General features: G+C 39.2%; 1 long non-coding RNA gene across 1 annotated transcript; it reads right to left on the minus strand.

The window, feature by feature from the left end:
- Positions 1–23,420: 23,420 nt before the first annotated feature.
- LOC134204635 (uncharacterized) lies at positions 23,421–24,655 on the minus strand. Its single transcript, XR_009977915.1, has 4 exons — positions 24,213–24,655; positions 24,062–24,150; positions 23,844–24,000; positions 23,421–23,761 (listed from the first exon to the last, which is right to left on the minus strand). It is a non-coding gene; the product is annotated as an uncharacterized LOC134204635 (long non-coding RNA).
- Between the last annotated feature and the right edge of the window lie 28,329 nt (positions 24,656–52,984).

Consider the following 52,984-nt stretch of genomic DNA (forward strand, 5'->3'; position numbering starts at 1 on the left):
CCAACACCCCGGATAAATGGCTATGAAAAATGCTTCAAACTTTCGCGACAAGCTATGCGTGGCGTTGTGGCGTCAGGATTTAAATAACTAATTGAAGAAAGTTAACCGGGACCGAAGTGCAGTTGGAAGCCGCTGCGAAAGCCGTGGTAATGCTGCTAATTTGCGCCGTGCAATAAATGCTGGAAAATGAATCTGTCAAAATTCCTAACTTTTGTGCAGTTGAGTAAAAAAGCAACGTCACATGCAGCCAGTGGCGAGGTGAGAGAAACTAACAAATGCCACCACTATTGAAGTATGATTATAAATGTTTCCAGCTGCCAATTACGAAAATGTTTCCAGTTTCCAATTACTGAAAACAAAAGTTAGTGATTTTGCCTTTCGTTTACGAAGGTGCACCGAAAAGCTATATGTTTACTCCAAAAAACGATTTTTTGAAACGATTTACAATGGACAGCTTGGTAGATTCGTTTGAATCAAACGGATTATATTTAGTTATTGAAAAATTCAATGCTTAGGTATCATAGGAAATCGATCGTTGTTTTGTAGATACATTAGGGTGGCTCAAATTAGTATGGAAACAACTTTTTTCAATTTTTTGATGGGCCGCCCTCTTATTCGATTTTATTTGATATCCTGTTTGGGCGGTGCTAAACTCATTGGATGTTTATATGCAAAAATGTATGCAGAAACATCCAAAAACAGTGATTTGCAGTTAGACGACAAAATTTACGATGAAGAACTATGATAATTATTGAGATCTTGTAGAATTTAATACAGAATGTTATATTGAAAACCGCGAGACGATTAGTGTTTTCCCGGCGAAGTTATTAGCATTTCTCTGGAGTGGGGTTTGAGCAAATTTCGTTTCTTTTATTTTTGAAAAGAAATAAATTCACCCATACAATACTCCAGTAAAATGCTAATATCTTTGCCTAATATTCTCGCGGTTTTCAGCATAACATTCTGTATTTCATTCTACAAAAACTGAATGAGTATCATAGTTCTTCAACGTAAATTGTGCCGTCCAACTGCAAATCACTGTTTTTCGAAGTTTCTGCATACATTTTCCCATATAAACTTTCAACGAGTTTAGCACCGTCTTATCGTTGACCGATTGGCTGAAAATTTGTCCAGAGCATCAGGACATCAAATAGAACCGAATAAGAGGGCGGCCCATCAAAAAATTGAAAAAGTGTTTTTTGAGCCACCTTAAGGTACATATTAACAAAATCATGTTCTGTGCATTTATTCATCAAGGATATCTTCTATACCGACGTTGATTACTAAGATAAATGGCTTGGTCAAGGTTTGTCATGGAAGCTTAAGAGCGTAGAGCTATCTAAATAGAAGAACGGGAAATATTCCGCTAGTAACTTAGCTTTATAATCTGATGCCTATTCCCGTCCACTAAAAGCAGATGGAATCTAAAATCAGAGTATCAGAGTACGAAAACTAATTCATACTATAACACATGATTGTTTGGAAAATTGTTTAACGATTTTACCCAATGACTTATTAGCGATTGATGAAAAACATAAGACTTGCTTCACAAGTTCTTCGGAATGTCCATTGTAAATTCTTCGCAGCTTCTCCATAAAATTCGTCCTAAAATTCGGGGAAAACTCTTGGGAGGTTTCAAATGGAGCTCGCTGTAACTTTTCATGAATGCTCCGGAATCGTACGGAAATTCCACAGAAAATTTTTGAGAGTATCCGCGGTAAATTTTTGGTTTTCCACATGTTGATTTCAACAAAACAAATCTTTTAAAATTGTTCAAAACATCCAGGTAAAAATCTTCGAAACTTAACATGACAGCGCTGACTTTTTCACTTTCTGTTATACATATTAGGAATTTATGGAATTTGTTTAAAACTGTTTGGAATTTAATTAGAAATTTCCTTGGATTTTTACGGAAAATTGTTCGTATAAGAAATTCTATAAAAGTTCCACGGGAAATTGTTCAAAAAGAGGAAGGGTCGTTTGCTGATGTTCATTGGGCGGCAAGCCATTTGGCTGAATTTGACGTTTGACCGTATGTAAAAAAATGTAATTTGGCTAGAGCGACATACTTCCCAAACGGACATACCGACAAACTCGTAGTTTGGCCGTTTGCTCTTACAGGTCGTTTGGTTGAATTGGTCATGCGGCCGCAAATGCCGCTTGGTCAAAAGAGTCGTTAAGCTGAAGAGGTTGTTCGACAGGTGCCATTTGGCTGGAAATGCTCTTCATTTTAATGATTACCAAACAACCATTTTATCCAAATGGCGTTTTCGGCCAAATGACATTTTCGGCTAGATGGGTCGGCCTGTCAACATTCGGCCTTGTGACCTTTGGCTGAATGGTTTTCGTAGACTGGCAAAAAGTCATTCAGTCAAAGCCATTTGTTTAGAAGCCACTTGGCAAAATATCGCGTTACGCAGAAAATCATCTAACTGAAATCCGTTTGACCGAAAGGGTAATTTAGTCAAAAATGGTTTGACCGAGAAAGTTATTTGGCGGGAAGCGACTACGGCCGAAAGGGACATATAGTTGAACTGGTAATTTGGCCGAACCAGTCGCCCCAATACATAATTTGTCCGAAAATTCAGTTTGGCCGATCATGCCATTTGGCCGAAAATGCTGTTTGGTCGAAATGGTCGTTACGCAGAAATGGACATTTGGCTGATACTGCCATTTAGGCTGATGGGTCATACGGCATTTTCGGACGTATGTTTATTTCGGCCAGATGGGTGTCCGACAGATAGTTTTTGCAGGCAAATGATATATTCGGCCATACAACTTTCGACTATCGGCCAAATTGTTCTTAAAAACCATCAGACTGCATAGCCGAAAGATCACATGGTCTTACTAGCGCGATTTAAAAAATGTGTGATTCAGTAAAATAATGATTTTCTTCCCATTTTTTGTTTTATCTCTCTTAGTTACAGGCTGTCTTTTGTAATTTAATTTGACATTGAGTTGCTTATATTAGAATAAGCCTTCAGTCAAATTTTCAGTAAATTTGGATGAAAGTTCATGGTGGCTCAAGTCGATTTAGTGTTTGTTACCGGCGGGTAACATTTGATTGTTGTTTTCACTCGAGTGCGGAAAATGAGGGATTATGTTTATACAGTTAGACGCGTAAACCCAACGGTCATTTTGCATGCCTACGCGTGGGCAGTCGATAAAGGCGCGCAAATGAACTGCGCCAAGAGATGGGTGATTGGTGGGTGTCTGAATGCACTGAACTGAAGTGGAGGAAACAGCAAAAACGACTGGAAGAGTTACTGTCGTGTCGTCTGAGAGGGAAGGCAATGTACGAGTGGGAGGAATAAGGCAGTGGAGCTTGATAAATCAAGGAAGCTAAAGGTCCGACTATTTTTTATGGGCGATACCATAAGTTTCCGATCCAGTGTTGGTCGTGCGTTTTTTCCGTGGATAATACCCGGAGTGTTAATCGGTACTCTACCATCGGTAGTGCAGAATAATAACCAGCAATCCACTGCTGCAAGTGACTGGTGTCTACAGCCCGGCAGAGACCCCGTTCTAGGACGAGTATTTCCCTTCATGGTCCATCGTTTCCCCGGGAAGATTCGGAAAACCCTAGCTGTGGCCGTTATCCACCCGTTCCGGTCAGAATTCGGCTCCGGAAAACCCGGCAAACTAATACTGCAAAGCATTAAGCAACGTGTCGCAGATTCCCGCCGCCTGGAAGATCAGTAAGGCAAGTGTTACCCGCGCCACCAAACCAAGCTGGTCGTTCGCATCTTCCACGTGTCCGTTAAACTGAAAAGGTTGCCCGACGCCACCGATTCGCTCCGTCAGCACCGTGTCGCTTTACCATCTAATCGTATCACCGCTCACCGCACCACCAGACAAGCCATTTTCGAAGTCGTCATCCGCTGCCGACTCTATGACACTACCCATAATTCCATTTCCCATAATGCTGTTACCCCGAAGGCCACTACCCCGAACGCCATTACCCATAATGTGTCACTACCTCGAATGCCATCGCCCCGAATGGGATACTACCCCGAATAAACCAGTACCCCGAATCAGTCATGATTTCAAGTTTATAGTTTATTTCAATGAAAAAACGTAAATCAAAAGAAGTTTATTTAGTATTCATGTGAATAATAATTACTTGTTTTACGAATTATACAACAGTAAAGCAACTTCAGTCTAGCAAATTACATATTTTTCAAGAGGATTTTGATCATATATCCGTACTTATTTTTCAAGCGTATGGTCCTTTGTCAAGTACACTATTAATGATATGAGTATAATAATTCTATGTGAAGTTAAACGATTTACAATGATATGGAAATGCTAATTCTACCATGAACAATGTACGTCTAAGTTTGGAAGATGATATTAGCATTTCCATACCTTTGACAAGGTTCACTGTGTCAGATTCGGTACTCAACGGTGCGATTCGTTTCATTGAACTGAAACAATTTTAAACTATTATCCGCTTAAAACTGTTATCCTGCAATAAATGCAGGGCTGATAATAGTCATCGTTGCAGCCCGAAATGCCACAGTTGCGACCTATTGTAGTGTCGCCTCTGATACTCGTTGCATCGTCATTGACACCAAAGCACGAAGACTTCATACAATTACACAGCTCAACAAGATTTTGTCCCTAACACCAAATAATGTGGCCCTAGTAGATTTTTGCTCGCTGAATCCGAATCTGACTTCAGATTTTCTCTAACACGTCGAGATTTTGAGATATAGCTCTATAAATGTCGTAAAATCAATGATTTTGAGCATTTTAGAAAAGCCATAGTTATCCTTATAGAAAATATTACTAGTCAATCAAGGTCCAAAATGGATCACAAACATCTAATCTTTCGAAATGTGGTGCATTTTGAACAAGTTAAACACAATAAGTGTGATTTATCTACAATTTTAGTAAGTGAAAGTTATTTAAAAATATGTTTTATGCAAGCCTTTTTCGAAAACTTGTGTACAAGCCTGGGAATTATCTGTGAACGGTTTTGAGAGGAAAGTATAAAGAATTCAATATAATAGTTTGTCCAAGCAAAAAAATAATATGTTTTCATTGAAGTAAGTTCTATTGAATGTAAATATGATATTGTATTTCATCTGGCGCGATAAATTTTCAATAATTGCTCAAGTGATATGGTGTATTTACTGTCAATTGAAGCTCCTTTATTATGTTCATTCGAATAGAGCAAGTACGAGAACTGTACGCAGTTCTATATGTTTTGATTATTCATAAATAATTATTCCAATATTCCTACGATAGAAATTTGGGTGGAAAATTCTAGACCAACATTTAAAAAGGGCGTAACAGCCAAAATTTATTCCTTCTGATTCTTTGGCTACATATATAGCAATATATGTAGACGAGGAATCAGAAGGAATAAATTTTGGCTGTTACGCCCTTTTCAAATGTTGGTCTAGAATTATCAATTAGCAAAATCAATCAACGAATCGATAAGTTGCATTCGATCGTTCCTGTGTATGATTGCATACAAGCTGAAGCGACGTTGACGGCTACGCAACAGAAACCGGAAAACGTCAACAACCTACTCGTGCGTGGGGGACTTTTTATTTGATTCGCGTTGAAAATGCTGCATGGATGTTGCAATAATCCCAATGCAATTTCTTTTATCTATGGTCAGTTTATAACAGTGAAACGGGAAAGAGTTCACTAGTTTTATAAAGCTTTGTTATGTGCTAAGAAAAAACTTGGGCTCCGCTCCACTTGTGTGCTGTTCAACATGTTGCAGTTACCCGAGCATATGGTTGAATGATCCGCCCATTCTGCACTCTGATATTTCTCTAATTTAACAAAACAACGGCATAACATTTTGTAACTTCATCGTAAATATTCTCATACGATGAAGTTACAAAATGTTTAAGTTTCAACTTATTTTCCGAGTGCTGGAATGTATTTTATTAGTCAATGTGGCTCGAATGCTCTGGTAGGGGATGTAGTAGAGGATTTGAATTTGTTCAAATTGCAATCCGATCTTATTCCTTGTTGATTAAAAGAAAGGAACTTTCTGGATCATCATGTTCGCACTATATTCTAGCACAACACAATTGCAACATGATAACAGATTACGTGTGGTTATTGGAAGTTGATCGATCGAAAAAAAAACAACCAGAAATCGAGCAGAATAACATTTTAGGAGAAATGTTGAGCATAAAATGAAAAAAAAAAATTATTAAAAGTTGAATGAAACATATATTTACAAACTGACTAGTATCTCTATACTTCATTCAACATTTTCATATCCCAGTTCCTCTGGCCGCAAGTTGAATTTTTGGTGGCTTCGAACTGGTGCTGATGGCGTTTGCATGCAAGTTTTTGAAACGGACTTGCATGGAATGTGTTCAAATTAAATTCACTGAACTTAAATTCAAGGAAAACCGAATAGAAAACAATTGTAACGTGCAAATCTGATGGAAATTCATTAGATCAGATGTGCTTATACCGTTTCGGGTATTGATTGACCAAAAATTATGTTTATATGCTTCATGAAAGTCCTTCGAAAAATGCCAATTTCTTCAAATTAGTGGTATTAATTTAGCTATATCTCAAAATTTGGACGTGTAAGAGCATGTCTGAGGACAGATTCGGATTCAGCGAGCCAAAATCTACTGAAGACACATCTATTGGTTCTGAGGACCCGCAAAAAGTAAGATTGTGTTCCCCTGTGTTATTCTTCAAGCGGCAGCTGCCACTTGGAAAGTTTTTTGAAACCTTTTTAATAATGAATTTGAATTAACATATAATTTTTGATACCTTTAGGGCCGATGCCCACGTAGCGATTTTTCAACGCTGCGTGCACGTGGCGTTGAAAAAACGCAGGTGTGCATCGGTGCGGCGACGCTGCGTTACCGCTTTTTCCCGATGCACACATGCGTCCTTTTAACGCCGTGTGCACGCAGCGTTGAAAAGATGTTACGTGGGCATCGGGCCTTATATTACCTACTATTTGTTCCTACTATTTGCTCATTTGAGAAGCCATTCTGGTTTGATCTAGTCTGTCCATAGTGACGTGCAATCAATTATGTGAAGAAGTGACTACGGAAATCTTCATGACTTTTGGTTCCGTGACCATCTTCATGGTAAGCATGCGGCACGAAGAAACCGAATAGGTGATGCATTGAACCTGGCGAACGCGTTTATTTTAAGAAGGCATCATATCGCGTTTACTTGAAGCAGGCATTATTTACATTATTCGCCTTATATCGGGCAAATTCGTTCATTAAAAGAAGACATTATCAACTCTGTTCCCCTCAAACCGGGCTAACGCGTTTATTTAAAGAAGACAGCATCTCCTATGTTTGCCTTAAACCGGGCAAATTCTTTAGTTTAAAGAAGGTGTTATCAGCTCGGCTCGGCAGGTAAATGCATTCATTTAAAGAAGGCATCATCTACTCTCTTCATCATATTCCGGGCAAAGGCGTTCCTTTAAAGAATGCATTTTCAACTCGGTTCGCCTTACACCGGCCAAATGCATTCATTTAAAGAACCGGGCAGCTGCATTCATTAAAAGAATTATCTACTCTGCTCTCCTTATCCCGGGGAGATGCGTTCATTAAAAAAGGCATTATTAGCTATTTTCGCCTTAAACCGGGTAAACGCGTTCATTTAAAGAAGGCGGCATTATGTCCTATGTTCACATCGTATTACGCAAATGCGTTTATCCAAAGAAGGCATCATCAACTCTGATCGCCTTAGAGCGGACAAACGCATTAATTGAAAGAATGCATTATCAACTCTGTCCTACTTTAACTGGGCAAATGCGTTCATTAAAAGAAGGCTTTATTTCCTATGTTTGCCTTATACCGGGCAAATACATTCATTTAAAGAAGGCATCATCTTTTCTGTTAGCCCCAAAATGAGCAAACACGTTCATTTTAAGCAGGCCAATCTCTTTTTTCTGCTTTATATCAGGCAAACGCGTTCATTAAAAGAAGGCATTATTTTCACTGTTCGTCTTATGTTAATTGAAAGAAGGCGTTATCTCCTCACTTACTCCATTTCATAAAATAACACTTTCCTAGATAATAATGGCGTAGAATGATAGTTAAAGTTAATTAGACAAAAAAAAAACAAAAATGTTGATTAAATAGAACCTTTATTGCCTTTCTTTGAGTAATTCTAAGTAGTACCCCACAATAATGGTTCACACACCAATATGAGTCATTTTCATTTAACGAATGTGCAAAATGGAGTGACTAATCATTGTTACAAAGTGACCCATTCAGGGGTTAGACAAAAAGGTTGAGATAGGTAAAATTATGTCAAAATTCAAATCAACATAACTTCGCGTAGAATAATCCGATTTTGATAAAACCAGGACCATCAGAAGCGGACACTCTTCTAGTATACTGACCTCTTACAAAACGTGAGATTAGTCCTTGGCCACCGGAGATGTTCCGGGTTTTCCGAGGGTATGTTCAAAATGCATTTTTTCCACTTCTTGTCATTTTATGTGACGTTTACTTTTATACTGTTTTATGCTCTCTCCAAAAACAAGAACTAATATGCCGACCAATGGTGGCTGTAGATCGAGAATCCATCAAAAATACGCAGAGATATGGCCATTTCCGTAAAAACGGTTCCGGGAACATGATGAAATGATAACAGATTGGAATAATGCAAATGTGAGTATCTAACTTCATGGCTTTGTGAGGCAATGATTACAGAAACATTTACAGAATGATAGAGTCCACTGTCACCCTTATAGCAGGTTCCAAGGGCCTTCCAGTAGGTGCCGGTTTTGGCACCATCTGGAACCATGTATATATGGGTGTCAAAATTTATGTTTTCCAAAGACAATGAATATAGGATCTTTAATAAAATACTTTTTAAGGACTGTAAGACTCTCTGGTCAATTTGTAACGAATTCCGGGTGTTCTGCGAAAGTGACATTTGTTCAGGGTGTATGGCCCATCCCGTACCGTTTTCACGAAAAAAGCCATATCTCCGCTTATACCTAACGCATTTTTGACCTGCAGCCAGCATTGGTCAGCATATTAGTTCTAGTTTCTGGGGAAACCATAAAACATGATGCGAGTAAACGTCACATATAATGACAAGCAGAAGAAAAAATGCATTTTTGACATACCCTCGGAAAACCCGGAACATCTCCGGTGGCCAAGGGCCAATCTGAAGTTTTGTATACTAGAAGAGTTTCCGCGTCCGATGGTCCTGATTTCATCAAAATCGGACTATTCTACGCAAAGTTATGCTTATTTGAACTTCGACAAAATTTTGCCTATCTTCCCGGGTAGAAGCCATGAACAAAATATCTAAACATGATATGGTTTTGATTGATATAAGAGATAAAAGAACTGGCAACAATATCAAAAATTTGCACCGAAATATCATTTGAACATCAAGATATGCTATGGATAAGAACAAACTAATGGCACATGATGTTGATCACTTCTTACAAATAGCACAACTTGATCTCCTCATGATATTTTAGTGCAAAATATTGATATTGTCGTGTGATCTTTTATCTCTTATATCAATCATGTCAATATCTCATTTTGCTATCTTATCAACATTTGATATTAATGAGTTATTTTCGTCTTCTCGGGTTAACCTTTTTGTCTAACCCCTGTATATGTGCGGTCACTGTATATACTTTTATTATTTTCAAAGATTGTCATTTTACGATTTATCAGTATCTTATTTATTATCAGACTAAGGCCGGAGTGGCCTGTGCTGCACATAAAACACCAAAGGACCCTGTACCAGACCTGAATAAGAGCAACGTCATATACAAAATTGACTGTGAAGATTGCCACTACAAATATATTGGGATGACTAAAAACAAGTTACGCACGCGTATGTACGGACACCAATCACATATAAATACGCTTGAGAATATGCTACAAATTGGAAATACATATACGGATCCCATGATACAGCAACTGAAGGAGAAAACTGCTCTAATAGACCACTGTATTACCCACCAACACCGCTTCAACATCAACAACCCATCCATCGTAGACATCACCTACAAACAGCAAGCTCTGCAAGTGTTGGAGATGTGTCATATCTCTACTACACCCAACACCGTCAATCGTCGGACAGACACCGACAATCTCAACTGTGCTTACGCTAATCTTCTCACCACAATCCAACGTTTGAGAGAAGAGAAGCGTTCGTCGTCAAGCCGTCAACGTAGTGAACAACCTATCAATAATGATCACCCTACACAAACACATATATACCCAACCACCCATCCACCACCCAATATAGACAACACACAGTAATCGCCCATTCTCCGGCTGCAAAACACCCCCCCTATAGTGTGTGACAAAATTAGTGTCAGAAAAGTTATAGAAGTGCACTATATTTTGTCAAGTAAGATAGTTTTAACTAAAAGAAAAAAAAACATTTTACTACACTAACTTTTACACCAACAGTGAGGCCACCAAATCCATGACAAACACCCGTTTGAATATAACGATAACTAACAAATTGACTGCCATCGAGTAAGTTTGTAAAGCGTTTAAAGTTTGAGTAAGTTTAAATTATAACCCAATAAAACCACAGGCCCTGAAGAAGATCCCATCCCTGGATCGAAACGTCGGCGATGAAATAAAATTGTCAACGCTATTATTCATGACTGATAGCCAACCCGAAAATCGAACTACAAAAATTCACAGTCGTAATCCAACCACAAACTGCTCAGAACTTTTGTTAAAAACGAAGAGAAGGCGATGTAGTGCAACCGTACCCTTAGGGGAGGTAGCACCAATAGCGGGGTTTTAATTAGTTTTATAATAAATATACCATTTACGATGGTTTCAGTAGATGCGTCGTACTTTAAATGGTCGGGGTTCAGCCAAACCGCACCTAGCGGCTTTTCGACTGACTTATGATATTTTGTTCGTACAAGGACAACGGAAATAGTTTCATATCAATTTAAACATATATTTGCAGTAGGATATCCTCAGTTATGGGGTTGAGGGATATTCGGTGCGATTTGCGATCAATTAAATCTTCTAAACGAAAGTTTGAGCAGAAAAATCGGTAATTTTTCGATGGCGCTTGGTGTGATTTGGCTGAATCCCGACCAACTATCCTGTTAATTAAATAAAATCTCGCCTAAAAAACTATTGAAAACAATGATTTTCCTTTGAAAAAAATTGACTCCCTTGCACCTATAGTGGTGCAACTGTACCAATAGTGGCGTGTTCCATAAGAAATCAACGGATAGTACCACTATGGGAACCAAAATTATTTTTTACCGCCACTAAAGGAACAGGGTACCCATTAGTGGTGCAAGCAATATTTGGTCATTGTTGATGTTAAATGACATCAACATCAATTTTGTTAGCAAATTTATTAGTTTATCTATTGGTTAAGATATTGAAGCTGTAAATTTCCCATAATCACCAATTATTGAAAAATATTTTCTTTTGTGGATTTACTAATACCTCCACTATTGGTACCGTTACCATAGGAGTAAACCCAGAGCATCAAATAAATCTGAGAGGGCGTTGGAATTATTATACAAATCATGCCAACAATCATGTGAAACACAAGTAATGATAAATATTCAGAAGCAGCAATGTGATGAACTCGGGTAGGTAATTCATGAGAGTTGCTTTTTATATTCAGTCGTTCATATGCCTGAAGCAGTGAAACCGTTTGTAGGTCGTTATTCGTCTTTCAATCCAGTAATCGTCTGCCATTCAAATAGAAAAAAAAAATCCAAGCGGGCAGTGGAGCGGATATGTGCAGTTTCGAATGAATCATTTTCAAACAATTTGTCGAATTGTAAGAGCCTTAGGGGTACACACTTCTGACGTTGTTTAGCCCTAGGTTAAACAATTTAACATTTAACATCCAACTGGCTGCCACATAGGCATGCTATTTAATTATGCACATGGTCTTTGTACACAATCTGTCAGGCGCCGTGTAGGATATGTGCACTGTCATGAAACATGATTCATTTCCCCAGAGCTGCTTTCCGTGTAATGACAAAATTCTGTCCAAGTGCTAAAAGATTTCGTGAAACCATTGTACCGACAAATATGACAACTTAACCGTTTTGGCCGTGGTAGGTGGACAGGACACGATGCATAGCTGTTATCGGACTTGTTCCATCGCCATCTACCATAACATCTACCCACCTAGTAGTAGACCAATCAGCAGAGAGCATAAAAGCAATTTCGAATGAGATCGTGGCTTTTAGTCGAAAGACAATTAGCCGAATTAAAGTTGGTGAAAGTGGAATATGGGTAAAGGAAGCAGATTATTAAACAAAATCCTACAATGTCGACCAAGTGTTCATTCGAAAGGTTGATTCTTTGACCGAAAAATAGTTGACCACACATCATTCGGCCAAATGTCGTAAACCCTTGTCAGACTGAATAAAGCAGACCGATAGCTGCAGGCTATTCTCGCAAATTGAATAACATATTCTCGGTGATGGGGATGATCCCGCCTGTACGCACAAACCCGTCGAAAAGCACGTGTAACCGCACATATGGTAAGCAATCTGAATTGTGACGACGGATGTTTACTACCGGCGGATGACATTATCTTCCAGCCAACCATCGTGGTCGGCTTGGGCGGTGTTGTCTATGCCTTTTGAGCTGTAAGCTAGAAGAGACGGTTTCCTGGGAAAACAATCCGTTCTAATACATGGCTATTTGACGAAGATTGTTTGTGCCAATTTGATTTGAATCGTTGAGTAGGTACCTATGAGGCTGAGCTTCTCCGATATGCATAAGTGAAAGATTCACAATGGCCGGTGGGAAAAGTTGTTTGGATATTTCGTACTTAATCAAATTATGCTCTATCTGTCAGCTTAGGAAATTGATTATAGGTATGTATAATAAATAATGCAAGATTAATGGAGAACAAAGATTGATTTGAAAACAAATTTAAATAAATAAAGCCCTGATTTACACACTTTTCACAGTTTTCCGGGAAAATAACATGTTTTGTATAATATTTGATGTTTTCGTTCTTCATACAACACAATTTTTTTAACGTTGGCGTTGTCGAAGAAAATGTTTTTGGTGTCTCTCGGGTTGGGTGTCATCGCAGTTACCTGTTATAATATGAAAACAGCACCTAAGACTTATTCACTAGCTAAAAGTTGAGCGTATTCAATTTTATTTTCGTTGAAATGAGTTGAATGAAAGTGCTTAGATGTTCAAAACGAATTCAAGTCAAGCGACTTGATGTAATCATCTACGCAATCAAAACTTAGCATCAATGTATGCTTGTATGTGTTACACGACGAACATGTTAAAGCAAGTTGGAAGATTTTGAAAAGTGGAGTTGGCGTGGAAACTGCCAATATTAGCAATAGTACTATAGTAGAGCCTGGATACGAGAAACGCAGATAGAAAATGTAACTCTGTCTACACTGCAGTTAATCTTCTTCATTATAAAACAATACATAATAGGGGAGCGATTGTTTATATAGGTAAAAATATTCATGTCACTATTTAATATAAAGCAATTTAATTTCATAGTCTATCATTGATTGATTGCAAACACATGTAAAATGCGATTAAAATGTTTTTTCGCGTATGACGTTTCAACGAATTCAGCCGTTTTTAGCATTATGCACTTTTCTTCCCTATTAAGTGTACGTAAAGGCTATGTATTCATTGAAAAACAAACCTTTTATAGTATGACGGGAAACAAAGTGTCACATGCTGATTGACTCAGTTCGACGATTTGAGGTGATGTCTATGTGTGCATGTGTGTTCATTTTTCGGGCCTTATCCTCAACCGATTTGCTTACGACAAGTTGCATCAGTGGGAAACCATGTCCCATTGTTTCCGATTGGAAATTGGCCAAATTAAACTATTGGATCAACAGTTATGACCAAAATACTAATTTCAAAATTGGTATAGAAGAAAATACTTCTTGCCTTTCTGGTATACTTATTTATTTATTTATTTATTTATTTATTCATTTTTTTATTTTTCTATTTATTTATTTATTTGTTTATTTATTTATGACGAGCTCGGTGGACTAGCGGACTCCGATTCTGCCTAATAGCACAGAGAACAGACATGGAGGCTCGTACAAAATTTCTTAGAAAACATGTGAAAACAAACAACCGAACCTCAACGCCATCGACGTCGACATTGCAACTCACAATATCATTTTGACAACCCGATGGCGCTGATCTACTCTTGCATGCAAAACGACACTCTCGCACAGTGGCACTTTTTGATGATGCTAGCGCTGATTCTGCACGGGATGACGGCGACATTCCAAAGTTATTTTAAAACTAACAGTAAAAAATTATCACAACATAGGTAGTGCAGCTTCAACGTCTGTTCTCTGTGCTAATAGGCAGGAGGTCGTGGGTTCAATTCCAGACTTTTGTCCCTTTCCTACTTTGAACAGGGCTTGGTAGTCATATGGATACTGCTTCTGTTTCATACGCAGGAGTATCGAACCACGACCAGGTCCGTGACATTATCCTGCTTTGCATATTTCTCCTTATTTCTCATGTTCTAGCAATCGCTAGAGCTTGAAATGGACATCCATGCCGTTTCCATTGCTATTTTATACCTTCAAATTGATTATTCTAGCAATAACTGCCAGAATTGGAAATGAACGAAATAGACGTTTCCTACATCCAATTAGAAATTACATCAATTGCTTTCTTCAATATATCACATTGGCAGCTCGGTAACCAAGACGAACCTCTACCCTAACCCAAAAATTCAAAAATAAATACCGCACGGACTCGTGGCATGTGCAGAGGTATATTTGGCTTGCAGTGGGCGAGTGATTGCATCATAATTCCCTCCCCTTCCTTACCTTAACTTGTATTCAGACGTGCTGGGCGCCAGTGTGATCTAACAAATGAGATCACCAGTACTTGTATATTGAAGATGAGTGCTAGTCCCAAGAAAATATCTGTTGGTTTTCTGGGCAAGAACAGCTGATCTGGTCATAATGGAGTAGCAACTACGGGCAGTCAATCAAGTTCAAGCTCAAGCTACTTATTTATTTATTTCGTCAAACAATACAGACTGCATACTTTAAATATAGATTACAATAAGGCATCATGGTCATTTTTTTCAAATCAATGGTTTTTCGAAACTATTCGGGGTCCCAAACAACTGTGCAGAATTTGGGCTCGATTAGTTTTACTCGCTTTCCGCATCGCGATTGAATCTTGTATGAGAATAAGTATAAGAAAACCATATGTTGTCCGGTAGTGCTGGCAGAAACTTAAACAAGGTCTTTAGACATCTTTCAGATTTTATGCTGACGTATTGAGACACGTAATTGACGATTAATTGAAGCCGCTGCACAATGCCTAGAATCGTGTTTTAAGCGTTTATAATGGCGCCTTCGAGACATTTTATCAGTAAGTCGACGCGCTTCTATGGAGGTATTTAGTGAGATGAAAAATTTATTTTTTTTCCAATTTACAACATGGAAGGTATACGTCTTCGCCAGAGATGTAGCAAAAGTTCTCCTAAAAAAAATTGTCGAAGACAATTTCAAAAAATCGATTTGGCTCCACACCGCCATTACTAATTATTGGAACGATCAATTAACATGCGGTTTTGTTTGGGTGAAAGCTGTTGAGTATTCCCTTTAGCTATGTAGATTTTCGTTTAACCAGCGCTTAATGAGAAAGCGTCAGTATCAGTATAAATCAAGGCCGGATTTATGGGGGGGCCGGGGGGGCCATGGCCCCGGGCCCCCACAAATCTTATGTACCAAAACCCACCTTTTTTGTACATTTTGGGGCCCCCACATACCGTCGGCCCCGGGGCCCCCTTCCGGCTAAATCCGGTCCTGGTATAAAGAAAAAATAAATTTCCCCATACTAATTTGTACGCAAACTTTAAACGGCTTGTGCTAAATCACTTTTAAATCAAATGAGCTCGAAGAGCACACTCAGAACCAGGGTAGAAATAGTTCACAGTCAATGCAGTGAAAAACATGGATCTAATCTGCAGTATAATAAGTATAATCTGCAGTCGCCTGCATCGTCGCCGTGGTGAGTGCGACTGGGTGCAGCCGAAAAATCATTTCCAACACCGACCATTCAATTTCGCATTCAGCCACTCACAAGTCGCTCTGACAGGCTGCTCAGTTCGCGCTTTACCGTATGACTGTGAGTGGCCCATTTAAACGCGTGGTGTTTTTTTTCAATTTGCTGGGGGAATGTGTACATTTTGCTGTGGTAAATTTCATCTTCGCGACGCAGTGGGTTATGTGAGTTCTGTTGTTTACTTTTCTGCCTCTCCGGGAATGTGAGGTTGATTTCAAAGCAGAAAGAAAATAAAAAATTAATATAAAAAAAAATCACCTTCATATATCACCGATTATTTACAACCCTGCTCAGAACATGATAAAGAATCAGATGAGCGCTGTAGAGCAAAATCGATTTTTTGAACCACCCCAATAAGCATAAAAGCATATGCGCATGGTGCATTGGTTCATCAACTCCTTGTGATGGGTGATTGATTTTTTCCTTACATAGTAGGAAATGGTTTATTATGAAACATTCCTTACATTTGCTTACAACACTACAGTTCAGGTAATAATTGGAAGTTCATTACTTGTACTTTGTTATGTGTATAAGATTGACTGCCACAATGCGCCCGTTGTCAAGTAGCAATTAATCAAATATGACTAAAAAATCCAAAATAAATCTTGTTATATTATTATTTATTTATTCAGACTAAGGCCGAAGTGGCCTGTGCGGTATACAAGAGTATTCCCCATTTGGCTCGGTCCATGGCTACACGTCGCCTACATCTTCCACCTGGTCGTTCCACTTAGCTCGCTGCGCACCTCGCCTACCTGTGCCCGTCGGATCGTTGTCGAGAACCATTTTCACTGGGTTACTGTCCGATATTCTGGCTACGTGCCCGGCCCACCGCAGTCGTCCTATTTTCGCGGTGTGAACGATGGATGGTTCTTCCAGCTGCTTATGCAACTCGTGGTTCATTCGCCTCCTTTACGTACCGTCCGCCATCTGCACCCCACCATAGATGGTGCGCAGCACTACCCTTTCGAAAACTCCAAGTGCGCGTTGGTTCTCCACGAGCATCGCTCAGGTCTCGTGTCCGCAGAGCACTACCGGTCTAATGAGCGTTTTGTAGATTGTCAGTTTGGTACGACGGCGAACTCTATTCGATCGGAGCGTCTTGCGGAGTCCAAGAAACGTACGATTTCCAGCCACTATGCGTCTCCGAATTTCTCTGCTGGTATAATTATCGGCAGTCACCAGTGTGCCCAAGTATACAAATTCCGCACAGGCTTCGATTTCGTCACCACCGATGCAAACTCGAGGTGGGTGTCATTGTCTTCTCTTAAACCCCTTCCTATCATGTACTGCGTCTGCGACGTGTTGATGACTATTCCGATCCGCTTAGCTTCCCTCTTCAGTCTGATGTCCTCCATCTTCTCAAAGTTACGTGCCATAATATCTATGTCGTCGGCAAAGCTAAATAGCTGGACGGACTTATTGAAAATTGTACCATTCATGTTAAATGTTAAATCCTGTTATAACTATAACTATATTATCTAAAACTTTCTAGAGCATGCAAAAAATGTAGAAATTAAAGTGAAAAAGATATGATGAAAAAAACACAACTGCTTATGTCTGCATACAACGTAAAAAATCTCCAAAAGTAACGGAATTAGGAACTTGGTGTCTTCGACAAAGTTTTTCAGGAGAACTTTTGCTACAACTATTATTTTTAGAAGGCTCAATGTATCAAATTGTTATCCTGCGCGCATATATGGTCTTCCAAAAATCCACAAAGAGGGAAGACCATTGCGTCCCGTGGTGTCAACAATTGGCTTTACCACTTACAGGTTGGCACAGTACATGTCAAGCATCCTGGGAAAAATCGTCGGGAAAACGGAATCCCATGTTATCAACAGCTTCACTTTGGCAACAGAGATATCAGGAACGCAGATCGACGAGGATGAGATAATGTTCTCGCTTGACGTCACATCTCTATACACCAACGTACGGTGGACTACGCAATAGAGTGTATAAACCAACGCTGGGAAGAAATTGAAGACCATACACCGATCGACCAACACAGCTTTGTAGCAGCCGTTCAATTGGTATTGGAATCCACGTTCTTCGTGTATGGAGGTGTCTTCTACAGGCAAACATTTGGTGTTCCCATGGGTTCCCCTCTACACAGCAAAAAAAAATTTGTAATATCACATCAGATTTGATGCACATCATCGCCGTCGTAAATCGCATGTATTATTACATCTGTTTTGTGTAACAAAAAGTGACGTAATTGGCATTTTTTCGCCAAAATTGAACTGTGTAAAACGTAATATGTTCGACGTAATTATAAAAACGACGTAATAATCTGCCAGCAGAATCCTTTCTTCCGGCAGCTGGGTTAGGGGTGTTCGGGAATTTTCTTTCATGCTTCCAAAATACACTTGTAAAAAATGTTATATTTTATTTCTCATAATTTTGCACGTAAATATACAATATAATACAAATTATTGATTTTCGTTTTAATTTGCGGCATTTTGACACATCGTATTTTTGTAAAAAGTTTGAAAAAATAGCAATAACTCTGTTTTTTCAAGGATTTTATTCTAAGATTTTCAGTTCCTAAGGCTTAATGTTTAGGTTTAGTATTTTAAGATTTTTGGATTTTTAGTGGGCCTGTGCGCCGATAAAAATATTGTCGCCATGACATGATAGATCATTTCCAGTTGGCGTGGACTTATTGTATACATAGAATTTTTGACAGTGTTAGATTTACTGCACTTAACGAAGAAATCCTTCGGAAATTCCTCCAAAAACACCTTCGGAAGTTCCACCGCAAATTCCTTCAGAAGATCATTCAGGAATTCCTTCAAAAACTCTTCCAGAAATTCCTCCGTTTAATTCCTTAGCAGTTACTCCCATAATTCCTTCAGGAGTTTCTCCATACAGAGTACTCCAGGAATTCTTTCGAATATCCCTCCAAGAGTTCCTTCGGAAATTCTTCCAGCGATTCCTCCGGAAAAGCCCTATGAGTTCCGACGCAAAGTCAATCAGGAGATCTTCCAAAAATTCCTCCCGAATTTCTTCCAGGAATTACTGCGGTAAGTACTACAAAAACTGCCTCGAAAATATCTCCGAAAATTCTTTCAGGAATATCTCAACGAGTTTCTACAGAAATTCCTACAGAAACTCCTTTGCCAATTCCTCCAGGAGTTTCTTTGGAAACTAATTCCTCCCGAAGTTGCTTCAGAAACTTTTTTCGATATACTTCGGCAAGTGCCTCCAGGAATTCCTCCAGATGTTTTTTCGGAAATTCCTCCAGAATTTTTTAAGAAACTCTTCCAAGAATTTTTCCAGTTATTTCTCCAGGAGTTCTTCCGGAAATTCCTCTAGGAGTTCCTTTGGAAATTACCCCAGGAGTTCATTCGACAATTTCTCATGGACTTCCTCTAGGAGATCCTCCTAAAAGTTCTTCAGAAGTTCCTACGGAAATTTCTTTGAAAATTCCTTCTGAATTTCCTTAAGGAGTTCTTCCATAATTCGTCCAGGAGTTCCTTCAGAAATTCCTCCGAAAGTACCTCTAAGAATTGCTCCGAAAATTCTTTCAGTAGCTTCTACGGAAATACCTTCAAGAGATCCTTCGGAAATTCCTTCAAGAGTTACCCACGAGTTTCTCCGGAAAACTCGGCAGGGACTCCACTGGAAATTCCTTTTGGATTTTTTCCAGGAATTCCTCCAGGAGCTCTTTTGTATATTTCTCCAGAAATACCTGCAGATGTTCCTCTGGAAACTTTCTCCAGAAGGTCATTCAAGAATTATTCCAGAAATTCCTCTTGGAAATCTTTCAGGAGTTTCTTCGGAAATTCCTCCGGAAATAGCTCCAATAGCTCCTTTTAATATTCCGAATTACTCCTAAAATTCCTTCAGTAGCATCTAACGGAAATTCCTTCAAGAGTTCCTTCGGAAATTCCTGCAAGAATTGTATATGAGAATTGCCGGAAAATTTGGCAGGAACTCCCCGGTAAATTCCTTCACGAACTCCTCTAAAAATTCCTCAAGGAGCTCTTTCGGGTATTCGTCCAGAAATATCTGCAGAAGTTCTTCCGGAAACTCATCAAAAGATTGTTCCGGAAATACCTCCAGGAGTACCTTCAATATTTATTTCAGGAGTTCCTCCTGAAAATCTTCCAGGTGTTTCTTTGGAAATTCCTCATGCAGTTTCTCCAGAAGTTATTCCAGAAACTTGTTCCGAAATACCTCGGCATGTACTTTCAGGAATTCCTCCAGAAGTTTCCTCAGAAATTCCTTCAGGAATTTTTCATGAATTCTTCCAGGAATTGTTCCAACAATCTCTTCAGGAGTTCCTTCGAAAATCCCTCCAGGAGTTCATTCGACAATTCCTCCTGAAATTCCACCATCCTCCGAAAAGTTCTTCAGAAATTCCTACGGAAATTTCTCTAAAAACTCCTTCGGAATTTTCTCAAGGAGTTTTTCACGATTATTCCAGAAGTTCCTTTAGAAATTCCTCCTTCTCCTGAAAATTTGACAGGGACTCCACCGGAAATTCTTTCGGGATTTTTTCTTGCAATTCCTCCAGGAGCTCTTTTGGATATTTCTCCAGAAATACCTGCAGAAGATTTTTTCCGGAAATTCCGCTAGGAATTCCTCCAGAAGGCCATTCAAGAATTATTCCAGGAGTTCCTCTTGAAAATCTTTTAGGATTTTATTCGGAAATTATTAAAGAAGTTCCTCCGGAAACAGCTCCAGTAGCTCCTCTGAATATTCCAAATTACTCCGAAAATTCCTTCAGTAGCTTCTTCGGAAATTCCTTCAAGAGTTCCTTCGGAAATTGCTCCAAGAAATTTGGCAGGAACTCCCCCGAAATTTACGTTACGAATTTCTCTAGAAATTTCTCTAGCAGCTCTTTCGGGTATTCCTCCAGAAATACCTGCAGAAGTTCTTCCGGAAACTCTTCAAAAGATTGTTCTGGAAATTCCTCCAGGAGTAGCTACAGAGTTCCTCCTGGAAATTTTCTAGGAGTTTCTTTGGAAATTCTTCAAGGAGTTCCTCCAGAAGTTACTTCAGATTTTTTTCCGAAATGTCTCGGCAATTACTTCCAGGAATTCCTTCAGAAGTTTTTCAGGAAATTCTTCCAAGAATTCTTCCAGTAATTCCTCCAAGAGGTTTTACGGAAATTCCTCCAGGATTTCTCCAGGATATAAAAAATCTTCAGGAGTTCATCCAACAACTCACCCTAGACTTCTTTCCAAAATTCCTCCAGCAGATTCTACGGAAAGTTCTTCAGATGCTACTACGAAAATTTCTCTAAAAACTACTTCGGAATTTCTTTAAGGAGTTCTTCCACAACTCCTCCAGGAGTTCCTACAGAAATTTCTTCGAAAATACCTCAAAGAATTACTACGAAAAATCCTTCAGTAGCTTCTACGGAAATTCCTTCAAGAGTTTCTTCGGGAATTCCTCCAAAAAGTATCCACGAATTTCGCTGGAAAATTTGGCAGGGACTCCCCAGGAAATTTCTCTCAAGAATTTCTCCAGAAATTCCTCCAGGAGATCTCCCCCGGAAACTCTTCAAGAGTTTTTTTTTCCCGAAAATTTTGACAGGCTTTCCTCCAGAAGGTCCTTCAAGAATTATTCCAGGAGCTCTTCTTGAAAATCTTTCAAAAATTTCTTCAGAAATTCCAAATTTTAATACAATTTTTTCCTCCAGGTGTTCCTTTGGAAATTCCTGAAGAAGTTCCTTCTGGAATACCTCAATAAATCCTCCAGAGACTCGTCTACAAATTCCTCCATAAGTTTGTTGGGATGGTTCTCAAAGAATTCATCCAGAAATCCTCCATCCGAAATTCTTCCAAAATTCCAGAAATTCCTTCGGAAATACCTTCAGGAGTTCTCCAGGAATTTCCTCCAGAAGCTTCAGCAGAAATTTCACTATGCGTTCCTCCGAAAATTCCCCCAGATGTTTATTCGGAAATTCCTCAAAAATTCATTAAAGTTTTATTTTTGGAAAGTCCTCCAAGAGTTTTTCTGAAAATTCTTTCCGAAATTTCTCCAGTAATTCTCCATGAATTGCTTCGGAAAATCTTTCAGCAACTCCTACAGGTGCTCCTTCGGAAATTTCTCCAGAGAAACTCACAGGGTTTCCTCCGGAAGCTCAAGAAATATTTTCGGAAATTCTTCCATGAGTTCCTCTAGAAGGTCCTTAAAGAATTACTTTAGCTTCTTAAAAAAAATCAAAATTTCGCCTTGGAGAATCTTCTTAATATAGGCATTTGAAATTCAATAATTGAAAATTAAAATTAAAAATTTATATTATAAAAATTAAGAAATCGTTTTTTTTTTATTATAAATTTAAGAATACAAACAAAAAAAAAATTAATTTTGTTCTAAAAATTTCAATTTTTAAAAATATCATGAATTCCAAGTTACACACTCAGATCGTGATAATCTCAATCAGCCTCCGTTTAATTGTGTCGGAGCGCGCCCATTTATAAGATTTTAAGATTTTAAGATTTTGAAATTTTAAGATTTTAAGATTTTAAGATTTTAAGATTTTAAGATTTTAAGATTTTAAGATTTTAAGATTTTAAGATTTTAAGATTTTAAGATTTTAAGATTTTAAGATTTTAACATTTTAAGATTTTAAGATTTTAAGATTTTAAGATTTTAAGATTTTAAGATTTTAAGATTTTAAGATTTTAGGATTTTAAGATTTTAAGATTTTAAGATTTTAAGATTTTAAGATTTGAGGATTTTAAGATTTTAAGATTTTAAGATTTAAGATTTTGAGATTTTGAGATTTTAAGATTTTAAGATTTTAAGATTTTAAGATTTTAAGATTTTAAGATTTTAAGATTTTAAGATTTTAAGATTTTAAGATTTTAAGATTTTAAGATTTTAAGATTTTAAGATTTTAAGATTTTAAGATTTTAAGATTTTAAGACTTTAAGATTTTAGGATTTTAAGATTTTAAGATTTTAAGATTTTAAGATTTTAAGATTTTAAGATTTTAAGATTTTAAGATTTTAAGATTTTAAGATTTTAAGATTTTAAGATTTTAAGATTTTAAGATTTTAAGATTTTAAGATTTTAAGATTTTAAGATTTTAAGATTTTAAGATTTTAAGATTTTAAGATTTTAAGATTTTAAGATTTTAGGATTTTAAGATTTTAAGATTTTAAGATTTAAGATTTAAGATTTTGAGATTTTGAGATTTTAAGATTTTAAGATTTTAAGATTTTAAGATTTAAGATTTTAAGATTTCAAGATTTCAAGATTTTAAGATTTTAAGATTTTAAGATTTTAAGATTTTAAGATTTTAAGATTTTAAGATTTTAAGATTTTAAGATTTTAAAATTTTAAGATTTAAGTATTAAAGATTCAAGTATTAAAGATTTTAATATTTTAAGATTTTAAGATTGTGAGATTGTGAGATTGTAAGATTGTAAGATTTTAAGATTTCAAGATTTCAAAATTTTAAGATTTCAAGATTTCAAGTTTTTAAGATTTTAAGATTTAAAGATTTTAAGATTTTAAGATTTTAAGATTTTGAGATTTAAAGATTTTATGTTTTGAAAAAAATCAAAATTTCAAATATTCAGTTTTTGTTTTTATAACTACATACGTCTGATGCTGATCAGGCCGTAACTGCATGTTACTATTGCATCGCCACTACTTCCGTTAATCCCATTCCGCCAGATTGCTCTTGTAACGGACTCCATCGAGTAGTAGGTGGAAGCATGATCCTGACGGTTTTGTTCTAAAGCAAAATTTGCCTGCAATAAATATTAAATATTTTTTTCACCGTTCAGTATTGGTCGGGGTTTTCATTTTAGTCGATCACAAATTAAAACTTACCAGCGTGGTTTCATTTCTCTTGCTTCCTGCTCTTGGTTGATCTTTGCCGGAACCTCGACTGGCATAAATACTATTTTGGAGAAGTATAGGCACGATCACGAAGTCTTATTGGAAAGAGATCGATTACCGTGCCGATTACCCGGGTACGATGTTGACTCTGAAAAACATCTCACAATTACTTTTCGGGTGATCGGAAAAACTATCCATCAGAAACTTACCTGCACAACTTCATTCACAATGTCGATTCCTCGTTGGTATCAACGTAGCATTTTGTGGGTCCATAGCATCCTTCTCGTTATTTGTCTCTCTGTAAAATGATGTGATGCATTGCGCCGGCTGGGTACAAATAAAACTGTATAAAAAACTTACCTACAGCAGATTTTCTCCCAATACCAAGTCGGAAACACTGTTTTCATATTTCACTCACTTCCTAAAGACTTACTTCTGTTTTTGAAAGCAATTAAACTAATATTATATTCAAAATCATCGTTTTTCGATGCGAGCGAATAAAGTGAAAATTTGACTGACTGCCGGCGGTAGAGCTTGCTTTGTTGACATTTTACAGCATGCTTTGTTAAGCGATATCACTTATGTTGGTGGTAATATTACGCTGATTCCGCGTTATTAATCAATTTGGCAGGTAATTTAGCGTTGGATCGACGTAGATGAAAAAATAATTTTCTCGATTGAATGCTGCAGTGAGGAATGTAATAAAGCGCCAATATTGGACAATATTACATAAAATTCGTTATTACGTGCGATTTTCATGTACGTTCCACGAAAATACGTCGCGGCATATTAATATATTTTTTGCTGTGTATCGCCTGTCGTTGCAAATCTCGTAATGCAACGTACACACCAGTCAAGCAGTTTGACGAACATTGACTCCGCCCCCAAGAAAACGCTTCGGTTGCTGCTTTGTTTGAACGTGTGTGAAGTTGTTCGAACAACCATTTGACAGTTGGCGGCTCGGTTGGAAAAAATTAAAACGGTTTGATTTTGGTTTGAGTTGTCGGGGGTGGAGTCAAGGTTACCCGAACATGTTTGAGCATTTGTAGTGAAGTTGCACAAACCCCCATATATTTTTTGATGGTTGGTGCTTCGGTCGTTCGTGTGTGATATTGTTGGTCGAATAAATTGATTGTTCGTGCCGCTGTTAGTAAAACTTGGTGGATGTTTGAATAAACGAGAGGTGGAGTCAATGTTGGTCAAACTTCTTGACCGTGTGTACGTTCCATAATGGAGCGTCTAGAACAGGAGAGCATACGCGCGCTACAGGAAAGGCAAGTAGTGATGAAAATATATCGTCGCTACGTGGACGATTGTTTTTGTATAGCCAAAACACAACACATAGACACAATCATCGACACGTTTAATGAGTTTCATGAAAAACTGAATTTCACGATAGAGAAGGAAGAACAACATAAAGTGAAATTCTTAGACATGACACTAAGTACACAGAACAGACGGGCAAATCAAGAAAATGTGGACACCAAAACAGATAAATGGAAGGTATCTGGACTTCAATTCGGAAAGCCCACTCCAACGTAAACGGAATACAGCCATTGCATTGATAGACCGAGCAATCAAATTATCAGACGCAACAGACAGGCACAATACCATCATAACCAGGGCTTGTAAAAAGTGCAGATTTGTGAATATACTCTATGATAATTTGTTGCATGGAAATTCTCAGATTCATCGAGAGAGAGGAGATACACATATTCGATGTACTGTGTTTGTCGCACAAATACTGCACGAGAGAGTTGTCGTACTTCATTTTTGCGTATGAAGTATTGTTGCTCGGTGTTGCAACCTACTCACAACATCATTTAGCGACAAGGCTTCTCTCTCGCTTTGCTTGTGTTGCTGGCATTATTTACTGGTTTGTTTTGCTCGGAAGTTCCATTTCTACGGGTCGGGACCGAGAAGGATTGCTTCATGCTACAACATGGCACTGAGGAGATACATGTTTAATTCGTTCAGTACTGTAGTAAGAGAGCGTATAAACACAATCAACATACGTTCACAATTCGCATGCTGGAAGCGTGCAATAAGGCAATCCATAAGACAGCTGCGATCAGCTGACGATTTTTGTTTACCTTGAAATTTTGACAGATTCTGACCGGACTGACAGAATAAGGCAATCCATAAGACAGCTGCGATCAGCTGACGATTTTTATTTCCTTGAAATTTTGACAGATTCTGACCGGACTGACAGAATAATCCAAAGGAAATTGTTAAGCGCGGTTTACACCAAAAGTGAGTTCCGTTCAACTGCATACACAATTTGTTTTGATTTCGATTGTCAGTACCATCGCTGAATGTCCTCATGGATAGCCTAATAATCCAAAGGAAATTGTTAAGCGCGGTTTACACCAAAAGTGAGTTCCGTTCAACTGCATACACAATTTGTTTTGATTTCGATTGTCAGTCCCATCGCTGAATGTCCTCATGGATAGCCTAATAAGGCTTGTACGCGACAAAATCTGGACACCTTTAAACACGTATAACTTTTGAAATAGCTCATCAACGAGTGAAATATTTCGTAGATTGATGAATCTATGTCTGTACTTTCTGAAAATATATTTCTTATGAGTGGTACAAGTACGTAGTGAATAATAGCGTCGAAGGAATTGCAGGTTCGGAAAGAATTGTGTGCAGTCGCAATTGAAATTCGGGTCTCTCGATCCAGAAAATGACTAAAAACATTTTGTTTTCATGTGAACACTGCTCAAAGCGTTTTAAAATTTGTCGATGCTTGTTCGACAATATCTAAAACGTCAGAGAGTGGAACAAAAACGGATTTTATGAGGCACCAGAAGTATACGAGCTCGAAACAAATTCTACTGAGGATGCCAGATCATTCGGCACGTATTATTTCTTAGGAAATTCAAATGTTACCAAGTTTCGTGCATACATCGAAGCATCGATAAGGAATGAAGCCAATTGAAGTGAAAAACGTACCGAATTGAACCAACAGCAGTTTATTTTCATTCTTAAAGTTATGTGTCCAGATTTTGTCGCGAACAAGCCTTAATAGAATCACTATTCACTATGCGGACCACGAATATATAATAGGGAATGCACTTAAATTTTGAACTATAAAACAAACTTATTAACGGGTGGCTTATTAACTTATTAACAAACTTATTAACGGGCTAAAAAACGGGAATTTCAATAATTCAATTATTTTCTATGAGAACATTAATGCTTTCAGAGAAATAATACCTTATGTGAAAAAATCCTTAGAATATTCAGAAAATTTTCGCCCACAAACTTTTACTCCAGCATGTTCAGTTATAAAACATGCCATCAAAACAGGAAGTACTGTGGCGCGCATTGTACAGTACTTTTAAGCGAACAAAGATTGTGGGAAAAGTACACGGTGGACAATATTAAGCGTGCAAATGTTTCGAAAACTGCTAAAGTAGTTTTGGTCTACTGAGCTCCATTGTATACAAACGTGATTTGAAGGCCAAAGACACGAAGCAACTCGTCAATAGGATAAGAAGCAGCATCTGGAAATGGCATCTAAACTATGCCGCGCAGCGGACCACGAACCATACACTATCATTCATTAATCTATGTTTAAATACTAAGGACTACTCTTTATAATAACGTAAATCAGATTGAGCTGCACTTCTTTGCAATTTTTTTCCCGAGCCATTTTTTTCATTCCCGCTATTTAGTGGCCACCCATTAGATGTGTTATTTTCAGGGAATGTAAAACAACAACTTTGCTAATGACAACATTTTCCTTTTTTGTAAATGTTTGGACAAACTCAACTCGCAATAAACGTTTGTCCCAAACTGCAACAGAATAGGACAATGATCGCCTGCCGCGCATTTTGAGATATTCGACGATGTGTGTGTTAGGTTAAATAAGTATCAGTTATGGGCTGAAAGTCTCCTTAATAAAGAAACAAAAAAAAGTATCAGTTATCAATGTTTAGACATAAACTTAACCATCTGTTACAATGATTTGTGTTTTACTTCTGAAATATACAAGTTATTGCAGTTTGGAAAGTTCCCAACATATACCTCTCCATGTTTGTTGCAAATGTTGCAAATAAACTGGAACTCAGCGTTGTCTTTATCCTCTGCAGATGAGGGCAAAGACAAAAGATATTTCAGTTACCAGATAAAGATTGTCGCTGTCGTCGCTGTCCGGAACATCTTTTGCTGGCGAGGATAGGGGATCTAAATGTCAATGAAGGAATTTGACAGTTAGGTACCACTAGAGGCCTCTAGGTACCACACATGTTTCGGACAGCAGAACAAAAAGAACCGAAGCGACAATCTTCATCTGGTAACTAAAATATCTTTTTTGCAATTCCTGATCATAATATCTGGTTTACAGTTCGTCTTTGAGTGATAAAACGGCCTACTTTTCCATACCAACGAAATGGATGCTTTAATGAACATTATGCAACTCAAATGGGTTGCATAATATTCATTATAACACTCATTTGGGTGCTATAATGAAAAACCAACACCAGAACAGTCGTTACGTGACTAAGTTTTGCTAAATTAGCTTGGGTAAGTACTCAAATAGTGTATTCTATGCGCCCCGTAATAAATTAAATAGTTTGGTGGTCATGACATCAAAAATTTCCAAAGGCAAGTACATCTATCGCTTCACGGCTCATTGAACTTTGCAATGTGGCACGGTAACATGGAATCTAATTCTTCTCCGCAGCAACATAATTTATTGGCAAGAATGATCATGTGGAGAAAATTAGACTACAATTTTGGAACAGATTTATCAAATTAAAGTTTATTTTTCGTCATTGCAAAAAATAGCGTGTGCAACTCGTTGTAAAACTCGATTTTTCAGCACTCGTAGTATTTATCCAACTCGGCAAGCCTCGTTGGATAAACGTACAACTCGTGCTGAAAAAATCATCTTTTTGCAACTTGTTGCACAAACTACTATTGCAAAGATTTATCGCTCTTCTCTTTTATAACATTGCTTGTTTTTTTTGCAATAGAAAATTTTGTATATATTTTTTAAGTAGGCTTGTGAGACAACCAGTTGAAAGTTGAGACATTCTACAAAGGTGTTCGAAAGATCAAACCCATTATGGACAACATCTAATTAGTACGGAATTCATCCACTTGGCGACGCTAGCGTATATGACACTACCAGTTGAATAAGATATCTCGGGATCTGTGAAATTTAGAGAGTTGTGATATTCTACAAAGTTGTTCGAAAGATCAAACCCATTGAGGACAACATCTAATTAGTTCGGAATATATCCACTTGGCGGCGCTAGCGTATATGACACTACCAGTTGAATAAGATATCTCGGGATCAATGAAATTTAGAGAGTTGTGATATTCTACAAAGTTGTTCGAAAGATCAAACCCATTGTGGACAACATCTAATTAGTTCGGAATTCATCCACTTGGCGGCGCTAGCGTATATGACACTACCAGTTGAATAAGATATCTCGGAATCTGTGAAATTTAGAGAGTTGTGATATTCTACAAAGTTGTTCGAAAGATCAAACCCATTGTGGACAACATCTAATTAGTTCGGAATTCATCCACTTGGCGGCGCTAGCGTATATGACACTACCAGTTGAATTAGATATCTCGGAATCTGTGAAATTTAGAGAGTTGTGATTTTCTACAAAGTTGTTCGAAAGATCAAACCCATTGTGGACAACATCTAATTAGTTCGGAATATATCCACTTGGCGGCGCTAGCGTATATGACACTACCAGTTGAATAAGATATCTCGGGATCTGTGAAATTTAGAGAGTTGTGATATTCTACAAAGTTGTTCGAAAGATCAAACCCATTGTGGACAACATCTAATTAGTTCGGAATATATCCACTTGGCGGCGCTAGCGTATATGACACTACCAGTTGAATAAGATATCTCGGAATCTGTGAAATTTAGAGAGTTGTGATATTCTACAAAGTTGTTCGAAACATCAAACCCATTGTGGACAACATCTTATTAGTTCGGAATTCATCCACTTTGCGGCGCTAGCGTATATGATACTACCAGTTGAATTAGATAATTCGGAATCTGTAAAATTTAGAGAGTTGTGACATTCTACAAAGTTGTTCGAAAAATCAAACCCATTGTGAACAACATCTAATTAATTCGAAATTCATCCGCATGGTGGCTAGCGTCTATTTGAACGAAATATGCACATTCTACGAATGGTGCAATGAAAGCCTATTGCAACTGAATGTAAAAAAACGTAACCTTATATCATTCAGCCGAAAAAGAACAGCATCAAATCTCTCGATTAAATTAGGAAACCAGGTTGTAGAAAAATGCGATAGAATTAGGGATTTGGGAATTATCTTAGACTCTAAACTAACGTTCATTGACCACTACAACACCATTATTCATAAAGCAAATAATATGATGAGTTTAATAAAACGTTTCTGCTATAACTTTCATGACCCATACACAATTAAAACATTATATATTGCTTATGTAAGGAATATTGCAGCATTGTATGGTCTCCATTTTCAATAACACACAAAGAGAGATTAGAATCAGTACAAAAACAATTCCTATTATTTGCTCTTCGTAAATTAGGCTGGACAACATTCCCACTTCCATCATATGAGGCACGCTGCAAGCTTATAAACATTCAATCTTTGAAAGAGTGTCGTGAAACTGCAATGGTTTCATTTATTAACGATATAGTTTCGCAGCGTATTGATTCAACAAACATTTTATCGAAATTAAATTTCTACATACCATCTCGACAACTGCGTCATTGACATACATTTTTAATTAATCACTGCCGTACAAATTATGCAAAATTCGGACCTCTGAATCAGATGACGGCCATCTATAATCAACACTGCGAAACTATTGAATTTGCAATGTCTTGGCAGAACCAAAAAAAAATTTTTGTCACAATTCGAAACCTACATTACATTAAATCGCAAAATTAAACACTACTTAACCAGACTATTTTTATTTTTATACACTATAATACCGTGATGCTTTTTTGTTTCCCCCGCAAAGCATATAGGACGTCAATTTTAAAATGCTTATTAGAAATTTAAAACTCGTTTTAGCCAAAAATAGTTAGATTTTTCGGGTTAGAAGTTTGATTTACTTTTAGATTAATAACACGAAAGTCGAATTATTTCGATTAAAAAACATGTGTTGATAAGTAGCCTAACATTCCAAAATTCTAACCATACATATTCAAAAGATTTCAGTATAACTCTCCATCCAACTCCATCTCCGCGAGATGGCAGCAACGCGGCTTCGTCAAGGCGAATTAATTCGGAATTCATTTGCTTGGCGGCACTGGCGCATATAGGTATACCAGAATTAGATATCTTAGAATCTCAAAAATTTAGAAAGTTGTGATATTGCATAAAGGTATTCGAAAGATCAAAACCATTACGATGAACATCTCATTATTTCTAAATTCATCCGCCTGGCAGCGCTTGCGCATATGAGATTATCAATTGAATTAGAAATCTTGGAATCTGTAGAATTTAGAGAGTTGCGATATTTTACAAAGTTGTTAAAAAGATCAAACCCATTACGCAGAACATCTAATTAATTTGAACATCTAAGCGCTTGGCAGCGCTAGCGTATATGAGATCACCTGTTGAATGAGACATCTTGCAATCTGTAGAAATTAGATAGTTGTGTTTTTTTACAAAGTTTATCGAAGGATCAAAACTATTAAGGTGGACGTCTGATTAATTCAGAATTCATCTTCTTGGCGGAACTAGCGTATATGAGAGAATTAGATATCTCTCGAACTTATAAAAAATAGATTTGTGATATTACACCAAGTTGTTATATATCAGAATCTGTTTAATTCTGAGAGTTGTGATGTTCCACAGAGTTAGAATGATCAAAACCTTACGGTGAATTAAGTCCTTAACTCGGGATTGATTTTTTAGGTGGCGGAAACGCACATGAGGCTACCAATTGAATTAGATATCACAGAATATGTATCATTTAGAGAGTTATGATTCTCTATAAAGTTGTTCGGAAGGTCAGAACCATTATATTTCAAATCTCATTATTATGGTATTCATCCGCTTGGTGGCGCTAGCGTACACAAAACTAGTGGAATATGTGAAATTTAGAGAGCTGTGATGTCTTCAATCACTATCAACAACCACCGCTGCTGCACCATCGATGATTGCCCCCAACGCCATCACTGCGGTAGCCGTTTTCGCAGACAAACAGAAATAACACTCGTCAAACTTCCATCGTTCACTGATTCACTGGTCAATTCATATAATCATTAGTTGGCCAATTGATTACTCGTGGCGTACGCATCGTGATTTACCAATTTAACTGAAATCAACAGTTGTCGTTAGTGTTTGAACGACGATGAATTTGATGAGTGAATGTTCAATATGTTATGTCTGTTTGTCTGTGCTTTAACGTAATGATTTCGACCTTTCAAACAAACTTTGTAGAAGACGGCTTCTTTCTAAATTGAATAGATTCCCAGATATCCCATCTTGCCTAAAGACACTTGTACACTAACGCCGTTGGGTGGATGAATTCTGAACTAAACTAATCTTTAACGTGATGGTTTTGACCATTTGATCTTTCTAAATTGAATAGCTTCCGAGATATCCTACCTACCTGCCGAAAGTCTCTTGTACACTAGCGCCATTGAGTGGATGAATTCTGAGCTAAACTAATCTTCAACATGATGGTTTTGTCCTTCCGGCCAACTTTGTAGAATACGGCTACTTTCTAAGTTGAATAACTTTCGAGATATCCTATCTTACCGGAGCGCCGTTCGGTGAATCAATTCTGAACTAAACTAATCTTCAATATAATGGTTTTAATCTTTCGAACAACTTTGTAGAAGACGGCTTTTTCTAGATTGAATAGCTTCCGAGATATCCTACCTTGCCAAAAATCTCTTGTACGCTAGCGCTATTGAGCGGATGAATTCTGAACTAAACTAATCTTCAACATAACATAATGGTTTCAACCTTCCGAACAACTTTTTAGGAGACGGCTACTTTCTAAGTTGAATAGATTCCAAGATATCCTACCTTGCTGAAAGTCTTATGTACACTAGCGCCTTTGGGTGAGCGAATTCCGAACTAAACTTATCTCCAACATAATGGTTTTGACTTTTCGACAAACTTTGTAGAAGACGATGAATTTCTAAGTTAAATAGATTCCGAGATATCTTACCTTACCGAAACTCTCACGTACAGGGGATGGACAAAATAATTAGGATAGGCAAATTTTGGGTAAAATTAGATATGTTGTAACTATCTTAGTTATCATCCGATTTTGACAATTCAGGCATGCCTGAACTAGAAAATTAATGCAGTTTGATGGTATGTCCATGGAACCGACTATGGCCACCGGATTCCGGAGATATTCCGGGTTTTTCGGAGGTAGGTTCAAAACCGTAAATTTGAGGTGGATATTATGAGAAGTTGTTGTTAAAAATTAAATAATATTAGTAACCACAAATGAAGTAGGGCTCTTGCTGATTGGAACCATATATTGAGATTTGGAATCGGACCAGAATCAAGTGAGATATGGCCATTTCTTTATAATCGGTTCCGATCGATACTTATCAAAGGGGTCAGGCCACAACTTCATTTGAATCTCGCTTTTTGTTAGATGGTCCACTATGATTTTATTCTAGAAGGCCTCTAATGTGTCAAGAATGAAAAACCAATTGAATAAACGGATCCTGGAGTTGCTGGGATGTCCCCGGGGAACCTGTGAATGGGGACATTTAAGTTTTAGCACCAAAATCAGTCATTCGACGGCTCTTTTTTCATGGTTTTCGATTAGGAAGCGAAGTATGAATATAGAATGGTCCATTGGCGGCTCTGGCCGCTTCCAGGATCTACGGATTGGCCCCGGGGAACCTGTGGAAGGGGACATTTTAGTTTTACCACCAAAACCAGTCGTTCGACGGCTCTTTTTTCATGGTTTTCGACCAGGAAGCGAAATATGAATACAAAATGGTCAATTGACGGTTCTGACCACTTACAGGACCTACGGATTGGCCCCGGGGAACCTGTGGAAGGGGACATTTTAGTTTTACCACCAAAACCAGTCGTTCGACGGCTCTTTTTTCATGGTTTTCGACCAGGAAGCGAAATATGAATACAAAATGGTCAATTGACGGTTCTGTCCGCTTCCAGGACCTACGGATTGGCCCCGGGGAACCTGTGGAAGGGGACATTTTAGTTTTACCACCAAAACCAGTCGTTCGACGGCTCTTTTTTCATGGTTTTCGATCAGGAAGCGAAGTATGAATATAAAATAGTTAATTTACGGTTCTGACCGCTTCCAGGACCTACGGGTTGGCCCCGGGGAACCTGTGGAAGGGGACATTTTAGTTCTGCCACCAAAACCAGTCGTTCGACGGCTCTTTTTTCATGGTTTTCGATCAGGAAGCGAAGTATGAATATAAAATGGTCCATTGACGGCTCTGACCACTTCCAGGACCTACGGATTGGCCCCGGGGAACCTGTGGAAGGGGACATTTTAGTTTTACCACCAAAACCAGTCGTTCGACGGCTCTTTTTTCATGGTTTTCGATCAGGAAGCGAAGTATGAATATAAAATGGTCCATTGACGGCTCTGACCGCTTCCAGGATCTACGGATTGGCCCCGGGGAACCTGTGGAAGGGGACATTTTAGTTTTACCAAAAAAACCCGTCGTTCGACAGCTCTTTTTTCATGGTTTTCGATCAGGAAGCGAAGTATGAATATAAAATAGTTAATTTACGGTTCTGACCGCTTCCAGGACCTACGGATTGGCCCCGGGGAACCTGTGGAAGGGGACATTTTAGTTCTGCCACCAAAACCAGTCGTTCGACGGCTCTTTTTTCATGGTTTTCGATCAGGAAGCTAAGTATGAATATAAAATGGTCCATTGACGGCTCTGACCGTTTCCAGGACCTACGGATTGGCCCCGGGGAACCTGTGGAAGGGGACATTTTAGTTTTACCACCAAAACCAGTCGTTCGACGGCTTTTTTTTTCATGGTTTTCGATCAGGAAGCGAAGTATGAATATAAAATGGTCCATTGACGGCTCTGACCACTTCCAGGACCTACGGATTGGCCCCGGGGAACCTGTGGAAGGGGACATTTTAGTTTTACCACCAAAACCAGTCGTTCGACGGCTTTTTTTCATGGTTTTCGATCAGGAAGCGAAGTATGAATATAAAATGGTCCATTGACGGCTCTGACCGCTTCCAGGATCTACGGATTGGCCCCGGGGAACCTGTGGAAGGGGACATTTTAGTTCTGCCACCAAAACCAGTCGTTCGACGGCTCTTTTTTCATGGTTTTCGATCAGGAAGCTAAGTATGAATATAAAATGGTCCATTGACGGCTCTGACCACTTCCAGGACCTACGGATTGGCCCCGGGGAACCTGTGAAAGGGGACATTTTAGTTTTACCACCAAAACCAGTCGTTCGACGGCTCTTTTTTCATGGTTTTTGATCAGGAAGCGAAGTATGAATATAAAATGGTCCATTGACGACTCTGACCGCTTCCAGGATCTACGGATTGGCCCCGGGGAACCTGTGGAAGAAGACATTTTAGTTTTACCACTGAAACCAATCGTTCGACGGCTCTTTTTTCATGGTTTTCGATCAGGAAGCGAAGTATGATTATAAAATGATCCATTGACGGCTCTGACCGCTTCCAGGATCTACGGATTGGTCCCGGGGAACCTGTGGAAGGGGATGTGAAGGGGACGTTTTAGTTTTAGCACCAAAACCAGTCATTCGAAGGCTGTTTTTTCATGGTTTTCTATCAGGAAGCGAAGTATGAATATAAAATAATCCATTGACGGCTCTGACCGCTTTCAAGACCTACGGATTTGTCCTGGGAACCTGTGGAAGGGACATTTTAGTTTTACCACCAAAACCAGTCATTCGACGGCTTTTTTCGAGGTTTTCGATCAGGAAGCGAAGTGTGAATATAAAATGGTCCATTGACGGCTCTGACCGCTTCCAGGATCTACGGATTGGCCCCAGGAACCTGTGGAAGGGACATTTAGTTTACCACCAAAACCAGTCGTTCGACGGCTCTTTTTTCATGGTTTTCGATCAAGCGAAGTATGAATATAAAATGGTCCATTGACGTCTCTGACCGCTTCCAGGACCTACTGGTTGCCTCCGAAGAACTTGTGGAAGAGGACATTTTATTTTTAGCACCAACACCAGTCATTCGGCGGCTCTTTTTTCATGGTTTTCGATCAGGAAGCAAAATATGAATTTAAAATGGTCCATTGTCGGCTCTGACCGCTTCCAGGACCTACTGATTGCCCCCGAGGAACCTGTGAATGAGGACATTTTAGTTTTAGTACAAAAACCAGTCATTCGATTTTCCGGGGCCAATCCGTAGATCCTGGAAGCGGTCAGAGCCGTCAATGGACCATTTTATATTCACACTTCGCTTCCTGATCGAAAACCTCGAAAAATAGGCGTCGAATGACTGGTTTTGGTGATAAAACTAAAATGTCCCATTCCACAGGTTCCCCTGGGCCAATCCGTAGGTCCTGGAAGCGGTCAGAACCGTAAATTGACCATTTTATATTCATACTTCGCTTCCTGATCAAAAACCATCAAAAATTAGCCGTAGAACGACTGGCTTTGGTGGTAAAACTAAAGTGTCCCCTTCCACAGGTTCCCCGGGGCCAATCCGTAGATCCTAGAAGCGGACAGAGCCGTCAATGGACCATTTCATATTCATACTTCGCTTCCTGATCGAAAAACGATAAAAAAGAGCCGTCGAACGACTGGTTTTGGTGGTAAAACTAAAATGTCCCATTCCACAGGTTCCCTGGGGCCCAGATCCTGGAAGCGGACAGAGCCGACAATGGATTATTTTATATTCATACTTCGCTTCCTGATCGAAAACCATGAAAAAAGAGCCGTCGAACGACTGGTTTTGGTGGTAAAACTAAAATGTTCCCTTCCACAGGTTCCCCGGGGCCAATCCGTAGGTCCTGGAAGCGGTCAGAAGCGTAAATTGACTATTTTATATGCATACTTCACTTCCTGATCGGAAACCATGAAAAAAGAGCCGTCGAACGACTGGTTTTGGTGGTATAACTAAAATGTCCCCTTCAACAGGTTCCCCGGGGCCAATCCGTAGATCCTGGAAGCGGTCAGAGCCGTCAATGGACCATTTTATATTCATACTTTGCTTCCTGATCGAAAACCATGAAAAAAGTGCCGTCGAATGACTGATTTTGCTAAAACTTAAATGTCCCCATTCACAGGTTCCCTGGGACATCCCAACGACTCCAGAATCCGTTTATTCAATTGGTTTTTCATTCTTGACACATTAGAGGCCTTTTAGAATAAAATCATAGTGGACCATCTAACAAAAAGCGAGATTCAAATGAAGTTGTGGCCTGACCCCTTTGATAAGTATCGATCGGAACCGATTATAAAGAAATGGCCATATCTCACTTGATTCTGGTCCGATTCCAAATCTCAATATATGGTTCCAATCAGCAAGAGCCCTACTTCATTTGTATATTATTCAATTTTTAACCACAACTTCTCCTAATATCCACCTCAAATTTACGGTTTTGAACCTACCTCCGAAAAACCCGGAATATCTCCGGAATCCGGTGGCCATAGTCGGTTCCATGGACATACCGTTAAACTTCATTAATTTTCTAGTTCAGGCATGCCTGAATTGTCAAAATCGGATGATAACTAAGATAGTTACAACATATCTAATTTTACCCAAAATTTGCCTATCCTAATTATTTTGTCCATCCCCTGTACATTAGCGCCGTTGGGTAGATGAATTCTGAACAAAACTAATCTTTAACATTTGGTTTTTGTGTAGAATACAGCTACTTGCTAAATTGAATAGATTCTTAGATATCCTACTTTGCTGAAAATCTTATGTACACTAGCGCCTAATTGCAGTAACTTAAACTAAATGATTGGAATTTTGTTATTATTTAGTCTAAGTTACTGAAACTATAGCTATAACTCCGTTACTAAAGGAATTCAAACAACGAACCATTAGACAGAGTTGTAGAAAAGCCTTCGCACTAGAAGTCCACCATACAACACATTTTGAAACTCAGCTTTTGGGATGAGTTATTGACAAACTACTAAATGATTGATAACATCCCTGACTTTAGATCTAGATTCCGAGATATCTTATCTTATAAGTCTCATGAACAATGAATTCCGAAATAAACAAATTCTCAACAAAATAGTTTTGACCTGGTTTTGACCTTCCGAAGAACTTTGTAAAATACGACTACTTTCTAAATCTAACCGCTTCCATAGTAGGCGAAAATTCACGTTGTGAACTGCCCATGCGAAATATCCATATGAATCTTAATTTCAGTTTTTCACGATTTGATCATCCTTACCATTGACTTTTGCATGAGGAAATATCATATAAACCCGTCGGAAACGATAACGAACATATCTGCTGAAGAAATGAAGAAAATCCATCCAGCCGTTTTCGAGTTATGCGGATACGAACACAAACCATTTCATTTTTATTATAGGTATAGAGAAGAAGATAGAAGAAAACTAGTCGACCCAGCAGACGTTCTCCTGCATAGTAGGCGAAAATGCGCGTTCTGAGCTGCCCATGCGAAATATCTTAATTTTAGTTTTTCATAATTTCTCCACCCTTACTCGTGATTTTCGCATGAGAAAATAAAAATATCATATAAACCCGTTGGAAACGACAACAGATATAGGGGAACTGTTCCGTTTTTCATCTCACTGAACATATATTCATCTCATCGCAAAACAAAGAAATACAGCACCAATCTCGTGGCTTCTTTTTGCTAACACGCGTGCTCACTGCTGAAAAAAATTACAAAAATAAGAAACAAACCATATTCCTTTTCATTGCTTTGTTTTTGATGGGGTGGAAATAGGAGCTATGGAATGAAGTGCCAAACCGTTCCCCTATTTGCTGAAGGAATGTAGAAAATCTATCCAGCCGTTTTCGAGTTATGCGGATACGAACACAGACCATTTCATTTATTAGGGTTTGGCAGGTTTTGTTCTATTATTGTCAGGGGCGTTTTTGTTGTCCAAATTTTATGAAATTCGGCCACAATATTCTTTGATATGCAAAGAATGTTTAGGTTAAATTTGAGCATAATTGGTTATAGAAAACCCCCTGACAGGGACAATAATAGAACAAAAACTGCAAAAGCCGTCATCTCCCCTATATAGAAGATAGATTATACCCAATTAGTCTCTAGCCCTTCGAAACAACCGCATTTTTTTGTTGCGCGTGTGGATCAAAACTGCTTCATAAAAACATGTATTCAGAGAGAAGCGCTACATTTGTCTCGTATATTACAGCCTGAGAACAGTTGCAAAATTTAGAATTGTTTTGCTTTGTTATGTATCAACTTCTCTCGTAATACAACGCAGGAGTGACATCAACACAAGAGTTCCTTACAATCGCTTCCCTCGGTAGGCGATCAAATAACGAACATGTATGATTCAGTAGCTTATGTGTGACAAGAGCATCGAAGCTTCGTGTTGCTTGCCGAATTTGTTTCCTCACTACCACTTGCTGCTTGTGAAGCAAGCAAGAGAATGAGGCATGCGTGGTTTGCTCATCTTCATTGGGTTGCAAGCCCTGATCATAACAGTACGGTACAGTAAGAAGAACCACTATTCACAATGGTTCATCGAAAAGATGCTCAAACAACGAATCCATCAGCACTACAATACTCTACAGCAAAACAAAGACAAAAAGGAGGAAAACAAATTTGTGTCAACACCATACATACCCTTTTATTTATTTATCACTAGCTGACCCGACGAACTTCATTTCTCCTAAAATTCATTTATTCTCTGCTTAGTACTCGAGTTATACAGAATTTTCTGTTCCATTTGTATGGGAGCCCCCCTTTCCAAAGGAGGGAAGGGTCTCGAACCATCTTAAGAACCTTCCCCGGCCCCATAAACCTCTGCATACAAATTTTCGCGCCGATCGGTTCAGTAGTTTCGGAGTCTATAAGGTTCAGACAGACAGAAATTCGTTTTTATGTATATAGATCAGACTAAAGCCGGAGTGGCCTGTGCTGCACATAAAAGACTTCTCCATTCAGCTCGGTTCATGGCTGCACTTCGCCAACCACGCAGTCTGCGGAGGGTCCGCAAGTCGTCCTCCACCTGATCGATCCACCTTGCCCGCTGTGCACCTCGCCTTCTTGTTCCCGTCGGATCGTTGTCGAGAACCATTTTCACCGGATTACTGTCCGACATTCTGGCTACGTGCCCGGCCCACCGCAGTCTTCCGATTTTCGCGGTGTGAACGATGGATGGTTCTCCCAACAGCTGATGCAACTCGTGGTTCATTCGCCTCCTCCACGTACCGTCCGCCATCTGCAACCCACCATAGATGGTACGCAGCACTTTCCTTTCGAAAACTCCCAGTGCGCGTTGGTCCTCCACGAGCATCGTCCAGGTCTCGTGTCCGTAGAGAACTACCGGTCTTATAAGCGTTTTGTAGATAATCAGTTTGGTACGGCGGCGAACTCTATTCGATCGAAGCGTCTTGCGGAGTCCAAAGTACGTACGGTTTCCAGCCACTATGCGTCTCCGAATTTCTCTGTTGGTATCGTTATCGGCGGTCACCAGTGAGCCCAAGTACACGAATTCTTCAACCACCTCGATTTCGTCACCACCGATAGAAACTCGTGGTGGGTGGCTCACCCAGACAACCAGAATGCATGCATAATAGAATTGTTTTTCTGTTATGCGATGCCTATGCGCACAAATTTCATCGCTTACCAGTCGCGAAAACGCTTTTTGCGTACAAAAGTGGAGGCGATATATGCGATAAGCACGATTTTTATGCGCGTTTGTTCGTTATACATTGCGATGTAGTTTGTGATAACAAACTCTGTTTGACAGATAATCCGATTTCATTTGAGTTTGTTTGCAGGAATATGCGATGTCAACATATGAAGCTGGAATAAACTCGCAAAATAGCCTACTGTGCGGGAAAATTTATAAATAAACTGATGAGCTTCGCACCACAATGCGATCTTGATGAAATTTGGATCGGTAAACGATTTTAATCCTACATTCTTATGCGATGTGTGGTTGTCTGGGCACATTGACCTCTCTTGAGCCTCTTCCTATCATGTACTTCGTCTTCGACGTGCTGATGACTAGTCCAATCCGTTTAGCTTCGCTTTTCAGTCTGATGTAGGCTTCCTCCATCCTCTCAAAGTTACGTGCCATGATATCAATGTCGTCGGCGAAACCAAATAACTGGACGGACTTCGTGAAAATCGTACCACTCGTGTCAATCCCTGCCCTTCGTATTACTCCTTCCAAAGCGATGTTGAATAGCAGACATGAAAGACCATCACCTTGCCGTAACCCTCTACGGGTTTCGAAGGGACTCGAGAATGCCCCTGAAACTCGAACTACGCACATCACCCGATCCATCGTCGCCTTGATCAACCGTATCAGTTTATCCGGAAATCCGTTTTCGTGCATTAGCTGCCATAGCTGGTCCCGATCGATTGTATCCATACCATACATACCCTGCTTAAGTGAAAAATTATGCAAAATTCTAAAAAAGCATAACATTACACTAGCATACCAAACACGAAACAAAACCAAAAACACTATATTCAGCAAACTAAAAGATCCAATCCCCAAAAACAAAACCAAAAATGTTGTGTATGCGATACCGTGCGGCGCTGGTGATAAAAAAGTGTATGTGGGACAAACAGGCCGCATGTTGGAAACAAGAATCAACGAACATAGAACCAGCATAAGAAAGAAGGAGTCGAGGACGGGTCTTGCGCAACATCATTTGACAGACGGACGCAATTTTGATTTCAACAACACAACTATATTGGAACAAATCGAAAACCAGGAGAGCAGGTTAATCGCGGAGGCTTTCCAAATAAAGCTGATGGGCAATGACGTGACGGTAAATCGGCAACGAGAATGCGGTGGTATAGACTCGGCCTACAACGCACTAGTGTGCAAAATACGATCGTTGAACAGGCGAACGTCCACTCGGCAGCGACGATGACGCACATGGTGCAATACACACATAGGAGCTGATAGTGTTAGATCGAGTAAAAGGGGGGTTAGTTATTAGACCACACTGGTGGGATGTAAACGTTTTTTTCAATGTAAGTGGGTGAAAAAGAAAATTATATTTAAGTAAAAGTAATTAATAAAACATTTTCGCAGATCTGATGATGGCTGAATAAAGTGAGCCGAAACGTTATTAAAAATCAGGAATTGTGTGTGTCGTTTTTCACCGAAAAAAATCAACAACCCAAAGATATAAAAATTCACGGTGACCAAAACCCTACTAAACTTTTATGAAGAATCAAACCTCACCAATGTTAATGTGAGGTACACAAGCTTCGTGAGACTCTCGTGCGCCAAATTTCATGTGTGCGTAGCAATCTTTGCTCAATCTCATCCTTTTTTTGTGCGCATGCAAGATGTCTGGCCTTGTGAGCAAAGGCGTAAGATTGTTAATCCGGAGATGGTGAGTTCGATTCTCGGTCCGGTCTAGGATGTTTTCGGGTTGAAAACTTTCTCGACATTCTGGGCATTGTGTATCCATTGTACTTGCCTTGCATAGAAAAGCTTTTAATTAATAATTGAGGAAATGCTAATAGAATACTCAGTTGAAAAGCAGGCCAAGTTCGAGTTGAAATGAAAGCCATTAAAAAAGAAGAAAAAGATGATGTTGTGGAAAGGAGAAATTAAATCATCTCACTTTTAGGGGGATTAACCAATAGGCTGAATATCTCCGAAGAAGCGCATTAACTTACTGATGTCTCGAAGACACCATTACGCTGAATTGCATAATAAAGGTACTATTAAATAAACGCGAATCAGGCGGCCGAAAATCAAACATCGACTTTCATCGATTCATAATTTAAATAAACCTACTAAAAGATAATGCTTAAGTCATATGGTTATCGAGATGCAGGCATCAGAACCAAGCACTTTTCGATTAAAAAAAAAACCTTTGCATTGTTCCTATCTTCTACTACTCTCTCCAACTCTCTCCAACTCCAACTCTCTCCAACTGTTTTCCAACTCTTTAAAAAGTTTCTGAAAGCTCATTTCAAGACTTTCGAATAGCGGGTAACATGGGAAATAGGTAGTAAAACATCCTAAAATGGTCCGATGAGAAAATAAAAACTATTTCATACCAAATGTCCCATACAAAAAAAGTTTCGATTAGGGACCACCACTACGACTTTCTTTGGACTTCCCAAAATGCATTAAAACCAAATCCAGCTGCTTATGGTTGCAAATCTGCGATTCGGAAAATAGTCAATAATTTTGAAACACAACATTTGGGTATTTTTATAATATTCAACAGACTACGATGGGCTGGATACCAATTTCATACATGTGCTAAAAGAGCATCAAAAGTAACTTAAGTAGTAAGTGGAGAGAGTATATAACCTTAAAGATGCTGTGTGTTTCGTGATAGGCTGTGTACACGATGGCTTATGCAACAGCGATACTCCATTGGGCGTTGGCTCACCAAGAGAAGGCAGCCCATTAACTATTATGTAATCAAGTAAGTAAATATGAAACATGATTTTTTTTAATGCTCGTTCATAAATGTCCTACAAATGATTATAGGAGAGAGTTTTAAGTAAGGCTCCGTGGGTGCATTATGCACCGTTCTCCCTTACACACCTAGAGCTAGAAGCATCCGAGTGAAGACATTTGCACCCAGATAGGCAATGCAAGGCGATGTAACGGTAAAGAAAAGGCTATATTGCTTTCTATAAGTAGACAAATTTAATCACTATTTTGTTTTGCCCTTATTATAGCAAAGATTTTCAGCCCGAGGCTCGTTTCTAAATCATCATATCGTTTTGACTCATTTTCCGAACACTAAAGCACATTTTCCACTGCGAAAGTCTTTATGGCATATGATTTGAAAAAAATCAAAAGATCAATATTTTCCTTCAGCTAGCGAAAGAATTGAACTTTCATATAAGCGCTTGATCATCATATTTTATTGATTGTTTTCAGCGTTTTTCCAGCAATTCCTCAGTAATTGCTGGTTTTGATAAGTGAAAAATTAATATGGAAATGCCATGAATATATTATGATAGAGGGTAAGTCCGTAAATAGCCCCAAAACATTGAATTTAGTTCAAATTAGTTATTAGTATTAGTGCGGATTCGAATAAAATCATCGTCATTATCGGATTTATTACGGTTTATAGAGCCTTAATGCTGAATGATTTCATTCTGTCGAACTTTGTCTCAAATACCGAACACCCATAGTAAAAGTTGTATCAAATTCCGAACACTTTGATTCAAATTCCGAACACATCAAAAGCACTAAAATGCACAACGTTATTCCGATGTTGGATCATTATAATGTCCTTGATCTGTACGCCTGTCGTTTATTGTTGCAAAAATAACGAAGTATGTAGTTCAGATAAACCTTCAAGTAGTGTTCGAAATATGAGTCTGTTTAAGATTTGAGACAAATCGGTCTTATTTCAAGATTAGAAAGAATTAGAAAGATTAGAAAGGAATAATGTATTTTGACAATGGCAAACTTTTGTTCGAAAATCAAACACAGATGAAACGAAAATTGGAATGACAATCGATTGATCTTTATGTTTGTATATCATTCCAATGTTTCCCAAATAATGTTCTCTGTCGATTAAAAAACAAAAACAAAAGGGGACAAACAAGAAAAGTTATCTCTTGATTGAAACTGTATCATGCCGAAAAACCTACCTGTATCATGTGGGTATCCCATGATGAAAACTCAACCGAACACTTAAAGCCCAAAAGTCAACGGAACGTAGATGACAACCAGCAGAGCAATTTTGCATTGTCGTCATGCCGACACGACGACATCGCGGTGCTCTCCGAGGAGCCAACAGAAGTGGACGAAACTTTGGGCTGCACCAGGACCAACTCATTATATCAAGGCGAACTTTTTCCCGCAAATTGCCACACCACACCACATCAACCAGCAGCGTACCATTTCACTTGAGCTGCATCCACCCTTCGTGGAAAACTAAAAGTGGTGGGTGGGGTTGGAACTAGTCTCCTTCGGGCAGGAATGGGGACAGTAATGAAAAAGTGCCGCTTTGTTGGGATGAGCTGGTTGTGGCCCCTGCTGGGAGCTATTCTGGTTACTGTGACTGGCTGGAACTGCTGCTGTTGCAATGGCCCTTATTGTTTCACTTTAAATTATAGCCCTGTAGTTGAAGATTAATTTCATTAGGAATGGTGTCTCATTCTTGATGGTTCCCATTGGAACTCGCCGGCAGCGATGATGTGGCCACAAGTTTTTTCACGTTCAAATTAATGTCACTGGAGGGATGCGAATATTTCCTGGAATATGGCATGTTATAGTTTCAAGCGGAAGTAGTAAATCTCTAGAAATCGATCCAATAGGTTGTAGCGATACTTGACACTACATCCTTTTAGGTAGTACCCCGATTACTGTTTATTCTGCTTGCAAGCAGCAAATGTTAGATTTCTTACAATTCTGTATAAGAACCCATCAAAATTTGTATAAGAACTTCACTTTTGAAAACATTGTCTCGGCTAAATAATTTTTTGTTATAGTCTAAATGATTTTTTTTATATTTATTAAGCAGACTTTCTGCCTTAGGCTGGCTTGTCTTCGAATCTAAATGAAATTTCCAATAAATATTCTGCCGTTAACCGCAAGTCGAGCACATCTGTATATGGAGTTGGTAGGCATTTTTCGGAAATATGGAAAATATGAACGAAACGGCAGAGCTTCTTCTGACGAAGGGATCACATTCATTATTTACTTATTCCAAGCAAACGCTTACTTCCAAGAAAAAAAAATCACAAGTACCGTTGTCTGATGCCGGACAAACACGTGCTTTCAAAGAAAGGATCAAATCCACCGCTGCCTCTATGCGGGTAAATGCATTATCACAAAGACGAAATCAAATCTACCGATGCCTTACTCCGAGTAAACACCTATTTTTGAACAAGAAACATATCCATCATTGCGTTATTCTGCCCAAACGCCTAAATTTGATATAATCTGAAAAGGTTTCCTAACTTATAATTTGGGCATAGTTTTATGCTCTTTTGAAATAAACTTGTTCAGACAAAAAATTTTTGATCGTTAGTCACTATCTGAAGACCTATCACGGCCTGTAAAAATTCCAACTGCACAGTAAACAATACATTTTGCTTCTGATTCTTTAACACATTTAAAAAAAAAATGTTAATTTTGTGATAAAATTGTAACAAAATTTGAAAGTTTTTTTTTTCAAGTAATGTATGTAGTTTTACGTATCAGAGGTGTATTATTTAGAAATCGATTAATTAAGTTAAACTTCTAAGCCCCTTGACCGATTTCCTCCAAATTCGTATTGTCGTAGTGAAAAAAATTCTCAATCCATCTTAAATCCCATGCGGTCCTATGAGTCAAGAAAAAAAATGATTCGAAATTCTCCCATTTAGCGGCGCTAGTGTATATGAAAATACCAGTGTGGTTCGATATCTCGGAATCTTTGGGATTTAGGAAATTTCCGTCTTCTACCAAGTTGTTCAAATACTGGAGACCAATATGTTGAGTAACTGTTTAATTTAGAATTCAGCCGTAAGACGGCGCTAGTGTATATGACAGGTCAGTTTAGTTCGATATTTCGGGATCTGTGGGATTTAGAAAATTGCCGTCTTCTACAAAGTTCTTTGAGGGTTGAAAACCAATATGTTAAGAAACTGAATAATTTAGAATTCATCCGCAAGGAGTCGCTACTGTATTTGTGAGATCAGGTCTTCTATATTTTGGGATTTGTGGGATTTAGAAAGTTGCCGTCTTCTATAAAGTTGTTTGAGGATTAGAAACCAATATGATGAGGCCTGTTAAGCTTAGAATTCATCCGCAAGGTGGTGCTACTGTATAAGAGAGATCAGTTTGGTTTGATATCTCGAGATCAGTTGAATTTAGAAAGTTGACATCTTCTATAAAGTTGTTCGAGCATTGGAAACCAATAGGTTGAGAAACTGGTTAGTTCAAAATGATGAGGCCTGTTAAGTTTAGAATTCATCCGCAAGGTGGTGCTACTGTATATGAGAAATCAGTTTAGTTCGATATCTCGAGATCTGTGGGATTTAGAAAATTGACGTCTTCTACAAAGTTGTTCGAGCATTAGAAACTAATATGTTGAGAAACTGAATAATTTAGATTTTATTCGCAAGGAGGCGCTACTGCATATTAGATATCAGTTCTTCGATCTCTCGGGATCTGTGGGATTTAGAAAATTTAACAAAGTTGATTATGGTTTGTGAACTAATGAATTGAAAAATTATGAAGTTTAAAATCCATCCGTAGAGTAGTGCTAGTGCATCTGAGATCACCACCACCGTCACCAACACAACATTCCCATCCTGAGCCACGCAATTTCCAAAATTTTTAAAACCGATTTCCCTTCAGTTAGACTAGCTACGAAAACAATAAGATCAACTAAAAATATTCTAGGCAAAGTTAAGGACCCTGTACCAAATTTAGAACAATATAACATTATTTACAGTAAACCATGTTCCGACTGCAATAATGTATACATAGGCATGACCACTTAAAAGAAGATTAAGTGGCCATAAATCAAACATAAACAAAACAATACAAATCCAACAAAATACACCTCAAAATAATATCCAACAAGCCACTACTGCATTGGTACAGCATATGGTCGAGCACTTTGATCTCGATAGTACACAAATATGTATTAGACAGCTCATTCAAAAGATCCACCTTACCTATATTAGAAATGTGCCACATCACCAATACCAACAATACGGTAAACTACAGAACAGATGTAGATGGGTTGAACGCAATGTAGCTGGTATTCTACACACTGTTAAAACTCTACTCTCTCGCAGTAAAGCAGAACACAATATTATAAACAACGACACAAATGAGTCGATATAGCCAAGCCACCATTGTTCTATTTTTCAAATTATCCGTTTTGTCGAATCATTAAGTGCACAGTGTATTGGTGTTAAACAGTGTTCCATCTAATGTAAAAGATATGTTATTCATTTCATTTATTTAGATTAAGGCCGAAGTGGCCTGTGCAGTATATAAGAGTCTTCTCCATTCGGCTCGGTCCATGGCTACACGTCGCCAACCACGCAGTCTACGGAGGGTCCGCAAGTCATCTTCCACCTGATCGATCCACCTTGCCCACTGCGCACCTCGCCTTTTTGTGCCCGTCGGATCGTTGTCGAGAACCATTTTCACCGGGTTACTGTCCGACATTCTGGCTACGTGCCCGGCCCACCGCAGTCGTCCGATTTTCGCGGTGTGAACGATGGATGGTTCTCCCAACAGCTGATGCAACTCGTGGTTCATTCGCCTCCACGTACCGTCCGCCATCTGCACCCCACCATAGATGGTACGCAGCACTTTCCTTTCAAAAACTCGTTGGTCCTCCACGAGCATCGTCCAGGTCTCGTGCCCGTAGAGGACTACCGGTCTAATGAGCGTTTTGTAGATTATCAGTTTAGTACGGCGGCGAACTCTATTCGATCGGAGCGTCTTGCGGAGTCCAAAGTATGTACGATTTCCAGCCACTATGCGTCTCCGAATTTCTCTGCTGGTATCATTTTCGGCAGTCACCAGTGAGCCCAAGTACACAAATTCTTCTACCACCTCGATTTCGTCACCATCGATGCAACCTCGCGGTGAGCGGCTCACATTGTCTTTTCTTGAACCTCTTCCTATCATGTACTTCGTCTTCGACGTGTTGATGACTAGTCCGATCCGCTTGGCTTCCCTCTTCAGTCTGATGTAGGCTTCCTCCATCTTCTCAAAGTTACGTGCCATAATATCTATGTCGTCGGCGGAGCCAAATAGCTGGACGGACTTATTGAAAATTGTACCACTCGTGTTAATCCCTGCTCTTCGTAAAAACCCTTCCAAAGAGATGTTGAATAGCAGACACGAAAGTCCATCACCTTGCCGTAACCCTCTGCGGGTTTTGAAGGGACTCGAGAATGCCCTGAAACTCGAACTGCGCACATCACCCGATCCATCGTCACTTTGATCAACCGTGTCAGTTTATCCGGAAAGCCGTGTTCGTGCATTAGCTGCCATAGCTGGTCCCGATCGATTGTATCATATGCGGCTTTGAAGTCGATGAATAGATGATGTGTGGGCACGTTGTATTCGCGGCATTTCTGCAGTACTTGGCGAATGGTAAACACCTGGTCCGTGGTGGAGCGTTCACCCATAAAACCCGCCTGGTACTGCCCCACGAACTCCCTTGCAGTTGGTGCTAGTCGACGGCATAACATTTTGGAGAGTACCTTGTAGGCGGCGTTCAGCAATGTGATTGCGCGGTAGTTGCTACAATCCAGCTTATCGCCCTTTTTGTAGATGGGACACACGACACTTCCATCCACTCCTGCGACAAAACTTCCTTCTCTCAAATCTTGGTAATGACCCAGTGCAGCCCTCTAGTCAGTGCCTCACCAGCTTGCTTAAATAGCAATCCTGGATTTCTTGGAGATCCGGAGCCGGTAGAATTATGTCCTGCGCGCGTTCCCCAAGGTCCATCACCATACCGCCATCTTCGTCTGCCACATCGCCATTCAGGTGTTCTTCGTAGTGCTGCCGCCACCTTTGGATCACCTCACACTCGTTCGTAAGAAGGTTCCCGTTTATGTCCTTACACATATCAGGCTGTGGCACGTGGCCCTTACGTGAACGGTTCAACTTCTCATAGAACTTTCGTGTGTTATTAGCGCGGTACAGTTGCTCCGTGTCTTTACGGTCTCGACCTTCCTGCTGGCGCTTTTTCCTCCGAAAAATCGAGTTTTGTCTGTTCCGCGCCTGTTTATATCGTGCCTCGTTCGCCCTCGTGCGGTGTTGCAGCAATCTCGCCCATGCTGCATTCTTCTCTTCCACTAACTGCTCACATTCGCCATCATACCAGTCGTTTCTCTGATCCGGAGGCACCGTGCCAAGTGCAGCGGTAGCGGTGCTACCAATGGCGGATCGAATATCTCTCCAGCCATTTTCAAGAGAAGCTGCGCCTACCTGCTCTTCCGTTGGGAGTGCCACTTCCAGCTGCTGTGCGTATTCTTGGGCCAGTCTACCGTCTTAGAGCCGCCCAATATTAAGCCGCGGGATCCGACTTCGACGCGTGTTGTACACCGTCGAGAGTTTTGAGCGCAGGCATACTGCAACGAGGTAGTGGTCGGATTCAATATTCGCACTGCGGTAAGCGCGGACGTTCGTGATGTCGGAGAAGAATTTACCGTCGATTAGAACGTGGTCGATTTGGTTTTCCGTTTCTTGGTTAGGTGATCTCCATGTGGCCTTGTGGATATTTTTGCGGGGAAAGAAGGTGCTTCGGACTACCACATCGCGGGAGGCTGTGAAGTTTATGCATCGTTGGCCGTTGACTTTCGATACGGTGTGCAGACTATCCGGTCCGAAGGCCGGTCTATACATTTCTTTCCTTCCTATCTGTGCGTTCATGTCGCCGATGACGATTTTGACGTCCCGCAGTGGGCATCCATCGTATGTCTGCTCCAGCTGTGCGTAGAACGCTTCTTTCTCGTCGTCGGGTCTCCCTTCGTGTGGGCAGTGCACGTTGATGATGCTATAGTTGAAGAAACGGCCTTTAATCCTCAGCTTGCACATCCTTGCGTTGATTGGCTGCCACCCAATCACGCGTTGGCGCATCTTATCCAGCACTATGAAGCCGGTTCCCAGCTCGTTGGTGGTGCCACAGCTTTGGTAGAAGGTAGCCGCTCGATGTTAAACCGATAAGTTTTGTTATGTTAGACCCAATAAACGGGCCGAAACATCGGGCAATGCAAATATAAACCCGTTTGAATATATCAGACTGAAAAAGCCAAAATATATCAATAAGCACCCCAGTCGGACTGTTATCAAGTTATTATTATCGAAATTATTATCAAGAAACTGATCATACTAGCCAGGATCGAGGATCGAGTAAGGAAAAGTGTACTGTATGTACATCAAGTAGGTATGGTACCTCATTGAGGTATTTTCAGGAATTTAAATGGCCATTACAAACACATCATACTTGTCGAATAATTTTACTTAGACAAGTTATTGATTTGGTATTCAATATCTCTCGAACAGATGTGGATGAAGATGTGGTTATTGTCATCAATGACTACTATTTAATTATTATTATGATAAAATTCATCATTCATTTGTTTGCGTAGTATATTCTTGGGTTATTATTATAGGTATAAGGTGGAAAACTCTATACAATATTGTATTTCAAAGAGCATCGAGTAATTCCCTGGTCATTATCAGATATGGTTTAGAAAAAAAAAGTTGGACGAACTGTACAAAACGTCCACTTTCACGGACGTTCTAGATTTGCGGAAAGGCCGTCTGGTAGTCACCTGCGTACATTGCAGAGTAAGAACTATGAATTAAGACCAAGATCTTCGTCAGAAATGACGAGAAAAAAATTGCCCTACTCTAGGACGAGCTATCCAAAATGATCATTTTCACAGATGATCCGGATTATCCGGAAGACCGTCTGGTGCCCACCTGGGGTCGTAGCAGTGTAAGAACTGTGCATTAGCGCAAATATTACCATCAGAAATTGTTTAGGAAAAAATGCGTTGCTCTAAGACGAACTTCCCAAAATTCTCCGAAAGGCCATCTCTTGGTAACCTGCGGTCATAGCAGAGTAAGAACTGTGTTTTAACTTCAAGGTTATTGTCAAGTATCGTATGGAAGAGAATGTGCTACTCTAGGACAAACTTTCCAAAATGACCTTTTTACCTTTCTCGTTTACGGACGTTCCGGATTATATGGAAGGCCGTCTGTTGGCCACCTGCGGTTATAGCTGAGTACGAACTGTGAAGAATCTCCAAAATCTCCGTCAAAAATTATCCGGACTGGCGGCCACCTTAGGTCATAGCAGAGATAGAAATGTGTTTTAGCTCAACTATCCCCATCAGAAATGGTTTAGATGAAATTGCGCTGCTCTAGGACAAACTTCTCAAAATTACCATTTTTACGGACGTTCCGTATGATCCGAAAGTCCCTCTGGTGGCCACCTGTGATCATAGCAGAGTAAGAACTGTGTATTAACTCTAAGACCACCGTCAGAAATTGCTTAGAAAAAATGGCGCTGCTGTTGGACGAAATTCCCAAAATTACCATTTTTGGTGGCCATAAGTGATTGAGAGCTGCGATTTAACTCTAAGGTTATTGTCGGAAAAAATATAGAAAAAATCACGCTACTTTAGGATGAAATGATCGTGAAATCAATAAATAATTTATTTTATTAATATTATTTAAAGTGGGGTCATGGAACCAAACATTGTCACATGGATGCTAAATGCATGATTTGTGGTGGAACCTCCCACGCACAGGACGCATGTCCTGTGAGAGAAGATTCCAATAAATTTAAATGTGCAAATTGTGGGGGCAATCATAAATCCAATTTCTGGGAATGCCCTTCACGCAAAAAAGTTTTGAATTCCCGTGCAAAATTGATGACGGGAAATTCCAATCGGATTCGACGGGCAGAAATTTTTCAAACGCTCAAACTTCGAAACCAGTTACCGGTCGAGCAATTCATACCCACCACAATTCACAAACAATTTTTGCCGCTCGTCAACGGGTAGCAAGCACTTCAGTAAATTCCAATTTTTCGAATGTACCTACGTTTGCAAACATCGCTGCTGGTAGACAAAATGTCTCTTCTCAAAATGAGGTTTATACCCATGTCCCAACGGAAAATAATGGTCATGTTGCCGATTCAGGTAGCATGACTGCTTCCGATTTTGATTTTTTAACTGAACAATTGCATCACATGATTGATGCAATGTTCAAAGCAAATACCAATCGAAGACATTCTCAATCAAGAGAATGTTTTTGACCTTTCGTTGGGAACTAATTTGGATGAAGTGAGATCTATTACTAGAAAATTTAAAAATATGAAAGCCCCAGGTGATGATGGTATTTTCTACATACTTATCAAAAAACTTCCTGAGAGCTCTTTATCCTTTTTGGTTAATTTATTTAACAAATGTTTTCAATTGGCATACTTCCCAGATAAATGGAAAAACGCCAAAGTTGTTCCAATTTTGAAGCCGGACAAAAATCCAGCTGAGGCTTCTAGTTAT

The sequence above is a fragment of the Armigeres subalbatus genome, unplaced genomic scaffold (assembly GCF_024139115.2).
Source record: "Armigeres subalbatus isolate Guangzhou_Male unplaced genomic scaffold, GZ_Asu_2 Contig774, whole genome shotgun sequence".
Taxonomy (NCBI): Eukaryota; Metazoa; Arthropoda; class Insecta; order Diptera; family Culicidae; genus Armigeres; species Armigeres subalbatus.